The 72,089-nt window shown below is 36.6% G+C and overlaps 1 protein-coding gene across 5 annotated transcripts; it reads left to right on the forward strand.

The window, feature by feature from the left end:
• Positions 1 to 5,887: 5,887 nt before the first annotated feature.
• LOC131159618 (probable calcium-binding protein CML18) lies at positions 5,888 to 36,368 on the forward strand. Of its 5 annotated transcripts, none has more exons than XR_009137841.1 (3): positions 5,888 to 6,685; positions 8,218 to 8,282; positions 24,598 to 24,846. XR_009137841.1 is itself a non-coding variant. In XM_058114654.1 (2 exons), exon 1 carries the CDS (start codon positions 6,077 to 6,079, stop codon positions 6,671 to 6,673), a length of 597 nt encoding a protein of 198 aa, XP_057970637.1. In that variant the 5' UTR covers positions 5,892 to 6,076; the 3' UTR covers positions 6,674 to 6,685; positions 36,129 to 36,368. The 5 variants fall into 5 exon arrangements, 3 of the variants coding, with proteins under 3 accessions (XP_057970637.1, XP_057970636.1, XP_057970638.1); XR_009137840.1 differs by lacking the exon at positions 24,598 to 24,846 and adding an exon at positions 36,129 to 36,368 and having other exon boundaries at positions 5,978 to 6,685; XM_058114654.1 differs by lacking the exons at positions 8,218 to 8,282; positions 24,598 to 24,846 and adding an exon at positions 36,129 to 36,368 and having other exon boundaries at positions 5,892 to 6,685.
• Positions 36,369 to 72,089: the final 35,721 nt, after the last annotated feature.

Raw genomic sequence — 72,089 nt, forward strand, 5'->3', positions numbered from 1 at the left:
GAGAAAAAATCAAAATTGATCTTCAAGTTGATAAATGGAGAATGAAAACTATTGAGTAGGGTATTGTCAATGAAATTGTTTTCAATAACCTTGAGCCATTACCATATAAAGACTTTCTTAGTGTTACTAAATCAATCATTTCCAAGATCCTAAGAGCTACAAAAGAAAACTAATTAATGAATTTCGAAATCTTCAATTCTTTGTTGGGGGTGGATCTAGAAGCAATAATCACACACGAGTAAAAAATACACAAAAAAATGGAACACTAGATTTACGTGGTTTGGTCGAATCGACCTACGTCCATGGAGCACACACCAATTCACTATAACTGGGAGAATAATACAAGGAGGAGGAGGCTAATGCCTTCAACTCAACTCTCTCTCTCCTTTTCTCTTTCTCACAACACTCTGTTCTGCATCACACACTTATGCACGTAGCTTTGCTCTCTCTGCACAACTCTCTGCTCTGCACACATAGATTACACTCACACACATCACACACATATATATACATGGATGGGGGTAAAAATCAAAGGTTGGTGGCTTAATGTCAGCTATGGTAGGCAAGGTTGGAGGAGGGCTGCTGGGTTCCATTTACTGGAGGTCTCCATTTCAACGTAAGCTACAGGAAAGGTGCTGCCGAAAACTCCACCAATTGTAGTCTCAACAATCTCCCACTTGGAAACGGAGGTAGCATTTCAACTAGTGTATAGGCAAATGATGTGCTCATATTTGTCTTCAAGCATGAAGACCAACTAAGGTTGAGCACAACTTCAGCTTCTTTGTAGTCACTCCCTTCCTGTCTTCTGGATTCCTGCGGACTAATCTAATGGTTGTCTGCTTTACAACTAATGCAAATATGTTAGTGTAGTCAATCTCTTCCTCCTGCTTGAAGCCTTTGACTACCAACCGAGGCTTGTATCTTCTGGAGACATCCTGCTCCTCTTTGATCTTGTACACCTACTTGTTGTGAAGAGTCTTCTTACTTTTAGGCAACTCAGCTAGTTCCCATGTTCTGTTGGAGGTGAGGGACTTCATCTCGTCCTTCATCACAAGCTCCCACTTGCTTGTATTTGCCACCTGACATGTTTCATCACAGCATTCAGGCTCTCCTCCGTCTGTAAGAAGTAAATAATCTATACACCTTCTATTTGATACATGGGGCCGAGAAGATCTCCTAAGCTCTGAAGTTGGAGTAAGAGGTGGTGGTGCGACGATCTGCTCCACTGGTTCCTCCGCCTGAGGATTATCGGCATTCTTCTATTGCATCCTGACACCTTCTAAGACATCATCCATATCTATATAGGTTGACTCTTTGTAAACTGGTTTGGTGGATTCTGCTGTGAGCCTATCTTTGTACATCACCTTTTCATTGAAAATCGTCTTTGTCTTTTATCAACTTCTTGTTTTCATCATCCCAAATGTGATACCCATATTCATCTTCACCGTAACTGATGAAGGTGCATTTCTGTGACTTATGATCAAGCTTGTTTCTAACATGATCACTAATATGTACATATGCAACACAACCAAAAACTTTTAAACGTGAAAGTCTCACCTCTTTTTCGCTCCATACCTCTTCTGGTATACGGTGGTTCAATGGTACTGATGAACCCTTGTTAATCAAGTATGTTGTTGTGTCGATTGCTTCCACCCAGAACTACAATGGTAAGCCTGACTGTATATGCATGCTTCTGGCTCTTTTTGTCAACGTTCGGTTCATCCACTCGGCTACGCCGTTGTGTTGAGATGTACCTGGCACAGTTCTTTCCATCTTGATACCATGCTCATAGCAGAATTTCTTAAACTCAGTGTCTTGATACTCACCACCATTGTTTGTTCTCAACTTTTTGATTCTCAAACCAGTTTCATTTTCAACCATAGCTTTCCATACCTTGAAAGCATCAAATACTTTTGACTTATAATTCAGAAAGTAAACTCGTACCTTCCGAAAATGATCATCAATGAATGTGACGAAGTAATTCCTTCTGCCTATGGACGAGATGGGCGTCGGTCTCCATACATCTGAGTGGACTTGTTATAGTCTCTCTTTCTTTGGGGCATGGGTGTTTCTCTGGAAACTGACCCTCTTTTGTTTCTCGAATATGCAATCCTTGCACATGTCAATCTCGACCAACTGTAGACCACTCAATTTTCCCTTTGAGTGCATTACCTTGAGTCCTTTCTTGCTCATGTGACAGAGTCGTTGGTGCCAGATGTTGCTATCGTCAATTTCTCTTTTCTTACCTTACATAATAGTTAGTACACCCTTTGAAACCTTCAATTTATCACCAATGAATGCCATCGAGTATCCCTCATTTGCCAGTTGACTAACTGAGATCAAATTCTTTCTCAGGTCTAAAATATATCTGACATCCTTCAGCTTCCATACTGACCCATTTATCTTGATCTTCACAACTCCCTTACCAGCTATGTCGCAAGGATGATCATTGCCAAGGTACACCTTACCGAAATTACCTGGTGTGTACTCCTCTAAGCAATCTCTGCTGCAAGTGGCATGAAATGAGGCTTCGCAATTTAAGACCTAAGACCCCTACTTGCTCTCCAAAGAGCATATTAATGCATCTTTTTCTCCTGAGGAAGAGGCGAGATTTGCTTCTATCTTCGCCTTAGATTCCTTTCTCGAACTTTTGCACTGGTTTCTAAAATGCCCGACCTTTCCATAGTTCTAGCACTCAATGCTTTTTGTACCTTGGGAACTTATGGGATTTCTGGATCTAGACCTCCTAGTCCTATATCTATCGTGATTGTTTGATCTTCCATGCCTGCTTCCTTTTCCTCGGCTTTCCACATTCAATACTGAACTTGAAGTGGAGGCATTATTTGATTGCATTCTGATCTCTTCCGTCAAAATCATGTTGATGACCTCATCATATTTCAGCTTTGATTTTCCTACGAAGCTACTGATCGCAATAATTATACCTTTTAAACTCTCAGGAAGCTAACTAAGAATCAGTAGGGCACGGATCTCACTGTCAAATGTAATTCCAACTAAGGCGAGTTGATCCGCCAGCTTGTTGAAATTATTTAAGTGTCTGTTAAAACTTTCACCTACAGACATGCTCATGGTAAACAATCTTTTCATCAGGTGAACCTTATTTACGGATGATGGCTACTTGTACATATTGGATAACGTATCCATAAGGGACTTGATGGTTGTCAAGTGCTTGATGCTGAAGGCAAAAGATTTTGCTAACATCATTCTGATAGCTCTGAGAGCTTTTCGGTCAAGCAACGCCCACTCGCAGTCCTTCATGGTTTCTGGCTTCTCTTTCAATGGTAAGTGCAACTCCTTACCAAAAAAGTAGTCCTTAATCTGCATTTTCTAGAAATCGAAGTTTGTGCTGTCAAACATCTTGATTTGTGAGCTCTTTTCATTCGACATCTAAATTTACTAATTTAGATATGGAATTACTTCAAAAAAATTGCACGGTTGGATCTGGAATGGTTGAAAACCTTAAAAATGGTTCAATTCCTTTGGAAAATGGACTCAAAATGGCTCCAAAAAACCCAGCCAAAGTTCTTGTCAAACCTATAAAATATGGTCAAACTTAACGGAATATTCCTCTGGCTGACGAAATATTCCTGACGACGTTAATGACGCCGTTAATTGACGTCGTCTGTTGACGTGACACTATGAGGACCATTGCTGACGTGGCACTGTGGGCCCACCTGTTGTGTGTTATTGTGGGTCCCAGCTATTGATGTGGCAGCTAATGTGGTGTGGGGCTTTGCTGGCATGGCTTTTGACTCTGCCGCTAACGTGTTGTGGGACCAGGCTGATGGGGCGCTGACTCAGTGCTGATGTGGCAGCTGATTGGGTGCTGACGCGTCGCGCTGACTCAGCGCTGAGGTGTCTCTCGGCCCGCTTGATAATGCGCTGATGTGTCCGATGACGTGGCACTGGCGTGGACTGTCTTCAACCTTACGTTGCTTTGCCGGGCATTCGTCGGCGCGTAGGAGTGCATGGGATGTCCTACTGGTCACTTGTCGGCACGTGAAGGGGCTTGGGGGTGCTTGGAAACATTGCCTGGACATTGGCGGCGTGTGCAGGCATGTGTGGTGTCATATGAGCTCCTTTCGAGCTTCGATTACCACCGTTGGCTTCGTATCAATGAGAGGAACATGATGGTGGCCTCAAAATTAAGTTTTGAGTTGCTAGACAGAAGTTCCAATCTGGGAATTTTTCTCTGATCTGGAGATTTTGCTTCAACTTTGCTCTGATACTAATTGTTGGGGGTGGATGTAGAAGCAACGATCACACATGGGTAGAAAATACACAAAAATGGAACACCGGATTTACGTGGTTTGGTCGAATCGACCTACGTTCACGGAGCACACACCAATTCACTATAATTGGGATAATAATACAAAGAGGAGGAGGCTACTACCTTTAACTCAACTCTCTCTCTCTCTCTCTCTCTCTCTCTTAACAGTCTGTTCTGCCTCACACACTTATGCACGCAACTTTCCTCTCTCTGCACAACTCTCTGCTCTTTACACACATATTACACTCACACACATCACACACACACACACACACACACACACACACACACACACACATATATATATATATATACATGGATGGGGATAAAAATCAAAGGTTGGTGGCTTAATGTCAACCATGGTAGGCAAGGTTGGTGGAGGGTTGTTGGTCTCCATTTACTGAAGGTCTCCATTTCAACATAAGCTGCGGGGGAGATGCTGCCGATGACTCCACTAGCTACAATCTCAACATTCTTTAAAATGGAGATCAAGAGAATGATTTTTTCACCCTTATCAAATTCAGCACCTACAAGGTTATTGGAATATTCTTTATCCTAAGAAAAAATATCCTGGTTGTGTCAAGACTAAATAAGAAATGCTTACTTAGTCATGGTTTGAGCTTATCAAGCAAAAAAAAAAAAAAAGGATGAAGCATGTAGAGAAAATGAAGCCCTTGAATGAATGGTGATTGATGAGAGATGACTAATTACAGGATTTCCAATGGAGTTAATTAATCTACAATCTCATAAAAATTAAAAAGAGAAAGCAAGAGCTTACTTAAAGAAAGTAAGGCTATTAAATGATGTTGACGTCCGAATTGAAGCACAACAAAATTTATTCAAGAGATGGATAATTGGGATTGGCATCTAATAAGAACTGCTCGGAAAGTTTAGACTCGTCAACAATACATAATATGGATAATATGATGGAGGGATGACAAATGACATCAAAAGTGTACAGTAAACCTAGCAGGAAAGTTACAAAAGAAAAGAATTTACTTTTAAAAAAGAAGTTTCCAACCCATATATTCTAGATAATTTACATGTGACATGTGAAGAATTTTACTTTATCAAATAATTATCAGACATCTGTCCATCTATTCTATCCTTTTTATCTTTAGAATCTTATCTTATCTCTTTTCCATGTCTGTGTAAGGAAATCAGTTTTATGAATAAAAACAAAGAAAGTTCAACCTCTTCCTCTTTCGCCTTTAAATTTTTTTTTTTTTTTAAATTCTTATCACTTGTGGTTAGTTGTAATTGTTTTGAGGAGTTCGTGTGTAAGTAATCATGTTAAATATTTGTTTAATCTTACTTGATCATAGTATCTAGTCTTACCTTTTTTATTCTTACCATTTCTATGATTGGTATCGAAATGGAGAAAGGCTCTAGCCTACTATAACAAAGAGAGAAATAAAATTTTATATATATATATATATATATATATATATATATACTTGTGCATATTTATAATATTGTGTTTTTATAAAATACCTTTGGAACATTAATTTGTAAGTAGGAGGCATGACACGTGAACCTGAAAGTGGCGTCGGCCAGGGACCAGTAATACAAAACCAGATATGCTTTCGAGTACAATATATTAGGGTTCCGCGTGGTACTGAGGCAGCTCAACCATCACACACGCTCTACCGCGTCCAAACCGCGTAGCCTCACCGCCCCGGCTTTATATATCCACCAAGCAACCATCGCCCCAACCGAAAAAACAAATTTAATTTTTTGTTTAAAATTACCCTCTCTCTTTTTCGTCCATCGTCTTCTTCTTCAGAAATGCTCAAGATGATCACTGGTAAGAAGAACTCCAAAGTACCACCGTCTACCGTTTCCACGGACGACTCCGACGCTGTTTCTCTCTCATCCGCCTCTTTCTCTCCCTCTTCAGCCTCTTCTTCTTCTTCCTCCTTCGCGGAACTCAACAAGCCTAAAGAGCAGAGCCCCCAAGAAGACGCCGACATGGAGGAGCTGCAGAAGATGTTCAACAAGTACGACGCCAACGGCGATGGAAAGATCTCCTACGACGAGCTCCGAGCAATTCTATGCGCGCTCGGCTCCGACATGTCTCCGAACGAGCTCCAGCACGCATTGTCCGAGATGGACAAGGACGGCGACGGCTACGTCGATCTCGCGGAGTTCGCCGAGTTCCACGGCGGCGGAACCTGCCGGAACAGGGAGCTCCGCGACGCCTTCAAGGTGTTCGATCAGGACAAGAACGGCCTGATATCGGTGAAGGAGTTGCACGAGGTAATGAAGAGACTCGGGGAGAAGGTCTCGTTGAGTGACTGCCGTCGGATGATCAGGAGCGTGGACTCGGACGGTGATGGGAACGTTGACTTCGACGAATTCAAGAAGATGATGTCCAGCCGTTGATTTTCTCACCAGGTTGGTTGATCAACGGTGATGTGGAAGTCCGGTGCGTGTGTTTATGATATAGTTGCATGTGCAGTAGTAGTAGACTGCTTTCTATGGCGACTTTTATTTCCGCTGCTGTTTTTGATATTAACATAATTATAAAATTGTCGGAATGGGTAGGAAAAGCTTTAATTGATACTAACATTTGCGGAAACAGGGAAAAACTGAGTTTTTTTTTACGAAAATATTAAGAAAAGAAATATAAAAACACAAATATCTATAGGTATAAAAAATTTACGAAAATAAATGCAACCGACTTTCCAAAAGTGCTATTTAAAAAAAAATTAAAATATAGAACCAACTTTCAATTCTGTATTATCAACTTTAAAGATTGATAATATGTTAATATTATCCAAAAATAGCGAAGAACAACACAATAAAAACATCTAAACATAGTCGGTAAAAAATTAAGGATAATTAGATAATCCTTAGTCCCAAAAATATAAAAGTTAAGAAGAGAAAAAAATTGTTATTTGTTAATAATCCTAAGTTCATTAGGAATATGTTACAAAATCACAGATTTCTAGAAAGATTAAAGAGTTTCTAGAAAAGTTACAAACAATTAAATAATTATGAAGTACTATTAGGAGTGCGTAATTATGGTAGGCATCAAAGATCTATCTAGGTTAGAAAAGTATTTTTTAAAAAAAAAACTCAAAAAGTGTTAAGAAAATTGTCCAGATAAAGGCAAATTCACCGGAAACAAATAAATGCAAAAAATCATGCTTTCAATTGGTCAAAACAACACAAATTAAAGTAATACTCACTAGACACAAGCTGATTTGTAGTAATTTAGATTTGATTTAAGCATGATTTAAGTAATTTGTCTGTAAATCTATGTATATAAATACCCTTACACTGCATTGTAATATTCATACCGAGAAATATAAGATATACATTTATTTTCCTCTCTTCTTCTCTTCCTCTGTAGAGACCCGGAAAATAGAAATGATAAGAAAAATAGAAGAAAAGAGGAAAATAGTTTGGTGAGGAGAAAATCGGTGACGGTTTTCTGAAGTGCTAAGAAAACCGTTGACAGTTATATATTTTTATTACGGCCAAGTTAAAAGTAAATAGTGAAAATCGGTTTGGTTAAAGACAAAATCGGCAATGATTTTTTGGGAGCCGAAGAAAACCATGACGGTTTTTGCCTGGGTCAGAAAGGTATAAAAGGGTTGCATGTCATTTTCTTATAAAAAAATTCAAAACCCTCACTCTCTCTCTCTCAACTGTGAGCTCTGCCTCTTTCTCTCCTCATTTTCTTACTCTAAACTCGCCTTATCGACTATCAAACACCGTATTTAAGGCTTAGTAGTGATCCTCGTCAATTTGATCGGAGTAGAATTATGTTTTGAGGATCTCAGGTACCACTCCAAAGTTGAGGTAAAGGTGTTAAATGTTGGTATTTAATTTATTAAATGAAAAATATGAGTTTACAGATATTTAAATGAGTATAATTGTGGGGTTAAAGTTGATTGAACTGAGAAAAATATAAATTTCAGGGTTTTGGTGCGAATGCCGCAGGAGCGAGTTTAGGGTCCCTGCAGGCGTTTCCATAGGGAATGAGGTAAGAGTAATAAATAGTTAGTTGTTTGATATTTTATTGATTAAATGGAGTATATGGGTTCAGGAAAATGTGAATGTTATATTATTCTGGCGAATAAATAATTTCAGGGTTTTTGAGTTCGAAATGCCGCAAGCGTGAGTATAGAATTTTAGCAGGCCTCTTGATAATTAGGTCAGGGAATAAGTTAAACCAAATAAATTAAGAAATTTTATCAATTAAAGTATAACATGTGTTTATGGGATTTTAGCATATGATTTACTGAATATTATAGAATATAAATTTAGAGTATGAAATTTGGATTTTTTATTTGTTGTGTATTTGTGAAAATTCAGAAATTTGGGTTATAGGAAAGTTTTATAGATGATATATATATTATTTTTTATATAGCAAGAAAATATGGTTTTTCCCGTACAGATTATAGTATAAGAATTTCATTTAAAATTATGTGGCGTGAGAAATATCAAATATAGTACAGAGATTTAATACATAATTTTATATAGCTATTATCGAACCATGATATTATAACTTTTACAGAACCATGATTTACAGTTATTACAGAACCATGATATATAGTTATTACAGAGCAATGATTTACAGTTATTATATAGAATCATGGTTATTTTAGTTTATACATGTTGGAATTGGTGTGATCCAGAGAGGGGGCATGAATTGGGTCTTAAAACTCTTCGGCTAATTTAAACTAAGTGCAGATTCACCAAATATCATATCTTATTCAAAATATACACGTGTATGTAAAACAATTGAACAATGAATACATACATACATGAGTGCCGAAAATCTCATTTAAATTAAATATGTGCATGCAAATAATTATAATTTTAAATGAACAGACATACACATGAAAATTAAAGTGCGAAAATTAAATGAGATAGGGAGAGAGAAACACACAATATTTGTTATTAAGATTCGGTCAAACCAGCCTACGTCTCTGCCTTGGGCATACCCCTCAAGGATCACACTATCCCTGCTCACTTAAACAGGCAGAGCAGAAGCCGTTGCAACCTATTACAGGGCGAGGTAAACCCCAGCTCAATTACAAGAGTGAGCCCAACTTGTCTCACTTATGGGGTTAGGACTCTCCAGTTTAATTTTCAGGCTGAACCCAATCGCTCTCACTTACAGGGTTGAGACTCTCCAGTTCAATTCCGGGTTAAACTCAACTAGTACAATAAAAACGATTTTTGTACAAGATAATGCTTCTGAAAAAATAAGTAAAGATGTACACGTTTAAGCTCTACAATGCACTTTCTAATATGATATGAAATTAATGCTCAATAGAGTAAGGGTGTTTTCAAAATAATTGTGCAATTTTGAGTATGATATATAAACGAAAATTTTGCAGAAATGAAAAGTATATGATCTTTGATTTAAAATAGAGTATGCAATAAAATACTTTAAAGATCTTAAAGTCTACAAAAAGTTTCTTTGAAAATATTTATTAGGGAAATAATTGGGAGAAACCAATATTTACTCTCAATAATGATTTTAAAACAATGAAAGAATTTATAAGAGTAAAATACTTTTCATAAAATAAATGCCCAATCAAAAATGAATACTCTCTTTCAAATGATTTTCCAAAGAGTAATAAAGAGGGTTTGGGGAGTATAAAAATTTATCCCATAAAAGAGTTTGAAAGATAAATTGAAATGTGGGAACTTTGATTAAAAAATATTGAGAGAATTTTAAAGTTAATCAAAGTTGCTAATTAAACAAAAGAAAAGGGTATTTATAGTTTTTCCAAAAAATATGACCGTTGGGGACCTATTGGGGATTTTGAAAAAGTTTAATTAAAATTTGACCTCAATTATCGCAGTAAAAGTATGGCAACCTGAGAGGTTCAGTCGCCTAACGCCTAGGGTCGATCACCCGAACACTCACAAAGGCACATAAGCAAATTTCCCATTCGGTCGACTGTGGCCAATGGCTGATTGGCTGAGCCAGGCGATTTCCCATGCCTTCGTGGTTTAGGTCACCCAGTGAATGGTTTGGTCTGCTAGTTCATACGGTTCGGTTGATCGAGGTGTTTTTGAACTACAAGTTCGGTCAACCGTAGAAAATATGTTTCATTTTTGTTCGGTCGCTCGATGCTCAATTAACTATTTGACTTTTTGGTCAACAGTGTGTTCGATCAACCGAGGGATATAACACATATATCGATCGATCGCCCGAGGCTTTCAATTAAGCCTAAAAACCTAACATTGGTCGACTGACAGCCTTAAGGTCTGTTTGTGGCGTTTGATTCCCTATGGTCAAACTACAGTCATCTAAGCTTTTAAATCATATCATGCATATGCATGCATTATTACAAAGCAAATATAAAATTAAATGCAATACAAATTAAAATGAAAATGCCAGGAGTGTGTATGTCACTGCTGGCTTCCATTTTCCAGTATCTTATGTTCGTGCTGAAATGATAACCTATTCACACACTAAGTGCACATATAAGAAACAGATGCTTTGTTAGCATCAAAATAGGGATCGAACTCTAAAAGCCAACAATACAGAATCATGGTAAAACAGTAATATAAAGATATAGTATTATATAATATTAGATCCCTGATGGACAATAATATATTATAGAACACGGTACCGTAACTATACAATATTGATAGTGCAACCACACATCTCAGATAGAGTGTGAAATGTTTAGTTGATTGTGCCTAGAGAAGAGTTGAAGGCTCCCTGACAGTCAGGTCCAGGTTGAGGAGGTCAATCATACTACAAAGGTTTACTGTTTGACTTAGCCTAGTAGGCCATTCAAAGTTAAGTATAGCCCACGGGCCGCACAACCTGAGCATGTAGGGTTAATTCATGTATATAGTAATCCATCCAAGGAAGCTTTCATAGTTATATAGATAAATGTATATAGTTTTACAAAAAATAGGAACTATCTATTACAGTTAAAAGTATGTTCAAATAGAAAGCTTATTTTAAAAGGCATAGGTGTGAGTTACGATATGTTTTACATTGAAATGTTATCACAGTTATAGTTGAACTAATAATTATGTTATTCAAGTAAAATTCATTTGCCACACACTGGTTGTAATTTATTCCGTCTTACTGAGAGGTGTCTCACCCCAGAATTCCAAAAATTTTAGGTGATCCAAATAGACATGCAAAGCAAACTACGAGATAGGGGGACTCTAGTATTGCCTTAGCTGCAGGGTAAGTTTTTGAGTTGGGAGTTGCATTTTTAGATATGCCTCTGGTATTGTAAATAAGGTTAAAGTGTTTCATGTTTTCCACTGCATAGATGGTATATATTATAACAGGTATCCTTGGTACCACCTTGGGTCCGAGACGTTACAGTGAATAGTATTATGGGTATCAGAGTAATAGTATATTAGTATTTAAAAAAAAAAATGGGAATAGTTTTGGGGTCGTTACAAGTTTGGCATCAAAGTCTAGGTTGCTAGGTTCTGTAAACTTTAGTGTACAACGAAAAATAATACCAAAGTATAGGAATTGATTTTGAGGAGGATAGGTAGAAAATGGACTGGGATTTTGGTAAAGTCAATGTGAGGGATTAATATGAGAATTTAGGGTTTTGTCTCACAGTTTGGAAATAAGAACTTCAAGGTGGTTTATGTGATTTTCCTAGAATGATGATTTCATGGTAAACTATCATCGGTTTTGTTTCTGAATGGTAAGATTAAGCCTTAAATTAGTAAATTGGTGGTATGAAGATATGTTATGATTCTTAGTTATATTAATGTAAGAAGTGTATTATGATGTTAGGATTCTCAGATTATTCTCATGTTATTGTTGAATGGACCCTGGAAATAGTAATGCACACATCGGTGGTAGTAGTGATGCAGGACCTTCCAGTATGGGTGGCAATAACTCTAACCAGGTGCTGTGCAGTGTAGCACAGCAAGTTATGGCAGAAATCGCTTAGAATACCAGAGAACAAGACTGCCCACTAGCTAATCAGGGTTATATGATCCAGTAGTTCACCGACATGAATCCTCTAGCATTTTCGGGGGGAGCCGACCCTGTAGTTTCCAAAAATTGGATATAGGAAATTGAGAAAACACTGACGGTGCTGCACTGCACTGATGATCAAAGGGTCCTCTATGCTACATATAAGTTGATGGGTGAGGCCGAGAGGTGGTGGGCAGCTGTGAGATTATTAGAGGAATAGAGACTCGTACCAGTAGCCATAACTTGGAGTGGATTCAAGGAGGTGTTCTTTGACCGATATTTCCCTGCCACTCTTAGAGAAGTTAAGGTAAAGGAATTCGTCAATCTGACGCAGGGGCATTTGATAGTCTAGCAATACACGGTGAAGTTTATTAAGCTGTCGCGTTTTGCCCCATATATTGTCCCAAACGAGGCTAAGAAGGGGAGGAAGTTTGAGAGGGATTTGGGCAAAAAATCTATGAGCAAATGGTAGTTCTAAAGGAGTAGAATTTTTCAAAATTGGTCGACAAAGTTGTTGTAGAAGAGGTGAGTAGGTATAGGGGTACTGGGATATAAAGCCAAAGAAAAAGGCCCACGCCTCCTAGGTTTCAAGAAAGTATTAGCCAAGGCCCATGGAGGGGAGACCGGTATGACGGAGGTCAGAGGCAAGTGATGGGAAATCGTGGATATCAGGGTGAGCAAACACATCTTATCTGCCCTAGATGTAGCAGGAGGCATATGAGAGAATATCGTATAGGAGAGAATATTTTCTATCAGTGTGGATGGCCCGGACACATTGCGAGAAATTACCAAGCACATCCAACTAATTTACTAGATCCTAGACCATTTCGGAGAAATAACCAAGCACCTCAAGGAGGTCAGCAGAGGAACACAGCCCTGGCAAAGGTCTATGCGATGATACCAGGAGATGTTGAGGCTGTGGGCGATGTGGTGACAAGTACCATTAATATGCTTTCAATTAAAACTATTGTTTTATTTGACTCAGAGGCCACACATTCTTTTGTGTCTAAGGAGTATGTCAAATTATAAGGGGTAGAAACTCAACTGTTAGACAGTGAGTTGTTAGTAGCTACACAGACTAGGTCAGTAGTGAGGTGTAGAAGGATACTTAAAGGGTATCCAATAGATATTCGGGAAAGAGTATTACCAATTGATCTCATGGTATTAGATATGAAGGGGTTTGATATGATTTTGGATATGGATTGGCTAGCAGCTAACTATGCCAATATTGATTGTCATAAAAAATAGGTGATATTTAGGCCTTTTGGGGAGTAAGAATTCAGATTCATGGGGTCTTGTTTGTGTGCCTCGCCATAGTTGGTGTCAGCTATTCAAGCAAGGAGATTACTTCGGGATGGTGGTCAGGGATACATAGTTTGTATAAAAAAGTGCTAGAGGGAGGATTGAAATTTGCTAATATTCTAGTAGTCAATGAATTTTCATATGTTTTTCCAGAGAAATTACATGGTTTACCACCGGAGCATGAAATTGAGTTTTTTGTTGATTTATTTCCAGGGTCGGTACCGATTTCCAAAGAACCCTATAGAATGGCTCCAGCCAAATTGAAAGAACTAAAAGACCCGTTGCACGAATTATTAGACAAGGTGTTTATCAGGCCTAGTATGTCACCCTGGGGAGGGCTAGTTTTATTTATAAAGAAGAAAGATGGGACGATGAGGATGTGTATCGACTATAGGGAGATAAATAAAGTGACAGTTAAGAACAAGTACCTCTTCCCCATATTAATGACTTATTTGATCAGCTCCAGGGAACTCGGGTCTACTCTAAGATTGATCTTCGGTCAGGATACCATCAGGTAAAAATTAAAGCATAAGATGTTCTGAAGACAACTTTCTGAACTAGGTATGGCCACTATGAGTTTTGGTTATGCCCTTCGGATTGACCAATGCACCAGTAGTGTTTATGGACCTAATGAATAGGGTGTTCTACCAGTATTTGCACCAATTTTTTGTTGTTTTCATTGATGATATTATGATCTACTCAAAGATTTTTTAGGAGCACAAAGATCATTTAAGGATGGTACTACAGGTGTTGAGAGAAAATAAGTTGTACACTAAGTTTAAGAAATGGGAATTCTGGCCGAGGGAAGTTACGTTCCTTGGATATGTGATCTCCAAGGATGATATTTCGGTAGATCCGAGCAAGATTGAAGTAGTGGTGAATTGGACAAGACTGATGAATTTTCAAGAAATTCAAAGTTTCTTCGGTTTGGCAGGATACTATCGGTGATTTGTAGAGGGTTTTTTTTCCAGATTTTTAGGTCCTCTAACATGGCTCATGAGGAAAAATGTGAAGTTTGAGTGGACCGACAAATGTGAGCAGAGCTTTCAAGAGTTGAAGCAGCGACTCGTCACTGCACCAATTTTGACCATTCCATTAGGGGGTGTAGATTATATGATCTGCAGTGAAGCGTCTCTAAGAGGACTTGGGTGTGTATTGATGCAATAAGGAATTATTATGGCATACGCTTCTCGGCAACTCAAGGAATACGAAAAAAATTATCCAACGCATGATTTAGAGTTGGCTAAAGTGGTGTACGCCTTAAAGATTTGGAGGCATTATCTGTATGGTGGGAAATGTGAGATCTTTACAAATCATAAGAGCTTGAAATATTTCTTCACATAGAAAGAGTTGAATATGAGGCGGAGAAGATGGTTGGAGTTAATTAAATATTACAACTATACCATCAATTGCCACCCAAGGAAAGCAAATATGGTAACTGATGCCTTGAGTCGAAAATTAGGGAATGCCTTTATGTCAGCAATGGTGATGAAGCATCAGATTGGAATGGATTTGAAAATGCTTGGGGTAGAGGTAGTGGAGGGAGATCACCAGGCATTTATTGCTAGCCTAGTTCTTCAGCCAACCTTACTGGAGAAAATTAAGATCGCTCAGATGCAAGATATAGAATTAATGAAGATCAGAGATAAAGTACATAGTGTACAGGGAGCCAATTTTACTATTTTAGGTGATGGTGATATGAGGTTTGGTACCAGACTATGTGTACCTGCAAATACTGAAATTAAAAGAGTCATCTTGGAGGAGGCGCATTGATCCTTGTATACAGTGCACCCAGGAAGCACTAAAATGTATAGGGATCTTCAGAAATCCTTTTAGTGGAGCGATATGAAGAAAGAGATAGCTGAATATGTGGAGTAGTGTTTGACATGTCAGCAGGTAAAACCTGAGCACTAGAGACCAGAGGGACAATTACAGCCACTCCACATTCCTAAGTGGAAGTGATAACATCTTTCTATGGATTTCGTTATAGGATTTCTACCACCACTTCATGGAGAGGATGCTATCTGGGTAGTCATAGACCGGTTGATGAAGACTGCCCACTTTCTTCCCATCAGAGTTGGCTACTTCACGAGTAGGTTGACAGATATATATATATATAGGAGATAGTGAGACTACATGGAGTGCATGTGTCCATCGTCTCTGATCGAGACCCACGGTTCACATCGCAGTTTTGGAAAAGTTTGTAAAGAGTCATGGGTACACAACTAACTTTCAGTATAACCTTTCATCCTCAGACCGATAAATAGACAGAGAGGACGATTCAAATACTGGAGGATATGTTGCGAGCCTATGTATTAGATTTTGGTGGTAGGTGGATCCAATTCATGCCACTAGTCGAATTTGCTTATAATAACAACTACTAGGCTACCATTGGGATGATACCATATAAGGCGTTATATGACAGGAAATGCCGATCCCTGTTATATTGAGATGAAACTGGTGAGAGACATATTTTGGGCCAGAGATGGTTCAGAAAACTTCAGAGAAAATCAAACTCATCAGAGATAGAATCCAAACAGCTTAGAGTCGGCAAAAAAGTTATGCAGATACTCGCCGGTGATAGTTGAAATTTGGTGCAGGAGATCATGCATTTTTAAAAATTGCACCAATGAAAGGGGTGATGAGTTTTGGAAGGAAGGGTAAGTTGAGCCCTAGGTACATTGGACCATTTGAGATACTTGAAAGAGTGGGTCTGATTGCCTATAAGATAGCCTTACCACCAGTTCTATCCAAAATTCATGACGTGTTTCACGTATCGATGTTGAGCAAATACATCTTGAATCCCTCCCATGTGATTAGTTATGAGACATTGGATCTAGAAGATGCCCTATGTTGGAATTGGTGTGATCCCAAGAGGGAGGTGGGCGAATTGGGTTTTAAAACATTTTTTACTAATTTAAACATTTCACTGATTCACCACGTACCATATCCCATTTAACATATACACGTGTATGTAAAATGATTTTAACACTGAAAGCAAACATACACGTGCACAGTATATCTTATTTAAATCAAATGCATGTATGTAAATAATTAATACATTAAACAAACATTTATATACATGCTCAAATTTAAGTACAAGAATTTAAATAAGATAGAGATAGCAACACCAGATTTGTTATCGAGGTTCGACCAAACCAGCCTACATCCCTGCCTTAGGCTTACCCCCAAGGATTCCACTATACCTGCTCACTTAACCAGGAGGAGTAAAAGCCTTTTACATCCTCTTCTTACAGGGCGAGGAAAACCCCAGCTCAATTACTAGGTTGGGTCAAACTAGTTTCACTTGCGGGGTTGAAACTTCCTAGTTCAATTATGGGCTGAACTAAACCGGTCTTATTTACAGGGCTGAGACTCCCTAGTTCAATTAACGGGTTGAACCCAACCATTATAAGAAAACCATTTTTGAACATATGAAAAAGCTTCTAAATACAAGCATGGATGCACATATTAAAGCTCTAAGATGTATGCACTCTCTTATGATATGATTTGAGCACAGTAGAGTAAAGTGTGCTTATCTAAATAACATTTGCACAAATGAAATGTATATGAAAAATGAGTATTATTGTTCTCCTTTAAATATTTTTGCAAGTAAATAATATTTGGAGAAACTAGGAATTTTTGGCTCAAAAGAATTTGTGCAATAAATAATTTTTCTTCCAATAATATTTATCAAAGAAATAACCGGGAGAAATGCAAGCAATACTCTCAAAGATTAATTTTCAAAAAATAAGTAACAAGTGAGAGTATATGCATATAAATACAAATATAAAGCCCAAAATAAAATACTCTCTTTGAAAGTCACTTTGAGATAAAAAAGTGAAAGAGAGTTGGAGAAATTTGAATAAAATATTTTGCCCCAAAGAAGAAATTTTTGCAATAAAAGTAAGTTGGAGGAACTTTGATTAACAGAGGATTAAAGAGAAATTTAGAGTTAATCAAAGTTACTAATTTGGAGTTATGAGAGGGTATTTATAGAATTTTTGGAAAATATGACCGTTGGGGACACGCTCGGTATTTTGGAAAATTTTGATTAAGTTTTAATGACGTTTTAAACACGTAAAAAATATTCCAACCCGAGAGCACCAGTTGACTAAGATGGGCTCAGTCGACCGGGCCAAAAATGAACTGCAGCGTCATTCGACCAGACAAGTATGTCTGAGGTGATTTTTCCAAAAGTCCGAGGTTCGGTCGATCAAGGTGAAAATGAACTAACTAGTTGGTTAACCAGGTTGGTGTACTACAAAATTCGCTTGATTGACCAGGAAGTCAAACTATTGACTTTAGGGAGGTTCGGTCGACCGGGTTCAAATGAGCTTTAGAAGCTCCTTCGACCGAATCGTGGTCAACCTATTGACCCAGACCGAGATCGGCCAATCGAGGTAGAATGAACTGCATAGGTCGGTCGATCGAAGGTGCACATTTTGTGCATTTCGGTCCTATTTAAGTCACCAGTCACCCTATTTCAAATGACCAAACATGTGCATGCATGAGTGAGTGTCCTAGGGTCATTTCTAGGTCTTTTTGAAGACACCGAAAAAATCCGGTGTCGGTCAACCTTTGTAAACTTCATTTAACCTCGTTTTTAACCCTAAAGCTATTCTAAAAACTTTGTATGAATTTAGTCTATTTAGAAAAAAATTTGGTGAGATGTGCTAGTCCCTAGGGTCTATCAATGGTCGTTCTGAGCATTCAAACACATCATGCAGATGCATGCATTATTATAGACCAAAGAAATAAAAATTAAATGCAATTACATAAAACATAAATGTCTTCGTCTTCTTCTTTCTTCTTTTGCTCTTTTGACTTCATGGAATGCTTGATCGTATAGTCTTTAAGTCCTGCAAGCTTCTATCGCCGTTTCCTTATGTGTGTGTTGAATAAATGGACCTGTTCACATGTTAAATACACACATAAGAAACATGTGCTTTGTCAACATCAAAACAGAGATCATACTCAAAAAGTCAACACCTTGTCTTACGAAGCAAAGTTAGTGCAGATTTTGGATCAGAAGGAACAAAAACTGCACACAAAGAGGATTCCACTAGTAAAAGTATTATAGTACAACCATGCAGTTGAGGAGGTTTCATGGGAATTGGAGGAACAGATGCACCTACGATATCCACATCTATTCAGTGGAGATTAGAGATGAGATATTAAGAGTAAAATAAATAATAATGTATTGTTGACTTGTAAGGTATAATAATTTGTGTTTTGGTTTTAGGTCATAAATGGTTTGTGAGAGTTTTCTTTTTATTTAAATGAATATAATCTCCTAGAACTCTTTTTTGTAACCACGGTATTCCACCGCCATAAATGAGGGTAATTAATAAAAATACAATATTTTCTTTAGGGTTGGAAATGTGATAGATAGAAAATTTTGAGGACAGAATTTTTATAAAGCGGGGAGAATGTAAAGACCCGAAAAATAGAAATGATAAGAAAAATAGAATAAAAGAGAAAAATGGTTTGGTAAGGAGAAAACCGGTGTCGATTTTTTGAAATGCTAAGAAAACCGTCGACAATTATATATTTTTACCTCGACCAGGTTAAGGGTAAACAATGAAAATCGATTTGGTTAAACACAAAACCGGTGATGGTTTTTTCCTGGGACAAAAAGGTATAAAAGGGCTCCATGTCATTTTCTTGTAAAAAAATTCAAAACCCTCACTCACTCTCTCTCTCTCTCTCTCTCTCTCTCTCTCTCTCTCTCTCTCTCTCACAGCTGCGAGCTCTCCCTCTTTCTCTCCTCATTTTCTCACTCGAAACACACCTCATCAGCGATCATACTCCGTATTTAAGGCCTAGCGGTGATCCTCGTCAATTTGACCAGAGTAGAATCATGTTTTGAGGATCCTAGACACCACTCCAAAGTTGAAGTAAGGGCGTTCAATGTTGGTATTTGATTTATTAAATAAAGAATATGAGTTTAGAGATATTTAAATGAGTAAAATTGTGGGGTTAAAGTCAACTAAACTGGGAAAAATGTAAATTTCATGGTTTTGGTGTGAACGCCAGGGTCCTTGCGGGCGTTTCCTCAGAGAATGAGGTAACAGTAATAAATAGTTGGTTGTTTGATGTTTTATTGATTAAATAGAGTATGTGGGTTCAGTAAAATGTGAATGTAATAGTATTCTAGACAATACATAATTTCAGGGTTTTTGAGTTTTGAATGTCGTGGGCGTGAGTATAGAATTTTACCAGGCAGGCCTCTCGATAATCAGGTAAAGGGAATAAGTGAAGCCAAATAAATTCAAAAATTTTATCAATTAAAGTACAACACGTGTTTATGAGATTTTAGCATATGATTTACTGAATACTATAGAATATAAATTTAGAGTATGAAATTTGGATTTTACATATGTTGTATATTTGTGAAAATTCAAAAATTTGGGTTACAGGAAAGTTTTACAAATGATATATATTATTTTTATATAGCAAGAAAATACAGTTTTTCCCGTACAAATTATAGTATAAGAATTTCATTTAAAATTGTGTGACATGAGAAATATCAGATATAGTACAAAGATTTAATACAGAGTTCTATACAATTGTTATTGAACCATGATATTATAGCTTTTACAGAACCATGATTATATACAGCTTTTACAAAACTATGATTTATAGTTATTACAGAATCATGATATAGAGTTATTATAGAGCAATGATTTACAGTTATTATACATAATTATGGTTATTTTAGTTTATACAAAATCATGGCAAAACAGTAATATACATATATAGTATTATATAGTTCAAATCCCTGATGGACCATAACATATTACAGAGCACGGTACCGTAGCTATACAGTATAGATAGTACAGCCACACATCTCAGATAAAGTGTGAAATGTTTAGTCAATTGTGCCTAAAGGAGAGACGAAGGCTCCCTAGTAGTCAGGTCCGAGTTGAGCAGGCCAATTGTACTATAGAGGTTTATAGTTTGAGTTAACCTGGTAGGCCAACTAAAGTTAAGTCCAGCCCACGGGCCGCACAACCCGAGCATGTAGGTTTAGTTCATGCATACAGTAATCCATCCAGAGAAGCTTTCACAGTTATATAGATAAATATATATAATTTGACAAAACATAGGAAATATTTATTACAGTTAAAAGTATGTTCAAATAGAAAGCTTATTTTAAAAGGCATATGTGTGAGTTATGATATGTTTTATGTTTTATGTTATCATATTTACAGTTGAACTAATAATTATGTTATTCAAGTAAAACTCATTTGCCACACACTGGTTGTAATTTATTTCATCTTACTGAGAGGTGTCTCACCCTAGAATTCCAAACATTTCAAGTGATCTAGATAGACATGCGAAGCGAGCTTCGAGATAGAAGGGGCTTTAGTACTATCCTAGCCAGGGTAAGTTTTTGAGTTGGGAGTTGTATTTTTGGGTATGCCCCTAGGACATTGGGTTTCTTTTAGGAGATGCATATATATATTTTGGAAAATACTAAAACTCTGGTATTGTAAATAAGGTCAAAGTGTTTTATATTTTCCGTTGCATAGATGGTATGAATTATAACGGGTATCCTCGGTACCACCCTCGATCCAAGAAGTTATAATGAATAATATTATGGGTATTAGAGCAATAGTATATTAGTATTTTTTTTTTTTAAATGGTAATAGTTTTGAGGTCGTTACATCCTCTATGTTATTTCACATTCTAAATTTCTTCATGGCATCAGAGTGTGAAATTTCTTTGGGATAAAATTTCTTTTCTCTTCTCAATTCCTTTCTGCTCTGGCTAAGAAAAATTAGAGTTTTTTTTTTCTTTCGATTGACCATAAATGTGACTGCGACACACTAATTGACATTCATTTTCCCCTTCACCTCAGAAAAATCGGAGTTTTTTTTTTTTCTTTCAATTGACCATCAACGTGATCGTCACACCCTGATTGGCATTCATTTTTCCCTTCATATATCGGGGCTTCTTTATTTCTATAAGTCAAAGTAGAGGTTCCGCCCTAAACACCTCTACCAAGAAAATTTTCTTTCTCTTGGTCTTTTTGTCGAACAAACAAAATACACCATCTGAGATTCACTGTTCAGGGCTATTAAAGAAAGAGATCACGCGACCAGCCCGTAAAATAAAATAAAATAAAATAAAAATCCTTTGATTCCTCCTTCCCAATGGCTTCTAATGTTTAAAGCACACAAAGTTCTTCACATTTTGATGATTCGAGTCATGCCTTGTATCTCACCAGTTCTGAAAATTCGGGTGTTACTTTGGTCTCTCATCCATTGACCAAAACCAATTACACCACATGGAGTCAATCCATGCTCATTAGACTTAACACCAAAAACAAGGTTGGCTTCTTTGATGACACCATTCCCAAGCCTTCAAAATCCTCAATTGCAGAATACTGCCAGTGGTTATGTTGCAACAATATGCTAAAAGCATGGTTGATTAATTTTCTTTCAAAGGATATTTCTTCTAGTGTTATTTTTTGTGATCTTGCTCAAGATATTTGGGTTGATTTGAAGGACCATTTCTCACAAGTCAATGGCCCTCGAATGTATCACCTTGAATAAGAAATTCACAACCTTGTCCAAGGCAATATATCGATAGCCACCTACTTTACTAAGCTAAAGTTCTTATGGGATGAACTTGCATCACTTCAATATCATTTGTTCGAAAAAGATAGAGTTCAATACCAACAGTACCAGCAAACCATGAAGCTCCTCATGGTCCTTAATGAATCCTATGGTGCCATCCATGCTCAGATCTTGTTGATAGATCCCCTTCCCACAATCAATCGCATCCACTACAAAAATAACTAATTTTTAGTGATGAATTTATAAGTGACGAATTTAATTTTGTCACTAAAAGAGGGTATTAGTGACGGTTTTTAAGAACCATCACTAATAGTGTAAGCATTAGTGACGATTTTAGCTCCCGTCACTAATACGACACTATTAGTAACGATTTTGAAACCGTCACTACTAATTTCGTCACTAAAAATTGGTTTCCCTGCTCAAACTATCGCGGGAAATCATTTTTCGTCCATAATTATCCCAGGAAAATATTAGTGATGATTATTGGGATATTAGTGACAATTATTGGGATATTAGTGACGAATAAAATCCGTTACTAAAAGTCCTTATTAGTGACAGTTAAATAACCGTCACTACTATTATTGTATTAATATATAAAAATAATATAGTTAAGTGACGAATTCACAAAATCGTCACTAATAACAGGTATTAGTGATGGTTTAAAGTCATGACTAATAGTTTTTTTATTAAAAAAATTAAAAAATAATTTAGTAAACAATAGTAGTGACGGATTAAGGAATTCATCACTAATAATACAGTATTAGTGACAGTTTAAATTCATCACTAATACCCATTACATTTAGGTTTCCCCCACTAATTCCCTCATTTCCCTCCTTTCATCCCTATCTATTTCCCTCCTACCCAATCTCGATCCCCCTGCTTTCCCTCCTTCCTTTCCATCTATTTCCTTCCTCCCCTCCCCATCCTCCTCTCTACATCGCAGCCCCAACCCCTCGCCCATGGCCATTTGCAGACCATCACAGTTGAAGAACACTACTAGCTTACGAAACCCACATCGATCATCCTTTTGCCTCTTTCTTTACGAACTGTACCATTCTGGCACCTAAACCTCTTCTTCTAAAGGTAGAATTTTGGAAACTGTTGGCCTTACAAGGCTTAAAACCTTGTTATCTTGTTTTGATGCTAACAAATAAGTGAAATTTAATGTATTTGTGTGAGTAATGATATTTCAGGGCTCATATATGAGAAAGCAAGGTTGAAGTGCTCACAAGGATCAAATAAAGCTTAAAATGAGTCAAAACATGGATTTAAAGAAGATATGTGAAACCTTGAAGAATATGAGGACATGAATGAGTTGTTGAAAGTCAAGGCATATTAAAGTCAAAAGAACCAAAGAAAGGAAAAGTGAGAAAGCTCAAAGAATATGGAAGCTTGAAGAAAAGATGGACTCAAATCAAAAGACAAAACATGAAGACTCAAGAACCTAGAATGAAAAAAGTTTTAGACGTTTTCATGTAAGTACTTTAATGTTTAAAATATTGTTTAAAATATTTTGAAACTCTTAGGTTAACTTAGACCTACATACTTTTTAAAATACCTGGAAAATATTTTTTTGAAGGTCAAAAATTATTTTTAAAAGGTTAGAGTCATTTTTGGAATGAAAAGCATCAAAAAGAGTTTTTCCATTTGTTGTTAGTTTTTATACAGCCGCATTGAGGTGAATTTTTATCTATCAAAAATTCATTATTTTAAAAAATGGTCAACATGAAAGTTGTAGTATTTTATCTTATTTTTCTTTTAACACCAATAACACCTAATTTGGAATTATACAAAAAAAGTTATGGTCAAAACATTGAAGTAGGGTCATTGCTGATAGAGAACAAGACAGAATAGGTAGAAAGTTACAACAGCAAGTTCATACGACTGAACTTGCGACTTCAGTCATCTGAACCTGCAACATCAGATGACTGAACCCTAATTTCATTCAACTGACCCTGTATCCAGTTCAATTTTTTAAGGGTTTAAGGAACTTCATTTGACTGACCACGACACTTCAGACGACTGAACACTGTTCAACGGGAAAATTTTTAAAGTTCTAATATTTTAAAATATAGCCGTTTGAGCTCTAAACTTTCTAAAATTTTGGGAAACACTTAAAGGAAACTTTTGCAACATGGAAACAAGTTTGAAAGCCTATAAATACATGGTTTTTCAAATAAAAACTCATCCAAGAATTGAAAAATTTGCTTGTAAAGCTGAAAGTATTCTTGTTCTTCCAAAGCTCTCTTGTTCACTCGTTGAAAAATTATTTTGCTAAGAATTCTGAAGTGCTAATCCTTCTTTCTCTGAGTTCCTACTGTTAATCCTCTTCTAAGAAGGATATTGGTGAATTCTACACTTGAGCTTCATTGTATTTCATATTGATATTTTACATTCAAAGTATATAGTGCTGAAATTGTACTAACTTGCTCTTTGAGAGAGTATACTTGTACGAAGATTTTATTTTGTGTTTCTTGTAGTTCATTAACGTTTCAAGGTGTTTGGATCGTTGGCTAAGCAAAGGGATATTACTTAGAGAGGTGGGCTCTAGCCTATGTAAGGAGTGACCGAACGAGGGGATATCATTTGGAGAAGGCGGGCTCTAGCCTTAACCAAAGAGTGTTGTAATCGATATTGTTCCACCCATCAACGGAACTGAACTAGTGAATTCTTTGGTGGTTTGCCAAAGGCGAGGACGTAGGCTGGGTATAAGTCGAACCTCCTAAAAATCTCCATCTCATTCTCTCTTTCCCTTACTCTTTATTTTCAACATATTTAAATTGCGTGGATGATTTAAATTTGAAAATCATATAAACTACATATATTTGGAGATCAAACAAACTTAAGGTTTAATTTTGATTTGGGTTGCGGAAACCGAAAGGGAGTACGTTGGTTACACCATATCTTGCGGAAACCTTACGGGAGTACGTTACTTGGTTAACATCCCAAAGATAAATTCACCAAGAGTTTATTTGAGTTCTAAATATTTGGAAAGAGTGATTTGATTCATCTATACAGGGCTTTACATCAGCAAGCATAAATTCTCATTCACTACAAGGTTTGGTTCAAATTTGGCAAATATAAACAAACAACCATATTGAGTTGTTATATTACCAAAGTGCTGAATACTTTATATCTTGGTTTGGTTGTTTGTTGTTTAACTTGTACTTAGGAAATAAATTGATTGTTTGGCTTGAAGATATTGTTTAATTGATTGGTTGTTTAATTGTGTTATTGATTGGATAAAGTAACTAAGTTCTCGATTGATTAAAGAATTAAATAAACAAGTCAAGAATTGGTTAAAAAAAATAAAGGAAATTTAAGGTATCTCAAAAGGAATTTAAAAGAAAATTTTTAAAAGCCAATTCACCCCCCCCCTCTTGGGAAGCTATTCCTAATTTCAGAAACTTTTTTTGTTTTTTGTTTTGTATTTTTGGAAGAAGCTTGTACAGTTAGTGCAACCAAACGAATGAAAAAAAACCTGCTAAATTTAGAGGCAACCCATTTCTGATGAGGACATATTGTATTCGCAGATGTTAAATTTAGACTTCTCCAAATTGACACGGATTATTTCCACCTTTTGGGCAAATCCCAAAAGATGATTTTGTTCTTTTCTCATCCTGGAGTTTTCATGTACATGCTCACAGCCAAAAATAATTTAATTATTTTTATCTTGTCTTGATTCATGTAGTAATTTGCCTAGAAAAAATTTCATATGTTATGTTTATTTATATCATAAATAGAAACTATTTTTCATGGATATCTTTAGAAAAGATATATTTTTTTTTTTGGATATCTTTAGAAAAGATATATTTTTTTTTATTTATTAGTGAGCTTTAGAATTTTATTTAGTTAATCAAAGGAATTTAGTTAAAGAAACTGTTTCTTTTCATGTGCAAATTTTCTCTTGGAATATACGGAAGGGTGTATGCATGTGTTATTATTTTGTGTTGAACTTAGTTGTATTTCTTCCATGAGTTCTAATAATGATACTTTATCCTATTGAAAAATCTTATTTAGATGGTCATATTATCACATTTACAAAATAAGAAATTAGTGGATAAAATGCACTTACTAATGTTGACTTTATTTTGAATAGAATTGTTACTTTTATATATGCCTTGAATAACAAATTTGATGGTTATTACTTTCTTTGTCTGGTTTGGTCTACACCTTATATGCATTAAAATAAAAATAAGAAAAATGAAATTTAACTAATAGTTTTATTTTATCTTTTGCAAATTAGAGCCACTTGATCCGTGGGTATAAGTGAGGTCTAAAAAAATCAAAAAATGTTCTTGCTGCTTATGTAGCTCTATATATAAAGCACATATGATTATAAAGTTAGAAGGCTTGGGGCAAGGTTTCCTTATCTAGGATGCAGTGTCCAAGCCTAAACTCAATGAAGCTTAGGTTTCCATTGTGTTTGGATGAAAGTGCTTTGGGTGTTGGTGTACCTAGATGAACTTGCAATGGTGGCATTGCTTGCATGCAAATGACCTATGGTCTTATTGGTGTTTGTCTTATATTATATGATACTATTATGTGTTAGTTCCCTTTTCATCTCTCTTTTACTATGCAATTAGCCTAGCAAAAAAAAAAAAAAAAGGTGTATGCTAGAATACATGCTTGCGTTGAATGCCAACTGCATGGTTGATGCAGTATATTATGAATTGTATGCTGGTAGTGGATTTAGGTTCTTGCATGCTCAAAGTGATTGGTATCTTCATGATGTAGATTATTGTGATTTGTTTGCTTGAATCTATTAGGGTTTAGTGCATGAATTTTTTTGGAAATGTCCAATCTACAAACGACATGCTGCTGAAATTTCGTTAATTTTTTTCCAAAATAAAACTATGTGCAGAGAAGCATATGCATAATTAGTTAAAACTTAAAGTCATTCTAAAGCAAGCATTGAAAATCTAAAACGCTTGACAAAGAACAACAATGTATATAATACAGTGAAAGACCAAGAACTAAATGTCATATGAAGTAAAATGCCAAATTAATTAGTATTTCAACCATTATTGAATTTTCCAATGTGGATAGTTTAGTCATTCGGTGCATTATGGATAGTCATCCATCACCCACTCACCAGTCGCCACTCAAAAAAATTTTCCTAGCCTCTTATTCCACAAACTGCTTCTTTCAAGCCTCAACCCTCGCCTTGGCTCTCGCCTGCACTCCAAATCGTTCATCTTATTCTTTAGATAAGAAACAACCTCCTTCTCACCTTCACAAGAACTCCTCGAAGGCCCCAATGACCTCTCGCATCCCTACTTCCTCCTCTTTTCCTGATCACTCGTTACTATGTTATCCTCTCATAAAGTAATAATCGACTCTTTAGTGTTTTTGTACTTTTTTTTCAAGTATTCGAATTGATCTTCAAGCAAGCATTTCTGAGCACCAGCTCTCCATTATGTTCTCCATTTGTAAGTGATCTTCAAGTGAAGGTCGCACTTATGTAGGAGCATTGATCAAGTGCTCACACTCAGTAAATGCAAGCTTGAAGATCAATTGGAAGACTTAAAGAAAAAGTACAATGATTCTAAAGAGACAATCATTCGTCTACGATAGGATAACAGAGTAACGAGTGATTAGGAAAAGAGGAGGAATGAGGAATGCGATAGGTCATTGGGGTTTTTGAGGAGTTCTCGTGAAGGTGAGAAGGAGGTTGTTGCTTATCTGAAGAATAAAATGAACGATTTAGATTGCATGAAGGCGAGAGCCGAGGCGAGGGTTGAGGCTTGGAAGAAACGGTTTGTGGAATTAGAGGCTAGGGAAATTTTTTTGAGTGGCGACTGATGAGTAGGTGATGGATGACTATCCTTAATGCACCAAATGACTAAATCTTTTTTATGGATGTTATTATGTTATATGAATTGTATATGTAACTAATTGAATACATGCTTGTGTTGAACGCCAACTGCATAGCTAATGTAGTATATTGTTAATTACATGTTGATAGTGGATTTAGGTTCTTGCATGCTCAAACTGAATGGTATCTACATGATGCAGATTGTTGTGATTTGTTTGCTTGAATCTATCAGGTTTTAGTGCATGTATTTGGTCGAAAATGTCCAATTTATAGACGGCATGCTGCCAAAATTTTGTTAGAATTTTCCCAAAATAAAATCATGTACAATGATAATTATGATAAAATGAATGTTAAAATATTTTAGAAAGGACGAGTGAAAGTTAAACGAATATTAAACTTCATCCTTACATAATAAGTACTTTCATTTCATTTATTCATTAAAGCTTAGACCCGTTCAAGAATGGTTACTATACATTCATGTCTAATCGTACATGTGAGACAAATCAATTGTTAAAATTCAATTAATTATTAGTCATACTATGTAGACTAATAATCAATTGAACATGTTAATTATTTGTTTCATTTACGATTAGTGATGTTTGTATTTCATCCATTCTTGAATTGTCCAATGTGGACAGTTTAGGAAGTTGTACTTACATTGTTGTCATCATTCACGCTTTGTCAATTGTCATTATATATTATAAGTGCGTCTCGACTTGTGTTCTCTGGGTGTATAGTGGGGTGTCATGACAATGTGTTAGTGATGGAAAACTAGCAACGCAATCACTTCCCCTATCTCGTGTACTTGGAGAGCCATGGGGAGATACTGTTGAAATTTATAATGACTACAACGAAGGAATTTGAGCGATTGATAGTAATGTAAATGCAACATTCTTGAATGGGATAGGATCCGTACCCTTTAGAAGGAAGGTGGTTGATTTTAATTATGATTCACGATGCATGCATCATAAACATTCTGAGAATGTAATCAACATCATTTACTTGAACATGTTATAGGGTAATTAATGGATAAGAGTTGGATAAAGGCTCTAGGTAGGTTTTTGGCAGAATACGTGAAAGGGGTACATGATTTCATAAAGTTCGCGCGTCCTCATGCAAACAAAGCCAGTAGAACAATGCGTCCTTGCAAGAAATGCAAAAACTTAACATTCAAACACATTGATTTGGTTCTTTCACATTCATTAGACTTTGGAATGAAAAAAAGGTACACAACATGGGTGTTCCATGGTGAAGATTACGCAATTCAAAGTGATGATGATGATGATGAAGATGAGGGGGCAAATATAGTAGGTGGTGATGCACATTCGAAAGGATTAATCGAAATGTTAGGTGACTTACAAAAGGGCATTGCAGTGGACATGGACGATGTTAGTGTGTCACATACTAGTGATAAATCTACTTTAGAAGAAACCATACCTTGCGATCCTAGTACATTAAATCAAATCGATAAAAAATTTGCTAATCTCGTGAGTGATGCATAGGTGCCCCTATATCCAAACTGTACAAAGTTCTCAAAATTAGAGTTCCTGATAAAGTTGCTTTATGAAAGGATAATCCATGGATTATCTTAGAGCGCATTCAATTTGCATTTTTGCCTCATTAAGGCGACACTATCTGATGGTGAAATGATTCCAAAATCCTTTTATGAGGCGAAGACATACATGCATGAATTGGGCCTCAGTTACACTCCAATACATGCATGTAGGTATGATTGTGCACTATTGTATGGTGAACATGAAAATGTGGATGAGTGATCAGAATGCGGTGAACCGAGGTATAAAACGAATTAGAAGAAGGGTAAAAATATCTCCCAAAAAAGTTTTGCAATATTGCCCATTAATCCCGCGACTGCAATGATTGTATATGTGCAAAAAGACTATTGTAGACATGAGATGGCATCAAGAGAAATGTCTTCAAAATGGAAACACCCTTAGCCATCCAGTAGACTTCAATACTTGGGTCGAGTTTGATAAAATGCATCTGTGGTTTGCTAGTGATCCTCGCAACATTAGACTTGGCCTTACCTCAGATGGGTTCAATCCTTTCAGTAACATCAATAACCCGTATAGCATGTGGCCAGTTATAATGATGCCATACAATATGCCGCCATGGCGATCTATGAAAGAACCCTTCATTTATATGTCTCTACTTATACCTTGAATGAGGGCACCTAATAATAATATTGATATTTACCTGCATCCGTTAATTGACGAGTTGAAAGAATTATGGGAAAAAGAAGTGGAGACATTCGATGTGGAGATAGGGACACCATTTCGAATGCATCCTACACTGTTGTGGACAATCAATGATTTCCTCACTTACGGCAACCTATCGGGTTGGAGCACAAAAGGTTACTTAGCATGCCCAGTGTGTAATAAGGATGCTGGGTCCTTATCCTTGAAGCATGGACGCAAGTTATGCTTTATGTGTCATCATTGTTTTCTACGACCAAGACATCCTTGGAGAACTCGCGCTGTTAGAAGTTTTAGTGGAAAACCTGAACGAAGGTTGCAGCCAAACTAACTAAGTGGGGAAGAGATATTAAATCAGCTCAAGTTGATAACAAATGTGAAATTTGGGAAAGCACTGAGCAGTAGAAAAAAAAAACGTGCCGAGTGGGAGTTGAATTGGACAAAGAGAAGCATTTTCTTTGAGTTGCCATACTGGAATGATCTTCCACTACGCCACAACTTGGATGTGATGCACATCAATAAGAACATTTGTGAGAATGTCATTTGTGCATTGCTAGATATAAATGGGAAGACAAAGGACACAAAAAATGCTCGTTGGGATATAGAAGATATGGGAATACGACCTGAGTTGCATTTGATTGGTGATGGGGACAAACTTCTCATGCCATCAGCATGCTACACATTTTCGAAGGATGAGAAAAATAAATTCTTTGAATGGTTGAAATCAGTGAAGTTCCCTGACGGATATGCATCGAACATAGTTCAATGCATAGGCACAAAGGAAGGGAAGATGCTAAGAATGAAAAGTCATGATTGTCACATCCTTCTGCAATGGGTTCTACCCGTTTTCCTTCGTGGACACTTGACTGAAGATGTTTGCTCAGTGCTTATTGAGTTGGGAATCTTCTTCCGACAATTGTGCTCCAAAAAATTGATCGTAAACGTATTTGCACTGTTAGAGGAGGATATCGTGATCATACTATGCAAACTAGAGAAAATATTTTTACCAGCATTCTTCGATGTGATGGTCCACCTAGCTGTCCATTTACCAAGGGAGGCCATAATTGGAGGACCAGTGCAATATCATTGGATGTATCCTATTGAGAGGTAAATTATAAAGTCATTCTACAATGTTCACATGCGTTCCTCGCTTTATTTGTATGTAGAATTAACTAATGTTATGTAAAATGCACAGGTTCTTGTCCACTTTGAAGGGGTATATGGGCAATAAGGCACGGTGCATAATAAGGTACGGTTAGAAGGTTCAATTATTGAGACATACATTGACAGTGAATGTCTTGCATTTTGCTTAATGTATCTACATGATATTGAAACAAGGTTCATTCATGAGGAGCGAAATGCAGACGTTCATGCTATTAATGTAGAAGATGAACTGAGGAACTCTATATTTTGAGGAATTGTTCAGTCATTCGGTGCACAGGTTTATGATTTCATTGATATAGACGACCTACGAAAGACACATTTTTACGTCCTCAATAATTGTGATGAAATTGTTCCATATAACGAGTACGTGGTTTCAAACTCCTTACTTTGCATTGTATTTACATATGCATATATATATATATATATATATATATATATGTATATATGCATACATACATACATAGTTGACAATAACATGTAATATTTTTGCATATAGTGAACTTAAAGCTGAACTTCTAGCCCAAAATGAAAGGAATGTTGATGAAAGACATAAGAAGGAATTTGTCAATTGGTTTGGGAGCCATGTAAGTAACAAATTTTATGTGATTTATAAGCAATGTACATTTTGAATATTGACGATTTACTCATCTAAACTCATTTTTAATTAATAGATGAAAATCATGTATTATAATAAAGAACCAACGACAAGTAAAGATTTGTACGCGTTGGCATGTGGCCCCAATCAATGAGTTAACCGCTATAGCGGTTGCATTGTCAACGACTTACGATTTCATACGAAGTCCCTCAAACTGCATAAAAGAACCCAAAAATTGCGGTGCTAGGCACAGAAGGAGATAAAAAAATTGACAACTTTGGTGTCTTGGATGACATTCTAGAGCTTCACTATGGAGCTAACAAATTTGTCCACATGTTCAAGTGTACTTGGTGGGACATTAGCAATAAAAAGAGTGGGATAAACATGGATGCCTACTTTACCATTGTCAATTTTAGCAGAACATGGTATCAAAAAGACCCTTTTGTGCTAGCAATGTAAGCAGAACAAGTGTTCTACCTTAAGGACACAAAACTGAAGGGTGAAATTCCTCCTCGAAGTTCGTATGATATTGAAGAAGTCGCATATGGGGAGAAAAGTGTCAACAATAATGCTTTCCAAGAAGATCAATCATCTGTTAGTGCAGCAACGCAATCTACTTTCAATGTTGCCGAGGAAGGAGCCGATCCTATATCATTGAATAGGGTTTGTGCCAAGGCAGAACACGTAGGGACTACTGACAATAGAATTGAACCTTCTATACACATTGACTTCATCAACGATGATGAAACTAATAGGGAAGATAAAACTATGGTGAAGAGAAAGACACTCTAGAAAGTGAGGATGATACCGATACTGAGGACGTATAGGGGGTAAGCATGTTTGTTATCATCATGTATCTGACATGTGTAAATAACTGAAAATATATTTATTATGCATACATCTAATATTCAATCTTCTTATAGTTACTAGAGTAATGTTTGGCAGACATGGCACCAAGAGGTCATCGTGGCCGAGTTCAGTCTAGGGTGTCGACTACATCATCACCCTAGGATGATCCAACATCCTCGAGACCGGTGGAGGATGTCAGTCCTTATGTGGCACCATCGCCGTCTCAGCCCTTGGGACCCCGACTAGACATTAATCTATCAGCTGGGGATCAAACCTAGGGTGTGTTGCCTACCATCATGAGCAGTGTTGGTAAGGTTACGAGTAATTGATTTAGAATATAACTATTGATGGTCGTACACGTGTATGATAAAAATATTATTCTTTAACTCTTCTTTCAGCATTGACCTCGATGACACAGATGATGAGGATAGGCTATGGTATAGCAAAGAACCGCAGCAAACTAGATATGACGCATTGCGGTGGGTCAAAGTTATTCATCAATCATCAAATGGTAATTACAATAAAACTATCTGACCATCACCTGATGAGTGTTATTTATGTTTAAACCACCGAATTAATATTAATGATATTTTATATGATAATGCAATGTGATCCCGAGGCTAGCGCGGAGGAACCGATGCCGCATCTTTATTAGAGAACACACCAAAAGCAATTGGGAGAGTGGTTGCAGGGTGCACAAAGCAAAAATGTAAGTCAAATATATTATTTAGTTCATTATTTTATTAAAAACATCAAAGTTGTATTCTTATTTATTCATTTTTATCATTTTTATTGCTAAAAATAGGCAGAGATTCTTAAGCTGAGTGATGCACCTGCTCTAGAAGGGAGTCAGCCAATGAAGGATTACGAGATCTCCGCTCATGTTCTTGGGGAACAAGGGGGGCTGGGTGAAAAGTCTTGGGAGTGGATACATCGCCCCAACAAACATCATCTTCAACGACCATAGCGGCGTCTCATGCTAAGCTTGATCGAGTGCTTAGGGAAGTTGAGTCTTAAAAGGAGGAGATGGTTCTCTAGATGCAAATGATGGAAATGGAGAACCATCAGGTATCCAACTTTGAGTCCCTCTCGTCCAGATGATGCAAGTGGCTCCTCCTCGCAATAATAAGGTGTTTCTTCTTGTAAATTGTCATGTTAGGATCTTAGTTCAACTGATCTCACAATATTCTTTGTGCTTTGTTTTAGAAACTAGTGGAGAATGTTTGGTTGTTGTAAATTTCTCAACTCGATGTGATATCCATGGTCTTCTAAGAGATCTAATCAAATGTGGATAAATGAAAGGAATTGTAAGCTTTATGATTATGTTTTCTGCAATATAAGAGTCAAGATTAATGGAGGTTCTTTGTCATGTGTTTTATAGCTCATTGAACCTCCATGCGATGTGTTTTAAGAGAACCCTTAATTGAACACCCACCCTCTATACCCATGGTTTCTAAGGTTCCCGCCTTAATTGTTGGGATGGATGCACTACAAGAAAACTGGTTTCTAGTGACAGATGTATTAGTGACAGATGAAATTTCATCATTAAAAGTGTAGTATTAGTGACGGTTTTTTAGAAATGTCACTAATAGTTCGATTATTAGTGATGAAATTTCATCTGTCATTAATATTGCACTTTTAGTGATAAAATTTCATCCGTCACTAATACTCCGGTTTCCCTGCTCAAACTAGCGTGGGAAACCACTTTTCGTGCGAAAACTATCCAGAGAAACAATTAGCGATGATTATCTGGATATTAGTGACGATTTCTAATATACCTTCAATTGATGCGGTAACATGTTGCTCTATGAATTTATAATTGCATATGTATAGTTTATATTTTAGATAAATTGATTTGTCTACTGAAATGCATGCATGTACTGAATGCCTCCTGCATGGCTGATGCAGTGATGTGAATTGTATGCTAGTAGAGATTATAGGTTCTCGCATGCTCAAACTGAATTATTATATATTGCTTGCTTGAATCTCTCAGGTTTAGTGCATGAATTATTGGGAAATGTTCTATTTACAAACGACATGCTACCGAAATTTTAGTAGACTTCCCAAGTTAATTAAAATTGTAAAATATGCACTAAGATGATAATAAGTTAATGCATGCAAAAATATTTTTGAAAGGATGAGTGAATCATAAAAGAATAATTAACTCTCATCTTTAATTGAAAACGCTTTCAAAATAATTAAATAGGTTAGTACATGTAAAATCTAAAATGTCTTATAATTTGAAAAACATGTACACATTTTTTGGTCTTACACTGATCTAGTTCATGGACACTATTTGGTCCTAATTCCTAGGATGTGAACTTCATGTGGAACCCAATTGATGAATAATCATGTCATAAATATCAATTGATGATATTTGCATGACTCAAGGGGAGCTTATCATGTTGCATACACTCATTGTATTTTCAAGTACCTTGAACATCATATCCTGCATCTACTAAATCAATCTTTGAAATGGATTATTCTGGGTACACATGAACATCATGCATGACTTAATAAAATGAATGTTAAAATATTTTTGAAAGGATGAGTGAATGACCAAATCTTTTTTATGGATGATATTATGTTATATGAATTGTAGATTGAACTACTAGCATATATGCTTGTGTTGAACGCCAACTTTTTATTTCCAACTTATCTCCTCTTTCATTAGCAAAGTCTCAAAATCATTCTTAAAATAAAATTTCCTACTAACTAAATCCTTTGAGATATTTACCCAAGTCTTTTGCATGATCAATATCCTAAAGTCTCCCTTTGGATATTATACTTTCAAATGTACACATCACCAAAGGAATCCCTATTCCATCTTTTCAATGCCAACTTTAAAGATGCCAACCTATTCATAAGCCTAAAGCTCTCCTACCCCTTATACAAACAATTATTCCAAGATCCGTATATAAAGGAAAAAAAAAAAAAAAGAAAGACAAGAAACATAAATATCCTAAGGAAGTCATGTAAACCATGAACATCACATTCTATTTTTTTTCATAAAATTATATTCTGAGATAGATTGTTTGTGGGAATCATGAACACATTACATTATTTAATGCTTATTATATGAAGCTCTCGTGCACTCATAAAATTCATTACTGGTTGGATTATTGTGAATTGTTTATTGTAAACACCCAGGTTTGGAACATATCTCTATGAAAAATGTTCTATTTACAAATTAATTGCGGCCAAAATTTTTCTAAACTAATAAAACTTATTTATTTTAAATTGTATCATTTTTTTTAACAATGTCCGGATGTCCGATTATTTTGCTATCAAATCATTGATACTTATAGTACATATGCATATATGTTCAAAAATTGTATACTAATTTTTTTTTTTATAATTCTTAATTTGTAGGGTTTGCGGCTGTCACAACATTAGCACGATGTCGTGCACTATAGTCGGATGCAACTTTTGATTTTATTATTTTTTTTTTCATTTTTTCGTTATCTGAATAGATGGAATTTTTGTATTTTAATTTGAATTTGTAGAAAGTCGTATTTGAATTCAAATTTTGAATTTTTTTTTGTTATCTAAATAGATGAAATTTCTGTATTTTAATTCAATTTCTATAATGTATTTGTATTTGAATTTCAATTTTGAATTAGAATTTTCAATAATTTTTTTTGTGTATGCGAAAATGTAATTACAGATTTTTACAAGAATTAATGATTAAATAATAATAATAATAATAATAATAATAATAATAATAATAATAATTTTAAATTATTAGTGATGGTTTTAAAAATGTCACTAATAAAATGTCGATTTTTAAGTATTAGTGACGAATTTTAAAACCATCACTAAAGCCTAAGTATTAGTGACAGTTTTCAAATTTGTCACTACTACTCTAGCATTAGTGACAGTTTTGAAATTTGTCACTAATACTCTATTATTAGTGACGATTTTGAGCGGAGCCAATGTAGAATTTATAGTGATAGTGTTAGGGTTTTAGTGATGGTTATAATCTATCACTAATACTCTATTATTAATGACGCTTTTAAAATTTGTCACTAATAATTATTAGTAACCACAATTATGGCGACTATTTTGAAGCTGTCACTAATACTTGTGAAATTCACTAATAGTATTAGTGATGGTTTTATGATTATTAGTGACGGTTTTGATCTTTCACTAAAAACTAGTTTTTTTGGTAGTGATATGGCTTGGTCCTTCAAGAGGAGTGTCAACGGAACATTTAACTTCCTCCACCCATTGATGACGTTGCATTAGCTACTGATTCACTCCAAAAGATGGTAGACCTTTTTGTAAGACCAAATTGAAATGCACTCACTATCACAAAGAAGGCCCCACTATTGATCCTTATTGCTTCATTCATGGGTTCCCATCTAGCTTTTGCAAGATTGGATCGGGTCCCAAACCAAGTTGTGACCAAGTCTCTTTCACTAACAACCAACCATCCACCAGCAGTTTCCCTTTCACCAACAATCAATGCCAACAACTTCTAGCCATGCTCAACCATGGCACCCAGACACCTTCTATGGCATACTATGTAGGTAATGTTAAGTCATCCTTATCAGGTATATCATCTCGTCTTTCTCTTGAAAACTCTTTAGATTCTAGACTATGGAGCCACCAACCATATGGTGTTTTCCCTCGCTAATTTAACGTACTCTATCCCTATGGATGGTCGTACTGTACGACTACCAAATGGATCTCATGTTGTGGTAACCTATATTAGATCTGTTGCTTTTTCTCGCTCTCTCATTTTAAAAAATGTCCTATGTGTCCATTTATTCCACTTCAATCTTATATTCATTTGTGTGTTATGTCGAACTCTCAATTGTCTAATCATTTTTTCTACTCATATATGTCTAATTCAAGTCCTACACTCGATGAAAATGATTGGACTGGGAACTGAGCAAGATGGCTTGTATTACTTTACAAAAACAAATCCAGCTCGTTGTCAAGTGGCTACATCAAATTCCCAACTTTGGCATCGCTGACTTGGCCATTTATCCATTAAAATTATGTCTTTACTTTTCAATAATGTTTATAGCATTTGTTCAAATTTAGAACCATGTTTTATTTGCCCATTAGCTAAACAAACTCGCATTGAATTTTCTTCAAGTTCAATTTTTTCTCCTGCATCTTTTCATTTAATACATGTGGATATTTGGGGTGGTTACCGTGTTCCATCTCTCATTGGGGCTCAATTTTTTTTTGACCATTGTAGATGACTACACTAGATGTACTTGGGTATATTTAATGCATCCTAAATCAGATACCTATTCTTTACTCCAGTCTTTCATTCGGTTCATTAAAATCAATTTTCAACCACTATAAAGATTATACATAGTGAAAATGGGCTATAATTTGATACTTCCTCCTTTTATTTAGAAAAGGGAATCATTCATTAAACTAGTTTCGTCTATACTTCCTAACAAAATGGAGTAATGGAACGTGAACATCGCCACCCTTTGAATGTTTCTTGGGCCCTCCTATTTCAAGCCAACATGCCTAAACATTTTTGGGGTAATGCTCTCCTTACAGCAGCTTACTTGATAAATAGAACACCTACTCCCACTTTGGATGGAAAATCTCCTTATGAAAAGCTACATGTATAATACCCACCTAAAGACAATCACCTACAGGTCTTTGGATGTCTTTGTTGTGCCTCCACTTACTTACAAAATCCTTCAAAATTTAATGCTCAGACAATCTGTTATGTCTTCTGTGGGTATCCATATGGACAAAAAGGTTATCAACTTTCTGATCTTACAACTCATAACACCTTTGTGTCTCACGATGTGGTATTCTACGAGGATCAATTTCCATTTAACCAAACTATTTCTGAGTCACCCTCTTATGTTTTACCTCATCCCATTGACTCCCCATATCTTCTCTCTGAATCTTCCTTATCCTATACTTGACTCTTCCCACTCTCCCACTCCCACCATCCCAATTTGGCGATCCACACACCCCATACAGCCCCCTACCTACTTGTGAGATTTCCATGTCGAACAAGCACTCCCGTCTCGGCTTGCTCCATCCTCTTGGTGTTGGTCCACTCCTCAGGTATTCTTTATCCCCTCTCACATTTCTTTCCTATGATTCTCTTTCCCCTACATACCGTGCCTTCACCACTACAATATCCCTAGCACAAGAGCCCAAGTCCTTCATACAGGCCATACAGGATCCTCAGTGGTGTGATGCTATGTGTGCTGAGATTGATGCTTTGGAAGCCAACCATACTTGGACTTTGATTTCTTTTCTACCCAATAAGAAACCCATTGGTTGCAAATGGGTGTACAAAATCATACACAACCCAGATGGTTCTATGGAACGTTACAAAGCTCGTCTTGTTGCTAAAGGCTACAATTAGAAAGAAGGTATCGACTACTCTGAAACCTTTGCTCCTATTGCAAAAATGGTTATTGTTCGTGTTAGCTTTACTATAATCCCAAGAGGGGGGGGGTGAATTGGTATTTTAAAAAAAAATTTCCCCAGGTCAATCCACTAACAACAATATTACACAAGCCTAAGGTCAATCTAGTGCATATAAAATAAATCAATATAAATAATCAGCAGAAATTAAATTGCACAATTGATTTAACTAAGCATGCAAATGGAGATGACACCAAAAATGTTATCGAGGTTCAGCAAACTTGTAATAACCCCAAAAAGAGATATATAAGATTAGTGGAGTGATTCCAAAAAAAAATAATAATTAATTAATTAATTAATGTAATAACTACAAAAAGAGATATAGAAGATTGGTGGAGTGATTCCAAAAAATAATAATAAAAATTAATTAATTAATTAATCGAATTTTAAAAAAAGAAAGAAAGAAAGAAAAAAATAAAAAAATGAAAAAAATAATTGAAATTTATTTTTATTTTTATTAATAAAATATATTATTATTAATATTAATTAAATATATTATTATTATTATTATTATTATTATTATTATTATTATTATAACTCTCCTGAAGCTAGAAACTTCAAGAGGTTTGATTTTCTTGTTTTCTTCTTCTTCTTCTTTTCCTTTTCCTGTGCACAAACTCTTTCTCTCTCCTCTCATTCTCTCCCCCTCTCTCATTGATTTCGTGACGGATTTTCGCCCAATTGAAAATCGAAAGACACCGCTGGACTCCATTCTACACTGCCGTCATTTCTACCGGAGCACATCAGTGGTAGGAGCGGCGTAGACATATCTCCTAGGGTAAACCGATTTCCCCTTTTTCTTTAATTTCTTGCAAATTATAAGTCCAATCGACGAACAAACACCACCACGAGAATTTAGAGATAATTCTCTACAAGTCTAGAGGGATGAAATTCTCGTGGCGTCGTCATGGGCAAAACCCCAAATTTGGGGTATGAGGGTTATTAAGGGGCTTATTTTTAATTAATTGGGATTAATTTAGAAATTCTAAAATGTTGAGCATCTAGAGATGAAGTGGAATTTTCGGAATTTAGGATCCGGGTGAGCGTCGCGGGTGTAATTTTTGGACCCGCAGGCAAAATTTAGAGAATTAAGTAGGCGTGTCAAATATTGGTTTGAATGTTAATTTGGAATATATGGGGCCTAGGGAAGGCCAGATGGGTAGTATTTTGGGGAAATGAATTAATTAATCTGGAAAAAATGTAAATTTCAGGATTTGAATTTCGGGCGCCAAGGGCATAGGATTTGGGTCCTAACGAGACTCTCAGTAAGTCAGGTATGGGGAATAAATTATAACAGCATTTTTAGAATTACTGTTTAAATTGATATGTGAAAATGAGCATATGGTTTTTCCCCGAAAATGATTATGATATAAATATTAGATAAATTGTGTGGCATGTAAGTAATATTAAATTGTGAATATTAAATGAAAACTGTGTGATATGCGACTTATATTGAAAAATGTGAAATATAACGATCTGTATTTTCTGAGGAAATATTGAAACGAGAATGATTGATGTGATTAGTGAAAAATAATGAAATGGGATATTTATGCGTGAGTAGAGATTATTTGCATGAAAACTAAGTTTATACAAATTACTGATATGAGTATTTTGGGAAATGTGGAAATACATGAAATATGATATATATTATTATGAGATGATGAAATGCGCACAAAAAATGATGAGAATATTTATATGGAACTGAATTGTGATTTACTGAAACATGATTGATGAAATGCCAATACCGCATAATGATAGCGGGTAAGTGATATTCCATTCCTACTGATGCCGTTGGGGAGGTATGCTTAGTATAGAGACTGTGTGTGTGTGTGAAGTTCCTATTGATGTCATTGGGGAGGAATGTTCAGTATGGAGACTGTGTGTGTGTGTGTGTGCGAAGTTCATACTGATGTCGTTAAGGAGGTATGCTCAGTATGGAGACTGTGTGTGCGTGCGAAGTTCGTACTGATGCCATTGGGGATGTATGTTCAGTATGGGGATTGTGTGTGTGCATGTGAAGTTCCTATTGATGTCGTTAAGGAGGTATGTTTAGTATGGAGGTTGTGTGTGTGTGTGTGTGTGTGTGTGCGAAGTTCCTACTGATGTCGTTGGGGAGGTATGCTCAGTATGGAGACTGTGTGTGTGTGCGAAGTTCCTACTGATGCCGTTGGGGAGGTATGCTCAGTATGGAGACTGTGTGTGTGTGTGAAGTTCCTAATGATGCCATTGGGGAGGTATGCTCAATAAGAAAATTGTGTGTGAAGTTCCTACCGATACCGTTAGGGAGGTATGCTCAGTATGGAGACTGTGTGTGTGTGTGTGTGTGTGTGTGTGTGTGTGTGAAGTCCCTACTGATGTCGTTGGGGAGGTATGCTCAATATGGAAACTGTGTGTGTATGTGAGATTCCTACTGATGCCGTTGGAGAGGTATGCTCAGTATGGAAATCGTGAATGTGTTGAGAATTGAAATTATGTGATCTAATGTATTATGTAAAGTACATAAATGTGAATTTATGTATATATAGATATGTAATGAGTTAAAATGGGAAATGATTATGAAAAATGAAAGAGTGTGTGTTTTATAAAATACACAATTGAGGCGAAGTGGAACTCTCCATCTGAGGGCTTACTAAGTAAGGTGAGTGCCCTGATAGGTATCAGATGTGGCTATTCCTGGCAGCATAACATGTTAGGGCAGAGGAAAGCTACCTGTATGAGCGGGCAATCTTCCCTATTCTTTGGAACTTCTCGGGTAATTATGTGTGTTGGAAATATATAAACTTGAAAAATGATTTTAAAGCTTATAAAAGCTTGTGTTTTATGTCTATATAATTATGAGAATGTGAATATCAGTGTATTTTCTCAGATGAAATGTTGTTTTGAAAAAAAAGTAAAGCATGTTATAAATAAACTCATATGGCCACACACTGTAAATAATTTATTCCTTCTTACTGAGATGTGTCTCACCCAAATTATCTAAATTTTTCAGGGAACAGAGATATGCTAGGTGATAGAGCTCCGTGATCATAGGGAGCTGGGACCCTGACACCTAGGGTGAGTTTCTTGATTAGGGGAGGTGTAATTCCCCTAGAGTTAAGTTGTTTTTGAGTCTGTTATGGTGATGTATATAGATGTATATTGATACTTTAGGTATGGTATTCTAATTTATATGTATATACTGTCTTCCGCTGTTAGGTTGTATAATGAAATAATTTTTAACCCAGTACCCAATGCGAGTCGGGTCGTATGAATGGTAGTAGGATGGTTGACGTGGCCAATTTGTGGATGTTGTTGATGACGTGTAACTATTTATTTATTATTGAAAAAAATTTGTAGGAAAATCAGGGCGTCACAGTTGGTATTAGAGCCTAGGTTGCTAGGTTCTGTAGACTTTAGTAGACAGTGGAATACAATACCAGAGTATAGGAGTGGATTTTGAGGGAAATAGGAGATGGGTAGATTGAAATGTGAGTTAGTGGTTGTTAAAGGATGAAGTAAGAATTTAAGATTCTATCTTGCGGCCTAGAGACAGGAGTACCGAGGTTGTTTCTGTGTTTTTCCTGGGGTAACGATTTCAGGAAAACCATGGATACTATCGCTAGTTCGTGTTTCTGAGTGGTAGGACTGAATCTTAAATGGGGATTAAGGATGTGAAGATAAATGGTTGTAGAAGGGTAATTTATAAATTATTGCGGTTTGAGTTGTGTGATAGTAATTGTATACTGAGATTAGTTGCTTCCTATGCAGGATGGATCTGAGGTATAGTAACACAAATGCGGGAGGTGATGGAGTAGGGCCTTCAAGTATGGGTGGTGGAGACCCTGATGCAATGTTGCGTAGCGTTACTCAGCAGGTGATGGCTGAGATGGCCAGGAGCTCGGGGGAGCAGAGTTGCACGATCGATCAGTTCACGCGTATGCGACCCCCGTATTTCGCTGGAGGAGCGGACCCACTCATAGTAGAGAATTGGGTTAAGGACATAGAGGACATACTGGCAGTCCTCTCATGTACAAATGAGTAGAAGGTGTTATTTGCCACATTTAAATTGACCGGCGAGGCAAAGCGCTGGTGGAGGTCAGTGAGATTACTTGAGGAACAGAGGTCTGACCCTGTAGCGATGTCATGGAGTCGCTTCAGGGAGATTTTCTTCGAGCGGTACTTTCCCGCTACAGTCAAGAGTGCGATGGCGTCAGAGTTTTTTTATCTAATATAGGGGTTAATAACGGTGCAGCAGTATGCAGCGAGGTTTGTTGAGCTGTCCCGGTTCACCCCATTTATGGTACCAGATGAGGAGAGGAAGGCGAGGAAGTTTGAGGAGGGCCTAAGACAGAACTTGTATGAGCAGGTGGTAGGTTTTCGAGCTCTGACCTTCTCAGAGATAGTAGACAGGGCTGCAGTGATTGAGAGCGGCCTACAGAGAGGTGCAGCGGCACAGAGCTAGAGGAAGAGGCCCGTGCCTTTTGATTTTCAGGCAGGGCCCAGTCAAGGGCCGTGGAGGAGATATGATAGCAGAGGGGTATGACGACAGGGAGGAGGAGAGCGAGTAGTATAGGGCAGACAGATGCTCCCTCCTTGTCCCAAATGTTTGAGGAGGCATCCAGGAGATGCCGAGCGAGGGAGGTTGTCTGCTATTAGTGCTACCAGCAGGCATTTTACAAGGAACTGTCAAGCACCGCCAGTGGTAGCATCTGCTACTCGAGCTTATAGAGGAGCCTATCCGGCACCTTGAGGTGGGCAGCAGAGGAATACTACCCCAGCACGAGTTTATGCACTGACGCCGGGAGATGTGGTGACAGGTACTGTTTCAATACTGTCATTTAAAGCTACTATCTTGTTTGATTTTGGAGTGACTCATTCTTTTATCGCTCGGGATTATGTAAAGTTGTGTGGGTTTGAGCCTCAGTAGTTAGATATTAGTTTGTCTGTTGCTACGCCGACTAGGACTGTAGGGATATGTAGAAAGGTACTCAGGGACTGTCTAGTGGATATTTAGGGGAGGTCTTCGTTAGCTAATCTGGTGGTTTTAGACATACATGGGTTTGAAATAATCTTGGGTATGGACTGACTAGCTGGCCACTATGCTCACATTGACTACCATTAAAGAGAGGTAGTATTCAGACCTCCAAAGGGACATAAGTACAGATTCGTGGGATCATGTGTGCGCACCCCACCTCAGTTACTATCTACTATTCAAGCACATAGGTTGCTATCAGAAGGCTGTTAGGGATATTTAGCCTGTGTGAAGGCAGTATCAAAAAGGGAGCTAAGGGTGGAGGAGATCCCAATGGTGAGGGATGTTCTTAATGTATTCCCTGAGGATTTACCGAGACTACCTCTTGATCGTGAGGGAGAGTTTGTTATTGATCTGGTTTCGGGGACAACGCCGATTTTGAAGGCAACGTATAGAATGGCACCAGCAGAACTGAAAGAATTGAAAGAACATTTGCAGGAACTATTGGATAAGGGTTTTATCTGGCCAAGTGTGTCGCCCTAAAGAGCACCGGTTTTTTTTTATGAGGAAGAAGGATGGGTCGATGAGGTTGTGCATTGACTATAGGGAAATAAACAAAGTAACTATCTAGAATAAATACCCGCTCCAGCATATTGATGATTTGTTTAATCAATTACCAGGGACACAGATCTTTTTAAAGATAGACTTACGCTCTGGGTACCATCAAGTGAAAGTCATGGTGGAAGATGTTTCAAAGATGGCATTTAGAACACGGTATGATCACTATAAATTTCTAGTTATGCCATTTGGTTTGACGAATGCTTCTGCATTGTTTATGGATTTGATGAATAGAGTCTTTCACCAGTATTTGGATCAGTTTGTGGTAGTATTTATTGATGATATATTGGTGTATTAAAAGAGCCCAGAGGAGCATAAGGAGCATCTGAGCATAGTTCTTCAGGTGTTCTAAGAGAAGAAGTTGTATGCGAAGCTCAAGAAGTGCGAGTTCTGGCTGGAACAGGTTACCTTCCTTGGACACGTTATATCCAGGGGTGGTATTTATGTTGATCCAAGTAAGATTGAGGCAGTGGTAGATTGGGTATGACCAAAGAATGTGCATGAGATCAGGAGTTTCCTGGAGTTGGCTAGGTACTACCACAGGTTTGTTGAGGGCTTCTCGAGACTGTTGGGCCCGCTGACCAGATTGACCAGGAAAGGGTAATGTGGTCGTTGATGCTTTGAGCCGGAAATCAGTGGTTTCATCTATATATGCAATGGAGATTCAGCATCCAATCCAGATGGATCTAAAAAGGCTCGGTGTGGAGCTGGTAAAGGGCGATCACCAGTCGTTCATTGCTGACTTGGTTTTGCAGCCGACTTTACAAGAAAGGATTAAAGCAGCCTAGAAAAATGATGCAAAACTAGTAGAGCTTATGGGTAAGGTACAGGATGGTCAAGAAACAGAGTTCAGCATCTCAGATGATGGAGCTTTGAGGTTCCGTACCAGGTTATGCGTTCCTACCAATCCTACGATCAAGAAAGTTATTCTGGAGAAAGCACATCAGTTCTGTATACTGTACATCCAGGTAGCACTAAAATGTACAGGGATCTTCGAGAGTCCTTCTAGTAGAGTAACATGAAGAGGGAGATAGCCCGATATGTGGATCAGTATTTGATGTGCCAGCAAGTGAAGGCTGAGTATCAGAGACCGGTGGGATCATTGCAGCCACTCCACATTCCTGAGTGAAAGTGGGAGCATATAGCGATGGATTTCGTCACAAGATTGCCACCGAAATTGCATGGACAGGACGTTATCTAGGTAGTGGTGGATTGACTAACAAAGACTGCCCACTTTTTGCCAATCAGAGTTAGCTACTCCATGGACAGATTAGCTGAGTTATATATATAGGAGATAGTTAGACTCCATGGCGTCCCAGTTTCCATAGTTTCAAATAGAGACCCACGATTCACATCTCGTTTTTGGAAGTCCGCAAGGGGCCACTGCAGATTCTTGACTGGAAGAAACAGGAGCTACGCATGAAGAAGATTCCACTTGTGAAAGTTTTGTGGCGCAATCGTGCTGTTGAGGAGGCTTCCTGAGAACTAGAGGATCAGATGCGCTAGAGATATCCACACTTATTCAGTGGAGCTTAGAGTTGAGCCAGTTAAAATAAAATGAATAATATTGTATATTTTTATTTATATAATGTAATGTAGGATAGATAGGGTTTTTAGTTTTGAAATATGAATGGTTTTGGGAGAATTTGGGAAAAGTTGTAATCTCCCAGAACTCTCGTTGTAACCACAGTATTCCTCTGCCATAAGTGAGGATAATTAACAAAATTTGACGTGTTTTCGCCAAGGATGGGAAGCATGGGAATAGTAAATTTCGAGGACGAAATTTTTATAAGAAGTGGAGAATGTAATAACCCCAAAAAGAGATATAGAAGATTAGTGGAGTGATTCCAAAAAAAAATAATTATTAATTAATTAATTAATTAATAGGATATAAAAAAAAAGAAAAAAAACAATTAAAATTTATTTTTATTTTTATTAATAAAATATATTATTATTAATATTAATTAAATATATTATTATTATTATTATTATTATTATTATTATTATTATTATTATTATAACTCTCTTGAAGCTTTCTTCTCAAGCTAGAAGCTTTCTCTCAAAGCTAGAAGCTTCAGGAGGTTTGATTTTTTTGTTTTCTTCTTCTTCTTCTTCTTTTCTTCGTCTTTTATTTTTCTTTTCATGTGCAAAAACTCTTTCCCTCTCCTTTCATCCTCTCTCCTCTCTCCTCGATTTCATGACGAATTTTCACCCGATCGAAAATCGGAAGATACCGCTAGACTCCATTCTCCGCTGCTGTCATTTCTACCAGAGCAGATCGATGGTTGGAGCGGCATAGATGTATCTCCTAAGGTAATCCAATTTTATTTTTTTCTTTAATTTCTTTCAAATTATAAGTTCAATCGACGAACGCACACCACCATGAGAATCTAGAGATGATTCTCTACAAGTCTAGCAGGACAAAATTCTTGAGAGGTCGTCATGGGAAAAACCCCAAATTTGGGGTATAGGGGTTATTAAGGGGCTTATTTTTAATTAATTGGGATTAATTTAGAAATGCTAAAATGTTGAGCATCTGGAGTTGAAGCGGAATTTTTGGAAGTTAAGGTCCGGGTGAGCGCTGCGGGTGTAATTTTGGGACCCGCAGGCAAATTTTAGAGAATTAAATGGGCGTGTCAAATATTGGTTTGAATGTTAATTTGGAAGACATGGGGCCTAAGGAAGGCTAGATGGGTAGTATTTTGAGGAAATGAATTAATTAATCTGGGAAAAATGCAAATTTCAGGATTTGAATTTCGGGCCCTAGTGGAGTAGGATTTGGGTCCTAACGAGACTCTTAATAAGCCAGGTAAGAGGAATAAATTATAACAGTATTTTTAGAATTACTGTTTATATTAATATGTGAAAAAGAGCATATGGTTTTTCCCTGAAAATGATTATGATATAAATATTAGATAAATTGTGTGGCATGTGAGTAATATTAAATTGTGAATATTAAATGAAAATTGTGTGGTATGGGACTTATATTGCAAAATGTGAAGTATAACAATCTGTATTTTCTAAGGAAATATTGAAACGAGAATGATTGATGTGATTAGTGAAAAATAATGAAATGTGATATTTATGCGTGAGTGGAGATTATTTGCATTAAACATAATTTTGTACAAATTACTGATATGAGTATTTTGGGAAATGTGGAAATATGTGAAATGTAATATATATTATTATGAGATGATCAAATGCGCACAGAAAATGATGAGAATATATATATTTAACTGAATTGTGATTTACTGAAACATGATTAATGAAATGCCAATACCATATATTGATTGCGGGTGGGTGATATTCCTTTCCTACTGATGCCATTGGGGAGGTATGCTCAGTATGGAGGTTGTGTGTGTGTGTGAAGTTCCTATTGATGCCGTTGGTGAGGTATGCTCAGCATGGAGATTGTGTGTGTGTGCGAAGTTCCTATTGATGTCATTGGGGAGGTATGCTCAATATGGAGACTGTGTGTGTGCGCGAAGTTCCTACTGATGCCATTGGGGAGGTATGCTCAGTATGGAGACTGTGTGTGTGTGCGAAGTTCCTACAGATGCCGTTGGGGTGGTATGCTCAGTATAGAGACTATCTGTGTGTGCTAAGTTCCTACTGATGTCGTTGGGGAGGTATGCTCAGTATGGAGACTGTGTGTGTGTGTGTGCGAAGTTCCTACTGATTCCGTTGGGGAGGTATGCTCAGTATGGAGACTGTGTGTGTGTGCGAAGTTCCTACTGATGTCGTTGAGGAGGTATGCTCAGTATGGAGATTGTGTGTGTGTGCGAAATTCCTACTGATGTCGTTGGGGAGGTATGCTCAATATGGAGACTGTGTGTGTGTTCAAAGTTCCTACTGATGCCGTTGGGGAGGTATGCTCAATATGGAGACTGTGTGTGTGTGCGAAGTTCCTACTGATGCTATTGGGGAGGTATGCTCAGTATGGAGACTGTGTGTGTGTGCAAAGTTCCTACTGATGTCGTTGGGGAGGTATGCTCAGTATGGAGACTGTGTGTCCGTGGAGTTCCTACTAATGCCGTTGGGGAGGTATGCTCAGTATGGAAATTGTGTGTGAAGTTCCTACTGATGTCGTTGGGGAGGTATGCTCAGTATGGAGACTGTGTGTGTGTGTGTGTGTGTGTGAAGTCCCTACTAATGTCGTTGGGGAGGTATGCTCAGTGTGGAGACTGTGTGTGTATGTGAGATTCCTATTGATGCCGTTGGGGTGTTATGCTCAGTATGGAAATCGTGAATGTGTTGAGATTTGAAATTATGCGATCTAATGTATTATGTAAAGTACATAAATGTGAATTTATGTATACATAGATATGTAATGAGTTAAAATGGGAAATGATTATGAAAAATGAAAGAGTGTGTGTTTTATAAAATAAATAATTGAGGCGAAGTGAAACTATCCGCCTGAGGGCTTACTGAGTAAGGTGAGTGCCCCTGATAGGTATCCCTGATAGGTATCAGATGTGGCCATTCCTGGCAGCATAACATGTTAGGGCAAAGGGAAGCTACCTGTATGGGCGGGTAATCTTCCCTATTCTTAGGAACTTCGCGAGTAATTATATGTGTTGGAAAAGAATAAACTTGGGAAATGATTTTAAAGCTTATAAAAGCTTATGTTGTATATCTATATGATTATGAGAATGTGAATATCAATGTATTTTCTAAGATGAAATGTTGTTTTGAAAAAAAAAGTAAAGTATGTTATAACTGGACTCATATGACAACACACCGTAAATAATTTATTCCTTCTTACTGAGATGTCTCTCACCCAAATTATCTAAATTTTTCAGGGAACAGGGATAGGCCAGGTGATAGAGCGCCGTGATCATAGGGAACTAGGACCCTAACACCTAGGGTGAGTTTCTAGACTAGGGGAGGTGTAATTCCCCTAGAGTTGAGTTGGTTTTGAGTCTGTTATGGTGATATATATAGATGTATATTGATACTTTGGATATGGTATTCTGACTTTTATGTATATACTATCTTCCACTGTTAGGTTGTATAATGAAATATTTTTTAACCTGGTACCCAATGCGGGCCGGGTTGAATGAATGGTAGTAGGATGGTTGATGTGGTCGATTTGTGGATGTTGTCGATGACGTGTAACTATTTATTTATTATTGAAAAAAAAAATGTACAAAAATCGGGGCGTCACAAAACTACCTATGTCCCCGCCTTGGCTAACAATGCCGTCACTTTTCTCAACCTATTATGTTCATTAAGTCTCTTATTTATAGCTAGTTCATAGGTGATTAGTGAATCTATCAACTCATCTAATGTCATGGCCTTAAGGTCTCCACCCTCAAAAATGGTTATAGCCTTAGCTTTCCAAACAGGAGCATGCCTTTATGGACTTTCCTAGTCATCTCATATGTAGGATAGGTCTTATCTAATGCATGCAGTGAATTAATGATGTGTGTGAATTTAGTGTACATGCTCTGAATGGACTCACCAGTGTTCATCCTAAATGCTTCATACTCACTGGTCAACAAATCAATCCTACTATCTTTTACATCTCTAGTACCCTCATATGTGACCTTTAACTTATCCTATATCTCCTTAGCAGATGAACATGTCATAACTCTATTAAATTCATTGACATCAAGACCACAATATAAAATATTCATAGCAATGGCATTCAAACTAACAGCTTTCATATCATCATCATTATATTATTCCTCAGTTTTAGGAACTCTAGTTGTACCCTCAGTTTTCATAGGAACATAATTACCCTTAGAGACAACTCTTCACACCTTCCAATCAGTGTTCTAAAGATAGATGTGCATCCTCTGTTTCCAGAAGGTGTAATTAACACCACTAAAAATCGAAGAACGTGTGGAGGAGGGTCCCTCAGGGAAAAGGGTTACAGTGCTATGAGCCATCTAGATCTTTTGCAAACTAACTATTAAGTCTATGCTACTCAGCTCTGATACCAATTGTTAGCTTTACTGTAATCCCAAAAGGGGGGTGAATTGGTATTTTAAAAAATTCGTTCTCTAGGTCAATCCACTAATAGCAGTATTACACAAGCCTAAGGTAAATCTAGTGCATATAAAATAAATCAATATAAATAATCAGCGAAAATTAAATTGCACAATTGATTTAACTAAGCATGCACAATAAAGAAGTAAATGGAGATAACACCAAAAATGTTATCGAGGTTCGGCAAACTGCCTACATCCCCACCTTGGCTAACAAGCATAAGGATTACACTATAAGCTCACTTAACAGGTGGAGCGGAACCTAAATTACTAGGTTAATTAGCACAAGACTGATCTCAACCTTTACATACAATCCTTATCACGCTGGATTACTGCCCTCTCAGACCACGCCTGGAATACAACAGTATTTCTCAATAATAAACTAGGTACAATAATTTTGCTTCTCAATCAAGCAGATATGTACCAAATGTAATCAATCAACCACACATTAACAATATAGGAAATTGCAAGCTCAATGATGTGATTTTGTGCAAGCAAACACTCAGTAATGTATATTCATAAATATGCTCAAGAGCGTTCTAATAAGTTATTTCTTTGAAACAAAGTATAACAAATCTTAATAATAGTTTAGGGTTTCAAAGATGCTGCAAATAAAATTCAAACAATTGCAAAATATTTTCCTTAATGAAATGAGCACAAGATTTGTTTGAAAAAAAATATAGCTTGTAAAATATTTTGCACAACAAAAATTATAACTACAGGAATCTTGCAATAACAATGCAAAGATCCTCAAGTTAATGAGTTTTTCCCAACACTAAATTTATCAAATTAAATCAGTGGGAAACACTCTTACTTGACTCTCAAAAATCAAATAATCAACAACCAATCTAATGAGAGTGTTAAGCAATCCATATCAAATCAAAAAGCACAATAAGAACTCTCACAATGCTAGGATTAATCAAAGGAATGATTGTATGATAGGATTTGAGAAGATTGGGCAAAATAAGCTTTTTGAGTTTAAGAAGATTTATACTAATGATTTTCACTAATCTCTTGCTAATTTGCACAAATGAGACCCAATATATAGAGGTTGCCCAAATTTTGACCGTTAAGGACTCATAGGGCATTATTAGAATTGTTTAAAAGCCATTTAGAAAAAATAATCACCTTTAAACAATTTTAACCTTGGTAAAAAAATAAACAACCTGAGATTTTTCAGGTGGCTGAACCATGGTTTAGTCACCCGAATAAACTCAGTTCAAAAAGTAACTTTTGAGGGTTCGGGTGCCCGAATCAAGGCTCAGTTCGATGAACCATGGTATTTTCATTCTGTTCGTATTTAGATCACCTAGTCTATCATTCGATTAAGTGTACTTAAGTGTTCGGTCGCCCGAGGCCATTTTGAACGTAAAGTTCGATTGGCTGAGTTGGTGGAAAGGGTCACCTCAGCGGTTCGGTCGCCCATGGATAGTGTGTTCATTTCAGTTTGATTTGCCGAACTTAGGTCAACTTGTTGATCAGTCCATGGTTCGAAAGCCTGATGTGTTTTGAACTCAAAGGATTTGGTTTCCCGACCTCTCACATTTTTTCCTAATAAGTCCATTTAGACTTCAATTTATTCCCCTGATATTATAAGTGATTATGGGGACTAATTTGTGTATTTGTGTAGGAACCTAAGGTCTTTCTAAGGTCTATGAGCTTACAATAAACCTATATGCATGATATGCAGAGATTATTACAAACCTTTTTCCTATAATTACTATTACAAACCTGAATTGAATAATGATATAAATTACAACATAAAATAATCTTCCGGGTCTTCAGGCTTTATTTCATGTGCTATCAATGTATCTGCTAATATAAACTTGCACATAGACTAGATAGCCATCAAATACTTGAGTATTTGTCATTATCAAAACCGAGTATGACCTTTGAGGTCAACACTTCATATGGTTCTTGCCCTTACTACGGCACAAAATTGACATCTTCATTAAATCTATGTCAATAATGCCTTCTTTCATGGTGACCTTGATGAAGATGTCTAGATGCACCTTCCTCCTGGTTTCAGAAGAAAAGGGGAAATTAGAATCTACAAGCTCAACAAGTCCCTAAACGACCTCAAACAAACATCAAGGCAATGGTACGCTAAGCTTTCTTTAACCCCCATTAGTGTCGAATATAAACAGTCTAAAGCATATTATTCTATGTTCGTTTGATTCCACGAAAAAAATTTTACCATTATCTTGGTATATGTAGACGACATCATCTTGGTAAAAAAAAAACTTAGAACAAATTGATGCATTTAAGAAATACTTGGGAGAATGTTTCAAACTCAAATACTTTGGTACTTTGAAATACTTTCTGGGGATAGAAGCGGCTCGCTCAAAAATTGGCATCTCTTTGTCATAATGGAAGTATGCCTTGGAGATAATTAAGGAAATTGGATAACTTGGTGCTAAACCGGGAAACCTACCCATGGAATCAAATTTGACTCTTAGTGAGACTAATAAAGAACTACTCGCAAATCCATCTTCATATCAACGATTGGTTGGGAAACTCATATATTAACTATCACATGGCCAAACTTAGCATATGCAATACATATACTGAGTCAATTCATGGACAAACCTCAAACATCTCATTTGGATGTAACACATCGAGTCTTACGATGCTTCAAACAATCACCTAACCAAGGAATTGTTCTATCAACTTCTAGTGATATTCAAATACATGCATATTTTGATGTGGATTAGGCTGGATGTAGAGATACTCGTCAATCTGTTACTAGGTATTACATCCTTCTTAGAAAATCACCAATCTCTTGGAAGACCAAAAGGCAAACAACAATTTCACGATCCTCGGCTAAAGCAGAGTATCGATCTATGGCATCAACTTTTTGTGTGAAGTAACTTGGTTAAAGTAACTTCTGACGGATCTCCAAATAGCAAATCCACAACTAGTCAAACTATATTGTGACAACAAAGTAGCTATTCATATTGCATCAAACCCAGTATTTTATGAGTGAACAAGGCATATAGAGATCGATTGTCATATCATTCGAGAGAAAGTTCAAACTCAAGTTATTCAAATTGTCCACATACCCACAAGTTAGTAGCCCACAAATCTATTTACCAAAGCACTTGGACCAACACAATTCTACCTCTTACTTAACCAGTTGGGTGTCATTAATATCCACTCCGACTTGAGGGGGACTGTTAAGGAAATTTCCCAGACAAAGGCAAATTAACTGAAAGCAAATAAATGCAGGTAATCATGCTCTGAATTGCTCAAAACAACACAAAAAGAATACTCACCAGACACGGGCTGATTTGTAGTGATTCGAATTTGATTTAAGCATTATTTAAGTAATTTGTCTATAAATCTAGGTACATAAATACCCTTACAGTGCATTGTAATATTCACACCAAGAAATACAAGATATACATTTCTCTACCTCCCTTCTTCTTTTCTTCTATGTTATTTCATATTCTGAATTTCTTCAAAAAGACTAAAAAAAATAAAAATAAAAAAACACACGTATCAAGATTGAATGAGAGAATTTTGAAAAAAAAAATTAGTGAAAGAGATTAAAAAAAGCTTCACCCTTTAAAACTGAATTAAAAATTTATTTCCCAGGGGAGAATGATTAGCTAATTTTAGAGACTGTTCAGGTTTATTTTTCGAATTGGTTCTAAAAGCAATACCCAAGGCATTAGAAGGAGAGGAAGAAAATCTTCAAGTTATAAAAGAACAATAAAAAAATTGAAGAACTAATATGTTGATCTAATTCTAGTAAGTTTAGTTAAGCCAAACAAACAAACATGAATGATATTTGAGGAAGAATTATTAACCATGCATAAAAAAATGGAGTCGGCATATTTTGGATTCATTTGGCTGCTATATATTAAGTTATAGACTATTAAAGATAATAAATCAGACATGGATTTTCTTAAAAAGAATAAAGTTTAACATAATCCAAGAAGTTTAGATGATGGTCCAATTATATTTCTCAATACTCATGAAATTGTGTGTATCAATTATTTTAAAACTATGGTTGCACAGATTATTTTAGTAGATACCATGAAGGTAGATGAAAAGTTTTGAGTAACCAAGTGTCTCATCCTTTACAAAAAGAAAAAACTAATGTATGGCCAAAAAAGAGGCCTAGATCATGAGAAAGCAAGCAACTTGAGAGGAAAAAAATTCAAGTAAACTAGACTAGGTCGATTCCTACAAAGAGAATGGCTAGTAAAATTCTAACCAAGCATAAACAAGAGTTATGCAAAATGAGAACAATAGGCATACACCATTTGCTTACTCCAAAGCATTAGCTAATCAAACTATACCTTATCCCAAAGTTGAACCTTTTGGATTTCAATAATCCTAGAATCAGTAAACAACACTTTACAAGTCTTTTAATGGAACATGAAACAATCAAGTTCTTAGAAAAATAGCTAACTTTAGAATACCTTTCTCAATTTAATTACTACCAAAATTACTAGTTTAAAAATAATACTAAAAATATTATCTCAATAACAGATTCTAAAAATAAGATAAATCTCAAGAAAATCTTAGAGACTCAAAAATTAATGATTTTTTTTTTAGAAATCATTGCTAAACCCCAAATTTTGAAATTGATGAAAGAATAAAACTCTTTGAGGAAGCTAAAGAAATGCTCCCTAAAGAAATTTTTAACAAAACTGAAATCCAAGTAAGCACTCAAAGGATTAAACAAATTCTTGATGAATCCAAAGCTTGTTCTGTTTATAGCCACTTTTATCATATGAGAAAAGCTTAAAATTGATCATCAAGTTGATAAATGGATTATGAAAACTACTGAGTAAGGTATTGTCAATGAAATTGTTTTCACTAACCTTGAGTCATTGCCATATAAAGACTTTCTTAATGTTACAAAATCAGTCATTTTCGAGATCCTAAGAACTACAAAAGAAAACTAATTAATGAATTTTGAAATCTGAAATTCTTTAAAATGGCGATCAAGAGAACGATTCTTTCACCCTTAACAATTTAAGTACCTAGAAGCTTATTGGAATACTCTTTATCCTAAGAAAAAACATCCTGGTTGTGTCAAGACTAAATAAGAAATGCTTATTTAGTCATGGAATGAGCTTATTAAGCAAGCAAAAAAGGTGTAGCATTTAGAGAAAATGAAGAGTTTGAATGAATGGTGATTGATGAGAGAGGACTAATTACAGGATTTCCAATGGGGTTAATTAATCTCAATCTCATAAAACTTAAAACGAGAAAGCAAAAGCTTACTTAAAGAAGTAAGCCTATTAATTGATGCTGACGTCCCCTTGAAGAACATTTATCAAATAAATTAATATGCAACAAAATTTTTTGAAGAGATGGATAATTGGTATTAGGCAACTAATAAGAACAATTGGGAAAGTTTAGACTCACCAACAATACATAATGTGGATAGTATGATGGAGGGATGACAAATGACATCAAAAGTGTACAGTGAACTTATTAGGAAAGCTACAAGAGAAAAGAATCTACTTTTAAAAAAGAACTTTCCATCTCATATATTCTAGATAATTTACATGTGAAGAATTTTATTTTATCAAATAATTATCAGACACTTTGCAGCGCCTTAAACCCAATGGGGCTTGGAGTGCTAATATTCTATAAATAACCCTATAAAACTTTGATACCTCAATATCAACATTCACGAACCCAGTAGGGTCCAATGTCATACCACTCCATAATTAATTTAAACATACAACCAACCGAAACAAAATATACTTTTACAACCATGCATACTAGAGTACTAAGATTCAATCTCTACATCAATATTTCCCAAATAATATTACAACCCAGAACGATAAAAAACAACTAGATGTAAGCAAAATAGTATTCTACCAATCTCACTTTCAGCTAGTTTGCAATGCCCCGAACCCGTCAAGTGGGGCTTGGGGTGTGACAAGACTAATCACATGTCTACGATACCATTCATGCAGCAGAACTAATTAAACAATCTCAAATTTAATACCAGAGTACTATATACATATATACAAACCCATAAAGAAGTATAATCAAATTATCCATATTACATATCCAGATACTACAAAAAATAAGGTTATTAGTGACGGTTTTAAACCATCACTAATAGTCACAAAACTGTCACTACTATTTTTAGTGACGGTTCTATGAGTATTAGTGACGATTTTTAATTAGTCGCTATACTTGCCGTTACGAATACTTATTAGTGACGAATATCTCAAACCGTCACTAATAATAGAGTATTAGTGATGATTTAAACACGTCACTACTAATATCGTATTAGTGATGGTTCTAATCCGTCACTAAAGATCGAAACCCGTCACTATAGATTCTAGACCAGATCTGTCAAAAACCGTCACTAATGCTCTATTATTAGTGACAGTTTTAAATTCGTCACTAATTCTCTATCATTAGTGACGGTTTAAATGTGTCGCTATTGCTACCTTATTAGTGACGGTTTTATATTCGTTAGTATTACTCAATTATTAGTGACAGTTTAAGTTCGTCACTATTACTTCATTATTAGTGATGGTTTCTGAACCGTCACTATTTGTCTAGTATTAGTGATGGTTTAAGTTCGTTACTATTACTTCATTATTAGTGACGGTTTCTGAACCATCACTATTGCTCTTAAGAACCGTTACTTATGGTTTTAGTGACGGTTTTAAACCATCACTAAAGACATAGTATTAGTGACGATTTTGAAATCGTCACTAACACTTAAATTGCCCAATAAATAATTCCTGTAAAAATATGATTCAAATTAATTCCTGTAAAAATCTGATTCAAATTAATTCCTGTAAAAACCATAATTGGAATTCAAATTTAAGTACAAATATATTATACAAATTCAAATTCAAATACAAATATATTATATAAATTCAAATTTAAATACGCAACATTATAAAAATTCAAATTTAAATACATTTCATTTGTTGAGATAAAAAAAAAAAATGGAAAGCTACATCCGAACTGCATGACATCGTCCTGACATTGTCACAGTTGCAAACCCTACAAATTAAGAAAGTTAAAAAAATTAGTATACGATTTTTGAAAATAAATCATTACATAGCACATACAGGCATAAAAAATAAATCACATCAACATTAGATTGTTGAGGACAAAAAAATCCACCCCTCAATCAGTACACACCAATACAAAGAATGAAAAACACAGCAACAATGCAAATTAGGTAGCGCACACTAGCACAAAGCAACACTATAGAACTTCAAAGGTTAAGTTCAAAAAGCAGTCACAACTACAAAATTCAATATTCTAGGAGGAATCACAAATACACATAGCCTCAAATAACTGCAGGCACTCAAGCAGCCGTCCTGACACTCAATAAACAATCTAGTAGTAGGTAGAAGCATTTGCAAGCAGGACTAGGTGATCACGTACACACACACAACATCATTATAATATCTTCACTTGACAGCCAATTAGAAGAAGAATCAGAAACATTTGTAAGTTATCTTATGCTTAGATAATGCATTGAAGATGTATTTTGGACTGCCACCACAACCTTGAGGCTTTGAAGGACATAATGTGAAATTTAGCGTCACTCCTAAAAATCTTTTTCCAAACAGAACTAGAGAGGAGTTTCTCAAGATGTAAGCTGATATTCTAGAAAGAATCTTTTTATTTTCATTGTTCTCATTAGTTAATTACATTTATTCCAGGGCCCATATCTAAACAAACAAAGGAATCACCTGCAAAGAGTTTTAGGGGATGACAATGTATTGATTGTCAAATTTGCTAATAGAGAGATAGACCTCAGCACTTCGGCGACCTATTCTAGTAATCATTACACTACCTATAGAAGTATTGCAAAGGAAGGAATTCTTGTAGGTTTACGTCGTTATCGATTTTTTGGTGAGTTTTTCTTCTCCCATTCATTCATGCTTTTGGTTTGGTTTATTTTGAAAATTTATGTTGATGAAGTCTTTTAAAAAAGAATGATTGATAATATGGGTTTTGTGTTTTCCATTTACTGATTTGGATCATTTGAATTTGGTTTATTAGATGGGCAAGATATCATCATAAGATACAAATTTCTATTATGTTCATATGCGCATGACGTCAATACGAAGTTATGAGTTTGTTTCACATCCGTACATTTAATTTATAACAAGAATCAGATTGTAATTCATGCAGGGTGCATGGCAACCATCTTTGAACATTTCAACTGTGCTAATAAGCATTGGGTTGTTACTAAGTGAACCCAACCCTGATGCTAGCCTTATGTGTGAAGCTGTAAGTCGATGTACTTTCAAGTGATTGGGATGGGGTATGTGGTTAAAGGCATCTCTTTGATTTATTAGTATGTTTGCAGCACTGACTACGTGTGTATGAGAGTCGAAAGGGTATAACTAGATAAGAGAGAACTCAAGGCAAAGGCTACAAATGCCATGAAGGACATTCCCACAGAATCACTTGCCATCTTAGGGAACTCGTCTTCACCCCTGTTATAATTTCTTTTGTAATAAAAACAAAGTCAAAAAGGAGAATACAGATGTAGTTTGAAACTTCCCCACTTGTGTGTAGATTAATTTGTTGATTACTCTGATCCTGATTTAAATTCCATTTCATGTTGGCAGGACTTATAGCAATAGCTTGTGGGCAGTTTGATGCAGTCCTGTAGAAGATTGGTCATGGCCATGTAAGCAAGGTAGCTGCAAAGAGAAATGGTTTTTGTAATGGAAAATCAGTGGTGAAAGCCCACAGAAATGGACATGCTAATAGAACCTCCAATGGGTCAATAAATGCTGTGTATGGCAATGGTAATGGTGTGCATTGTAAAGAGAGCTGGTGATTGTAAAATCTCCATCAGTGTTCTTATGGTCCTATTGTGCCTTGAAGGATTTTTTCGCTAGCCATCCCAGATCTCTATACAACCATGAGTGTTTATAGGTGTTTAGAACTCAGGAAAATGTTTTTGATATGTAGCTTTATTCTGAGTCTTATGTGATCTTGATGTAGTTTTGAAGTGGATTTTAACTTTTTTAGCGCACAAAATATATGCAGCCCAATGATTTTTACTTGTAATAAGCATGTAGTAATACTTTTCACGCTCCATTACTACACATTTGAAGAGTTCAGTTTGAGTATGGTGAAGGATTTCCATCTTTCATTTAGAAGTCAGTAGTTGTGCCAATAGCTACCAAAATGTCACAAGGTGCCATAACTAGTAATTTTAGTTTCGACAGCTTTGTACACTAATCAAAGCTTATAATAATGAAAGCTATATTTTTACGGCGAAACGATTATCCTTTGACAACATGCATGCTACATAAGTTTAAAAAGTCAAAGACAATAATTGTCATGTAATACATTCTTCATTGATTGCAAGCTAAGTCATTGCAAAAATTTAACATATGTATAAGATAGGAAAAGCACAGCAGGCAGTTTCTTTTTGAAGATACTAAAAAACCAGATTTTCCACCCAAGTTGAGCCACAAAAAATGTTGAGCCGCCATTTGTGAAATTTTTCCAAATCTAATGGCAAGTGATTCAGATTTCCTGCCACTTGAAACAAAACTGGCTTCATCAGACTGCATGATCAGCAATCATTTAAAAGCTTGGCAATCAATTGGTTAAGATCAAAGAAATTTGTAATCACAATTTGAGGTTGGAAACTCCAAAACCTTTGGCTTTGCAGATGACCAGAATTTTGCTCATGGTGATCATGCTTCAGCAAAAAGCACAAACAATGCATAAAATACTATCCAAACGATGAATTTAAAATAATGAGTATTTCAAATTCAGTAATTTAAAATGTAAGTATTTGAAATACACATGCCAAATACAAATTCATGGCCCCAAATGCAATTTAAATCTTTTTTACATTTTTTCAGGTCTACAAGGCCACTCCAAAAATTTGAGTTACTTAAATCAGGCATCACGATTTTGGACATGTAAAGGATAATCCAGATTCTAGGGATTTCAAAAAGCTGCCTTACTTTCATCACAAAGAAAACGAACAAAGTTGATTGTAATCTTTTCACTGAAAACATCTCATCAAAGATCTACAAATCTGATGGTCAAAATGAAACAATTAAATAGTCAAGAATCATTCAAAAGGACATGGGAATCATGCAGGGCAAGCAATGAAATTGTGGATTAATAGCTGATCATAAGGTGAATAAATTTATATATAAAAAAAAAAAACAAAAAAAGATACCCAAATGAACAATGAAAAAAGTTACGGATCTTAGAAAGTATACAGCTGAACATGCCTTGGCCAAACTTGTTCATGAACGTCTTTCTTGTTTTAGTTTCTCTTTAATTTAATAGAAAAAAAATGGGTATAGCCTTAACCTCCACAGTAGTTGCCACCTCCAAGACAAACTAGCAAATGCAAACAAATTGTTCACATCATCACTGCAAAAATCTGCCCAAAAAATGTACTATTTTTTGCAGGATAAATCAATTGTATACATCAATCAAGAAAAATCTTGAAACACTGGTCTTGATTCTCTTACTTGAAACAAGAACAAGGAAAGATTCTTTCCTGCTTGAAATCTTATTGGTTCTAACTTATTCTAGATAGTGTGGTTGTGTTGGGAAGAACATATTTTAATTTTTAGGTTGTGTTTGGGAGTTAGGTGGTGTTTGCGGAGCATGAATTTCAGATTTTGGATTTGAATTCGGATTTTAAATGGATTTAGACGAAAATCAGTGTAAGTATGTATTCTATTTTGTTCAAATTTTCAATAACTAAAGATGATACTCCCAAATATTGGGTGAATGTCCTTTACAAAGTGAGTGTTTTTTTATTAAAATGTTAATTTACCTCCGAAAAGCTTTGTGAAATATTATTAGAAAAATTAGTGGAATAGACAACTAAAAATCTATAAATATATACATGATTTACTAGAAGTAATTTCTAAAGCTATGAACCACCTAGCAACTATCCTCAACTATAAAATAAGGCTCCCATTGCGGCTCCAAAAAAGGAAAGTTAGAGAGAGATACTCTCCCTTCTCTCTTGGAAGATGCTTTCCTGCAGTTGCTTGGTCTGATCGTGTGTTTTTGGTTGAAACTGGAAACGAATCCTATGTGTAATCCATTTGAGGGTTGCTGGAAGCGTATTCCCCCTGTTGGATCGTGTGTGGAAAAGTTCGGAGTGCTGTGATTAAAATTTTGGGTTTCCCACCTGATGTGATTTTGAATTTGAGCCCTCCCTGGCCAATGGCTGGTGGTTCAAAAAGTTGGGTTAAGGTTGCAATGGAAAGCAAAGAAGGTAGGAAGCAAGTGATTGAAAATGTTCTTAGGTTTATTGTTGCTAAAGGGGGTAGGAGAGGGCAATGGGCCAAAAAAAAGGACTCTGAAATTATTGCAGAATATGAGAGACTAGAGGAAGAAGCAGAGAAAAGGCTTCTGGAGTCGCGCAAACCTCTGCCACCCACAACACTGTATGATAGCCTATAGAACAAGAGAGATGATCATACTAGCCCTTTGGAAATTCAGAGTAAGTTACATGATGACCCTACTTGCCTCCACTTGCAAAAGGAGCTATAGTATAAGAATGTTGTAGCAGTAAGATTGGAAAATGCTAACAGGATGTTCCTATCTCAAGTAGCTAAGTGTAAGTTTCTGAGGTGCAATGATAGGAACTCTTCATTCTTCCATGCTCTCCTGCGAAGGAACAAATGCAGAAATCATATTTCTGCTATTATGAACCAGAATGGTGAGCTTACAAAGTCATATGATCAAATGGCAATCGAGTTTGTGACCTTTTATTCTCAGCTTCTGGGTATTGAAGAGAGGTGTTCAAATCTAAATCCCTAGGTAGTAAATAGGGGAGCTGTGTTGAATGAATCAAGAAGAAATGACATGTTAAGACCTATATCAGAAGAGGAGATAAAAGAGGCTTTGTTCAGTATTGGGAGTGATAAAGCTCCAGGCCCTGATGGTTACTTTGTAGGTTTCTATAAGAAGGCTTGGAATACCATTGGCCACGAATTCTGTCTAGCAGTAAAGGAGTTCTTTCAGAGTGGCAAAATCTTAAAAAAGATAAATCATACTGCTATTGTGTTAATTCCTAAGACTAGTCATGCTTGTACAGTAAGTGATTATCGTCCAATATCCTGCTGCAATGTTCTGTATAAAGTCATTGCTAAATTGATCTCTGGTAGAATTAAACCATGCCTGGAAGACCTGATAAACCCAGCACAAGCTGCATTTGTCAAATGGAGAAATATGGTGGAAAATATATACCTGGCGCAAGAACTAATAAGAGGGTACAAAAGGAAAAGAATTTCCCCTCAATGCCTACTGAAAATTGATTTGAAAAAGGCTTATGACTCTGTTTCATGGGCCTTCCTAAAGGATATGTTGGTGAATTTAAATTTCCCTGATTAAATGATCTCTTGGATCATGGAGTGTGTCTCAATGACTTCCTTCTCTGTTTCACTGAATGGAAGGCTCAATGGATTTTTCAAGGGATGGAAGGGGCTTAGGCAGGGTGATCCTTTGTCTCCCTTGCTATTTGTTATCTATGTGGAGTACGTGTCAAGGCTAGTCAAATCATTGGAGGGTAAAGCTAATTTTAAATTTCATCCCAAATGTGATGAACTGAAGATTACACACTTGGCCTTTGCAGATGATCTCATGATGTTCTCTAGGGGAGATGCAGTTTCAGTTGGCTACCTAATGAAGTGCTTCAAGGAATTCTCTCTATGCTCTGGCCTCTCTGCAAACAACTTGAAATCAAACCTGTATCAGGCTGGCATGAAACCATGAGATCTGGAGGTTATATTGAATCAAACTGGATTCAAAGAGGGCGAATTTCCTTTCAGATACCTGGGAGTCCCTCTGTTGTCTTCTAAACTGAATGCCGCCCACTACAGGCCTTTGATTGATAGAACTTCTGGGTTGTTTAAAGGGTGGCCTGGGCATACTCTAATGTATGATGGTAGATTAGAAAAACTAATTCAATTATCCAAGGGATAGAATGCTTTTGGCTTGCTATTTTCCAATTCCAAGGAATGTTCTAGACCAAGTAATAAAGCTATGCTGTGTATTCCTATGGGGTGGTAGAAGGAGGGCCTTGGTTGCTTGGAAAGAAATCTGCAAGCCAAAACAGGAAGGTGGCTTGGGTGTGGTTGACCTCAAGACATGGAACAGAGCTTTTTTGTCCAAAGCGTAGTCGAATATTCAAGCAAAGAAGGATTGTTAATGGACAAAATGGATCCATCAATTCTACTTGAAGGAGGCCAAAATCTGGTATGTTGTAGCTAAAAAAGATGACTCCCCTCTATTCAAAAGCTTGGTTGAAATCAAGGACCAGGTAGTACTGAATTCTGGGAGTGTAGCTGCTGCCATAGAAACTATGGAAAGAATGGGAAGAGGTTAGCATACACTGTATGACTTCTGGAGGGAGAAGAGCATATTATTTCAAGCACTAATAAGGAATTTTGAACAGCCATAACATTATACGAATAATTATTAAATATCTATTGATGTATTTTGCAAGTAAAAAAAAAGGATAAAGTATTTATTCTAATTGAAATCCTCATGCATTTTCTATTTTAATTAATTGTCACTAGCTTTTACATACCTTCTAATGAGAGGAGTCACCCACATCATCTGGACGGGATTGGCACATCATTTGTTCCATCCACACTTTCCAATCCTTCATGTCTTGCACCTCCGCTTCCCAGTTCGAGATCTTTTCTTTCAATTGCTGGTTCTCCGCTTCCACCATTTGCACCCGGATAACCATCGCCTCTTCTCAAGCCTCAGTGGCTCTACGCTCTCGGTCAATATCAGCACGAGACGCCGCACTGAAAGAAGATGATGATGTTGGGGTGACATATCCACTCCCAAGACCATTCAACTAGCCACCTGATCGTTGCCCAAGCACTTGAGTGCAAATCTCGTCATCCATCATCGGCTGACTGCCCTCTACAATGGGTGCTTCCCTCAGCTCAAGCATCCTTGCCTATTTTTAGTCATTAAAATGATGAAAATGAAAAAAATAAGAATACAACTGATGTTTTGAATAACATAATGAACTAAATAATTTGCTTAACTTACATGTTTCATCTGCGCACCCTGGCACCACTCCCTTGATGTCCTCTGATGTGTTCTCCGATACATATCCAGCCTCGACTCTAGGTCGCCAGTGATGGGATCACGCTACATTATCATATAAAAGTTCATTAATATGAATTCAATGGTGTCAATATAAATAAAACTTGTCAAGTGATGGTCAGATAGTTTCGTAGCAATTACCTTTCGATGATTGACGAACAATTTCAAGCCACCACAATGCATCGTATCTAGTTTGCTGCAATTTGCAGCATTTTTCTCACAGATAGCCTACAAAATAGATGTAATCACTTCTTATTATTCACATAAATATGAAAAAGTAGTTAGTGTAATTAATAGAAACACATCACCTGATAGTTAGGGTCGCGAAAATGGCAACACACCACCGGCCAATCCTCTAGGGAGATCTTATCATATGGGTGCACTTTTTCCTGATCTCCCATCTCCCTGAAATGATTGCGCATTTTTCTGCGATAGGTCTTAAACCGAGAGCACAACTGCGTGTTCACCGCCTTTTTCACATGGTCTACAGTGAAAATGTCCATATCAAACTCTTCCTGCATATGAAATATATTTTTTAATGTTAGAGAATCTTTAGTGTAATATATTAAAAGTGAAAGAAATGTTTTAGGGTTACTTACCAAGATGCGCTTATATAGAACCAAGTGTTGAGCCTCCGTCACCTTTGTCCAGGTGAAGCAAATGACTGGAGCATATTGGCGACATATAATCCCAAGCTCCCGTGACCAGGCTATGCACCAATCGTCAAGCGGGGCCGTAAAGCCTGGAGGAATGTCGATACGGATCTGCCGCCCAGTCCTCTCCAGGTGTTTCTTTAGCGCAATGTTCTTCCCTACACCGCGGCCTACACTCGTATGCGTCACAGAGGTCGATGCTGAAAGAAGAGTTAAAGAACAATAACATAATCATACACGTGAAATGACAGTAAATATATTATTCTAAATCAAATACGCATAACCTTACCAACGCTACTGATTATGGATGACAACTCACCTTGGGCTTCATCCCTAACTGATGTTCGATGTCGGGCTGGGGTCCCGAGGGCTCAGATGGTGCCGCATCAGCCCCGATGTGCTCAGTCACTCTCGATGATGACCCATCATCCTCGCAGGATGATGTCATCGATAGCCTAGACTGACGTAAGGGGCGGCAACCTCCTGGGGCCATGTCTGCAAAATAGTTCACAAGTAAATATAAGAAGATTGAATATTAGATGGATGCATAGTAAATATATTTTCACTTGTTCTCACATGTCAAATACATGGTGACAACATAACACGCTTACCCCCTACTTATCCTCAATATCCGTATCGTCCTCACTTTCTAGAGTCTCTTCCTTTTCACTGTAGTACTCAACCATAGTTTCATCTTCCCCATCAATTTCATCACTGTCAATGAAGTCAACATGTATAGAGGGTTCAATTCTAATGTCAGTAGTTCCTACGGGTTCTGCCATGGCACCAACCCTATTTAATGGTATAGGATCAACTCCTTCCTCGGCAACATTGATAGCATATTGCGTTGCTACGGGATCAGATGGCTGATCTTCTTGGAAAGCATCATCGCTAACACTCTTCTCCCCATCTACGACTTCTGTAATATCATACAAACTTCGAGGAGGAAGTTTTTGGGCCACATGCCATTCACCCTTTAATTTTGTGTCCTTAAGGTATAACACTTGTTCTACCTACGTCGTAAGTACAAAAGGGTCGTTTTGATACCATGTTTTACTAAAATTGACTCTAGTAAAGTAGGCATCCGTATTTATCCCACTCTTTTTATTGCTAATGTCCCACCAGGTACACTTGAAGATGTGAACAGGTCTGTTAGCTCCATAGTGAAGCTCTATAATGTCATCCAACACACCAAAGTAGTCAATTTCCTCATCTCCTTTTGTGCCTAGCACCGCAACGCCACAATTTTGGGTTCTTCTATGTAGTTCGAGGGACTTGGTATGAAAGTGTAAGCCGTTGACAATGCAACCGCTGTAGCAGTTAACTCGTTGATCAGGGCCACATGCCAACGCATACAAATCTTTACTTGTTTTTGCTTCTTTATTATAATACATGACTTTCATCTATTAATTACAAAGGACTTTAGATGAGTAAACCGTCAATATTGGAAATGTACATTGTAGCGAACTCAGGTAGTAGTTGTTACTTACACGACGCCCAAACCAATTGAAAAATTCCTTCTTATGTCTTTCGTCAACATTCCTTTCATTTTGAGTGAAAAGTTCTACTTTGTGTTTGCTATATGCAACAATAGTACATGTTAATGTCAACTAAGTTTATATGCATATGTAAATACAATTCGAAGTCAGGAGTTTTGAACCACGTACTTGATATATGGAATAATTTCATCACAATTATTGAGGACGTAAAAATGTGCCTTTCGTAGGTTGTCCAAATCAATGAAATCATAAACCTGTGCACCGAACGGCTTAACATTTCCTCAAAATATAGAGCTCCTCGGTTCTTTATCTTTGGCATTAATAGCATGAACGTCTGCATTTCGCTGCTCACGAGTGAACCTTGTTTCAATATCATGTAGATTCATTGAGCAAAATGCAAGACATTCACTATCAATGTATGCCTCAATGATTAAACCTTCCGATCGTGCCTTATTGCGCACATACCCCTTCAAAGTGGATAAAAACCTGTGTAGTTTACACATCATTAGTGAGTTGTACACACAAAAAAAAACAAGGAAATCATGAGAACATTGTAGGACTTTATAATGTACCTCTCAATAGGATACATCCAACGATATTGGACCAGTCCTCCAATTATGGCCTCCATTGGTAAATAGATGGCTAGGTGGACCATCACATCGAAGAATGCTGCCGGAAATATTTTCTCCAGCTTGCATAGTATGATCACAATGTCCTCCGCTAACCGTTCAAGTATATTTATGCTCAATTTCTTGGAGCACAATTGTCGAAAGAAGATTCCCCATTTCAATCAGTACCAAGCGAACATCTTCGGTCAAGTGTCCAAGAAGGAAAACAGGCAGAACTCATTGCAAAAGGATGTGACAGTCATGACTTTTCATTCCTAACATCTTCCCTTCCCTCGTGCTTATGCATCGAGATATGTTCGATGCATATCCATTAGTGACCTTCACTGATTTCAATCATTCGAAGAAATTATTCTTCTCATCTTTCGAAAATGTGTAATAGGCAGATGGCATGAGAAGTTTGTCCCCATCATGAATCAGATGCAACTCAGGCCGTATTCTCATATCTTCTATATCCCCATGAGCATTTGCGTTGTCCTTTGTCTTCCCATTTATATCCAACAATGTACAAATGAAATTCTCACAAATATTCTTCTCGATGTGCATGACATCCAGGTTGTAGCATAGTGGAAGATCTTTCTAGTATGACAACTTGAAGAAGATGCTTTTCTTTGTCCAATTTAACTCCCACTTAGCACGTTTCCTTTTTCTACTGCTAGGTGATTTCCCAAATTTCATATCTCCGATCAACCTAAGCTGGTTTAATATCTCTTCTCCACTTAGTCGATTTGGTTGCAACCTCCGTTCAGGCTTTCCATTAAAGCTTCTGACACCACGAGTCCTCCAAGGATGTGCAGGTCGTAAAAAACGACGATGACACATAAAACATAACTTGCGTCCATGCTTTAACGATAAGGACCTAGCATCCTTATTACACACTAGGCATGCTAAGTAACCTTTTGTGCTCCAGCCCGACAGATTTCCATAGGCGGGGAAATCATTAATTGTCCACAAAAGTACAGAATGCATCTGAAATGTTGTCCCAGTTTGCACATCAAATGTCTCCACTCCTTTTTCCCATAGTTCTTTCAACTCATTAATTAATGGCCTCAAGTAAATGTCAATATCATTACCAAGTGCCCTCGGTCCAGGAATAAGCAGAGACATATAAATGCAGGGTTCTTTCATGCATCGTCATGGCGACATATTGTATGGCATCATCATAACTGGCCACATGTTGTATGGGTTGTTCATGTTACCAAAAGGATTGAACCCATATAAAGCAAGGCCAAGTCTGATGTTGCGAGGATCACTAGCAAACCATGGATGCATTTTATCAAACTTGTCCCAAGCTTCGGAGTCCACTAGATGGCTAAGGGTGTTTCCATCTTGAAGACGTTTCTCTTTATGCCATCTCATATCTGTAGCAGTTTTTTTGCGCATATACAATCGTTGCAGCTACAGGATTAATGGTTAATATTGCAAAAATTTTTGGGGGATCTTTTTACCCTTCTTCTAATTAGTTGTATACCTCGGTTCACCACAGTCTGGACACTCATTCGCGTTTTCATGTTCACCATAAAAGAGTGCACAATCATGTCTACACGCATGTATTGTAGTGTAACCTATACCCAATTCACGTATGTATGTTTTCGCCTCATAAAAGGATTTTGGAAGTGTTTCACCATCAGGCAGTGTTGCCTTAATGAGGCTTAAATGCATGTTGAGTGCACTCTGAGATAACTCATGCATTGTCTTTACATGAAGCAACTTTATCAAGAACTCTAACTTTGAGAACTTTCTACAGTTTGGATATAGGGGCACTCGTGCATTCCTCACGAGATTAGCAAATGGTTTACCAAATTGATTTAACGTCTATGATCGCAAGGTATGGTACCTACTAAAGTAGATTCATCACCAGTATGTGACACACTGACGTCTTCTATGTCCACTGCAATCCCCCTTTGTAAGTCACCTAACATTTCGATTAACCCTTCTGAACGCGTATCACGACCCACTATATTTGCCCCCTCAACTTCATCGTCATCATCATCGCTCTGAACTGCGTATGCTTCACCGTGGAACACCCATCTTATGTACCTTTTCTCCATTCCAAAGTCTAATAAATGTGAATGGACCAGATCAATGTGTTTGAATGTTATGTTTTGGCATTTCTTGCAAGGACACCTTATTCTACTAGCATCGTCAGCACGAGGACGCACGAACTCTATGAAATCATTTACCCCTTTCACGTATTCTGGAAAAAACCTCCCTCGAGCATTCATCCAACTCTTATCCATGTTCATTAATTCCCTATAACATGTTCAAGTAAATGGTGTTGATTACATTGTCAAAATGTTTATGACGCATGCATTGTGAATCCTATAATCAATGACCTTCCATCTAAAGGGTACAGATCCTATCCCATTCAGGAATGTTGCAATTACATTGTGATTAATCACTCAAATTCCTTCGTCGTAGTCATTATAAATTTCAGTAGAATCTCCCCATGGCTTTCCAAGTACATGAGATGGGGGAAGTGCACATCATCTGCTAGTTTTCCATCACTAACAAATTGTCACCACACCCCGCTATGCACCTAGAGAACACAAGTACAGACGCGAGCGAAATATATAATGACAATGACAAAAGCGTGAATGATGACAAGAATGCCAATACAACATCCCAAACTGTCCACATTGGACAATTCAATAATGGTTGAAATACAAACATGACTAATCGTAAATGAAACAAATAATTGACATGTTCAATTGATTATTAGTCTACATAATATGACTAATACTCAATTTAATTTTAACAATTGATTTGTCCCACATGTACGATGAGGCATGAACGTATAGTAACCATTATTAAACGGGTCAAGCTTCGATACACACATGGATTACAATAATTAATTTTGCATAAGGAGCCCGTGATAAGTAGGCAAGGCATAAGCCTTATGGCATTAAGGTGTAAAGATGTGGCTGTTGAAGATAAATGCTTCAATAGGTAACAATCACTATTGATGGGACTATGAGAGTGATACTGAAAAGAAATTAATCATGCGCTAACAAGACTACCTCTAACCATGAATCACTCAGTTGCATAAAAATGCGTTACACCAAACAAGATAAAATATTTATCATATTATAATAATCATTACACCAGATACGCCCAAGTCACTCTTAGAACAAGGAAAGATTTTAAACAATTGTCAAGTAAAAGGACAAAAGGCATCATAAATAGTATAGGCAAATTGAAAGTATTCTCAGATTTAAGGGATGACTAATAGTTCGCTGGAGGGACGTGCTATTATGTCAGAATAATTGGCCAAGCCAGGCTTGACTGACAATCCTTTAGCAACCTTGAGAACACATAATCAATCGAAAAGCATGCCTAATGAGTTTAAACTTTTAAGTCAATTAGTTCTTTAACCGAAGGCAAGTGCATATCTGAACAAACTGTAATTCCAAATTAAGTTCATTTGTAATTGAAAATTATGCCTAATGGTCAGTATAATTTAATCTCAATTATAAACCATTGAAAGAGCAATGAATAAAACTGGATCTAATACTAGATACGCCCAGGTCACTCTTAGAATAAGGAAATATTTTAAACAATTGTCAAATAAAAGGACAGAACCATCATAAATAGTATAGGCAAATTGAAAGTATTCTCAGATTTAAGGGATGACTAATAGTCCGCTAGAGGGACGTGCAATTATGTTAGAATAACTGACCGAGCTAGGCTTGACTGACAACCCTTTAGCAACCTTGAGAACACATAATCAATCAAAAAGCATGCCTAATGAGTTTAAACTTTTAAGTGAATTAGTTCTTTAACCGAAGGTGAGTGCATATCTGAACAAACTGTAATTCCAAATTAAGTTCATTTGTAATTACAAATTATGCCTAATGGTCAGTATAATTTAATCTCAATTACGAACCTTTGAAAGAGCAATGAATAAAACTAGCTCTAATACCAGATACGCCCAGGTCACTCTTAGAACGAGGAAAGATTTTAAACAATTGTCAAGTAAAAAGACAGAAGCATCATAAATAGTATAGGCAAATTGAAAGTATTCTAAAATTTAAGGGATAACTAATAGTCCGCTGGAGGGACGTGCTATTATGTCAGAATAACTAGTCGAGCCAGGCTTGACTAACAACCCTTTAGCAACCTTGAGAACACATAATCAATCGAAACGCATGCCTAATGAGTTTAAACTTTTAAGTGAATTAGTTCTTTAACTGAAGGCAAGTGCATATCTGAACAAACTGTAATTCCAAATTAAGTTCATTTGTAATTACAAATTATGCCTAATGGTCAGTATAATTTAATCTCAATTACAAACCTTTGAAAGAGCAATGAATAAAACTAGCTCTGATACCAGATACGCCCAGGCCACTCTTAGAATGAGGAAAGATTTTAAACAATTGTCAAATAAAAGGACAGAAGCATCATAAATAGTATAGGTAAATTGAAGTATTCTCAGATTTAAGGGATGACTAATAGTCCGCTAGAGGGACGTGCTATTATGTC

The sequence above is a fragment of the Malania oleifera genome, chromosome 7 (genome assembly GCF_029873635.1).
Source record: "Malania oleifera isolate guangnan ecotype guangnan chromosome 7, ASM2987363v1, whole genome shotgun sequence".
NCBI lineage: Eukaryota > Viridiplantae > Streptophyta > Magnoliopsida > Santalales > Ximeniaceae > Malania > Malania oleifera.

What these genes read in the sequence shown, in the direction of transcription:
- LOC131159618 (XM_058114654.1), top strand. Translation starts at nt 6,077, where the DNA reads ATGCTCAAGATGATCACTGGTAAGAAGAACTCCAAAGTACCACCGTCT.